We start from the raw sequence: 71,420 nt of genomic DNA, 5'->3' as shown, positions 1-71,420 counted from the left end.
GTTGCTCAGAGAAGCTGTGACTGCCCCATCCCTGGCAGTGTTCAAGGCCAAGCTGGACGCGGCTTTGAGCAACCTGGTCTAGTGTGAGGTGTTCCTGCCCATGGCAAGGGGTTGGAGCTGGAGGAGCTTTAATGTTCTTTCCAACAGAAACCATTCTGTGATTCTGTGATTCTGTGATTATTTTGGGAGCTATAGAGATGTAGATGTTCATCAACTATTTCTCTGTTTTGCAGGTTCATGAAGACCCCAGATGAGATTATGAGTGGTCGAACAGACCGCCTTGAGCACCTTGAATCCCAGGAACTGGATGAACAAATATACCAAGAAGATGAGTGCTGAAGGGAACTGGTGCACCGCCTCTGTGGGTCCGTGGGAGAAACATCTGCCCGGATGGCTGGCACTGTTTGGGAGGCGAAGCAGCAACACAGAAGCAGTACTCGGGGTCGCCGCTTAGCTTGAAGATCATGCAGGACCTGAAGCACCTTAACAAAACAAACTAGCAGGCTGAAGTGGTGCTGGCAGAAAAGGGGAGAAAGCCTGGACTTACGCACTACTTCACTGTTCCTACAACGTCTCTCCTTGAGTTCTTTCTTTCTTCTTGGTTTGTTTCAGTTTTGGGGTTTTTTTTGTTGTTTTTTTCCCTAATAAACATGCAGTTTGACTTTCCTTATCTCACATAGGACACGACGTCAGATTATGCTTTTTGTTTTTTAGAAGGCTTTCCTATGGAAATAGAGTGCTCTTATTTTCTGTGCAAGTCCCATGACATAATACCGCATAAAACAATAGCAACACAAGAAGGGATTTGCTCAAGGGTTCCAGTTTGCTTGGATCAATTTACATGTGCTGCCACTGGGAAATGTGTTGAAGCTACCAAAAGAATTTACCATACATACCTGTCCAATGAAGAGGAGTCACCCTTCATGTGTAGGCTGCGATACCATCCCAGCATAGCTTGGGCTCATGAGCTTTGCGAGTGGCTATTAACTGCTGGAATACGGACCAAAACCAATCACCTAAGTGCTCCGGGGAGGAGAGAAATAAATGTGACAAACCTCTGCAATAGACTGATGTTGACATTTTCCTTCCCTCTAGCAAAGAAGTGACAGAATGGAGCGGGGGGGAGGGAGGGCAGGGACAAATACATATGTATATATATATGTGTATATATAAGAATTTCATATATATATATATATGTATATATATGTAACCCCTGCAATATTGACAATATATCCACAATGCAGAAATTCAGCTCACCGTTTCTATAAAAAAAAGCTGGAGCATCTGTAGTTAAAAAAGGGAGGGGTGTTTCTCATACCTGCTACCAATCTGGGGGTGAAAGGTGAAGGACTGTTCCTTACATGGTAGGGAGAAACCAAAGGGACCCATAACATGGTTCGTGTTACTCAGAAACCTCTTCAGGGTCATTTTGTGCTGCTGGAGAGGTAGGTGATACACCAGTCTGAAAACTGATGGTAGACAACTAGAGACCAAATAGCTGTACTTCTATCTTGTGACTGATCTGGGTTTTGTTTTGGGATTTGTTTTCTTTCATGCATCCCACTACCTTCCCTCACCCCACAGCGCTGCCATCAAGGGAGCTTGTCTCAGCTTGCCCATTTCCGACATGATTTAAAAGCCAAGGTGAAAAGGAACCCTACAGCCATGTTGCTTTCTTGGGTTTTGGTTTTGTTCAGGTTGCAGGGTGCCCCAGTTTTTACACCCCTGATTTAGATTGCTGCACAGGAAGCTCAGCAGTCCTTGATGCCCAATACCAGAGAAACTACTGAGTTTTCTCATTTCACATTGCTTGAATCTCCGTGACAGGAAAGTCTGTTGTCTGGCGATCTGTTGTCAGTGGTTCTTTTAATGGAAGGAAGATGTAGCAGCAGAAGTGATGCTTGCAAAGAGAGAAGATGTGTAGAGAAACTGTAGGAATCACATGGTGTCTGGAAAAAAGCACATCCATACCAGTTCATTAAAACCAGAAGGCTTCTTTTATGGGAACGCACATACTAGACGTGGAAAAAAAAATCAATGGGCTAATCTAATCCATTCTAAACCAAAAAACAATGTACATTCCCATAACAGAGCTTTTATCAGCTATTAAACCAACATGACATTTGATCTCACCACGTATTTAACAAGAGGGTTTATCCAGGAAAAAACGGCACTGAGCAATGAGTAGTGTCCCCAGTGTTTAAATACAGATAACCCAGTCTCATAGGAGACTTACTACTGAGTCACAGGTCATACAAGGAACAGCTTTGTTAAGGATGTAGATAGGCATCATATGAGGAGAGATTTCTCAGAGTGAGTATCTGATGAGGAAGGACAGGGTGCACATCTCTCCATCAGCCTTTCCCAGCCACTTCTTTTCTCTTAGATCGCAGTCAGTATGTTCCCAGTCCCGGTACACCATGTACTTGACTTTTCCTGCCTCAAGAAAAGATGCGGGAATGTGTATCAGAAACATGGGTGGACCTGATACCTGTCTCTGTTGTGACTCTGAAGTCCTTGGAGCTCGTGAGGTGTGAGATTGGGAAGCACTGAGGGACTTCAGCGGTCACAGATCCGAAACTAACGGCCCCTTGAAACCAAGGAGTTACTCTGCCACAGGCTCAAGGGCACCCAAGTTGTGGCCATGTCCTGGGAGCTGGGGTGGAGAAGGTGTGGTGAAGAGGTGAATATGAATGACAGATGAAGTGTGATTGGGAGTGTCAGTGCAAGGAAATACCCTTTACTGCTGTGGTCTTGACAGCTGCGTAACTGCATTAATTTATTGTGGCTGCTGCAGCCACTGCTAAGATGGTGAGAACTAGAAAAGGTGACAAGACCGTCTAGATAAAGTGCTCTCATGAGCCACAGGTTTTTGTAACTGCTAGTGACACTGCAAAATACAATGAGGGGCAATCCACCAGTATAAGCCCATCTGCTCACTGTGTATGCTATCAAAGTTTATCCTCAGCACTGGGTAAGACAGGAAAAAAGCAAGGAATCCTGAAATCACATATGTTGTACCATAGGGAAATTTTCTAGGAGGAATTTTGTAGAAGAAATACTCACCTTTACCAAAAAATGCAGTCACTGTCACCTGCAGAGTATAAGGGGAGAAAAAAGTGGTGGTTGTTGAAACTCTTTGAGTTCACACGTAAAGGACATCTTAACTTCTTCTCCATCGCAACCAGAGAGTTCTCTCAAGGCTGACGCTTGTTGGAATGAAAATAACCTTCGAACTTGGAGCAGGCAGATTCCATAGAGGATCTTCTGGCTGGTGCTGTCACCTGCCTCCTGCCAGGCCTGCACCGAGTGCTCAGAACCGCAGGGGCCTGGGACCTGGGACCTGGGAGTTCAACTGCTCTGGGGCCTTGGAAGCAAGTTTATCAGCTATGACTAAAACAAGGCAATAACACCAGGATAGAGCAGCTGTAGTAGACAGATTCCCATCTACCTCACATCCCAGTGGCAGATACGTGGAGTGCAAACACAGAATTGATGTACTAAGCTACAGGAGCACCTGACTATCTGGGCTAGCAATGGTAACACTGTCTTGCCACCAACCCTGACACCCCTCTTCCCTCCCCAGTGTCTGGTATCTCAGTGTAGAATTTGCCAGCAGCAAAGCAACCAAATTTTCTGCCTTTGCCACCAAAACAGGTGGGGAAAGGAGATTCTCATACTTGGGGACATGCAAAAGCCTTCCAGGAATGGTCCTGGGCAACTGGCCCTGCTTGAGCAGGGGGGTGGACCAGATGACCTCCAGAGGTCCCTGCCAACCTCAGCACCCAGCTAAGGATCTTCACAGTGTGCAGTTAAGTGGGACCTTCATTGCCATCATCTTGCTGCAAGTCTGAACAAGCCACCAGCCAGTCAGGCAGGACATGCTGCAGTTCCCCACACAGCAGGACATGCTCTTGATGGCAGGGGGGTTGGAATTAGTTGATCTTAAGGTCCTTTCCAACCCTAAGTATTCTATGGTTCTACGATTGTATGATTCCATGACTCTATGACTTTAGTTTGAAACCTGTTGCCTCTGCATCCAAAGAACACTACTGGAGCCCTGCCTCTGAACACTAAGTTGCTGCCACCATCCTCAGGCTTCAGACTCCACGCATGCATCCTTCACATCTCCTTGTCAGGCTGCACCCATGTGCAAATCCAGAACGCAGCAGTTTGAGGTCTTCTTTTTTTAATAAAACTCCTAGTCTGTTTTCATTGATGATGGCTTTTTTGGTTTTCTTAAGGTGTGGGGGCTGAGGGACTGAATCAAATGAATGTAACAAAGCAAGAAAAAAAAAAAAAACAAAACAAAAAAGCCTATTCTCAGGGCCAGTGAGTTGCAAATAATTTTTAAAATGCCTGTAATTACATCATCTCAATAAAAAAAATTTAATATAAAAATGAGAATGCCAAATTTTGTTGCTGCATTCATTGCTGTAAGGTTGTTCTTTTAAAAAACTAAGGTACCCAAGCATCTACAGCACAACAGCAGCAGTTTTCTATCAGGAAAAGAAACCTGCAGGCTTCCCATGCCCAAACAGGTATGAGCAGTGCATGGATCTTTCCTGGGATATGTTGTTTAGAAAAGGTAAGGCTGTCCCTTGGAGTATTTATTTTGCTGCCTGCCCTGCGAGATGAGCAGAGCACCCCAGTAGGGCCTAGATGGGTGTACCTGGTTCTCCTTCACAGTATCACAGTATGTTAGAGATTGGAAGGGACCTCAAAAGATCATCTAGTCCAATCCCCCTGCCGGAGCAGGAACACCTAGATAAGGTTACACAGGAACGTATCCAGGTGGGTTTTGAATGTCTCCAGAGAAGGAGATTCCACAACCTCCCTGGGCAGCCTGTTCCAGTGTTCTGTCACCCTCACTGAGAAGTTTCTTCTCAAGTTTAAGTGGAACCTCTTGTGTTCCAGTTTGTACCCATTGCCCCTTGTCCTATCATTGTTTGCACTGAGAAGAGCCTGGCTCCATCCTCGTGACAGTCCCCCTTTATATATTTATATACACTAATAAGGTCACCCCTCAATCTCCTCTTCTCCAAACTATAGAGACCCAGCTCCCTTCCTTCTTTCTCTTGGAGGGGACACAGAGGAAAAAACAAACAAAAATGAAGTGGTGTGATGACTGTTACATCATCTTTATCCTACTAAGGAGGCCAGGTCAAGTTTGATGTATTCATAGCAGCAGTCATCTCTGCGAACTAGTGCAAAAAACCTGCCATTAGTGCTTTGCCTTTCCAGCACAGGGGAGGGCTTTATTTTCCTGTCTTCCCCCGTAACAGGCAAGGCACAGAGACGTGGTGGGTGCCACCAGGTGCTGGGTGCTTAGGGTACAGCAAGGTGAGGCAGCACAAACTGCTTGCTGCTGTCCATCACTCCATACAGCAGCCCTTGTCTGCTGCACATTGGGATTATTTGTGCTTATAGGTAGTATGGTGCTGCTCTAGAGAGATGCCACCAAACGCCATGGCAAACACATCTGGTCAGTGCCACACTAATGCTCTCTGGTAGGAAGAGTTTGTGGTAGGTTAAATTGTTTGGATCCCAGCTATGGCTCAGGGTGACCCCATGATTATCTGTGGGTTATCCACTCAGCTGCTCCTTGCTTGGTATTTGTTCTTGGTTTTCTTTCACTGTTGCTTTTAAACCACAAGGCAAAGGATTAAGCATAAAACAAACCCCTCTCTGAACCAAGATATCAAGCAAGAAGGAAGTAAAGTGTGTTGCTCCATAATTCAGTACCTCCAGGCCATTTCCCTTCATTTTAGAAGAGGAAGTAGATGTATCCCACACCCTCTCCCAGCTTTCTGTGCGCTCTGAACAATAGCAAACGCTGCAGGTTGAAGGCATATGGAGGCAGTTCTTGGTGATTTTGGCTATCACTCAGGTGAGGTCTTGAGTCCAGAGAGACATTAGGGAACATCCTTTGGAGGCTGCAGGCCTGGCAGTGCATGCCCAGTACATCTTCCCCTCCCGTTTCCAAGTTGAACTCAGCTGTAAATCAAAGCTACCAGAGGCCAACATCAGCGTGGGGATCATGGATGATGCAAACATTGGCAGAGTGTGGCTGACTCAGGCATGACGGTGCACGCTCCCCAGTGCTGACCAGGAAAGATTTTGCACTGGTGTCAAAGAGGACCTCAATGCCCATGCACCTGCAGGACGCAGAGAGGTTGCGGATGAGGTGCTGACAGCAGCAGGTTTTAACTATGTAGAAAAACATTTAAAGTAATACTTAGCAGAAAGGTTTTCACTTGTCCCAGGTGAGGCTCCACCTGTGAAGCATGAGCAAACAGGCACGTGCTTTATTCCCCTCAAAGACTTCCACTGATTCAGACAATTCCTGACTTCGGTTTGAAACCCAAGCAGCTTCCAAGCAATGCAGAAAGAGCCACCAATGAAAGGGGTGAAGGCACAAGATGAGAGAGGATGCACTACCACAGCACAAAGCCAAAAACCAAGCCTGCTTCATTAATCACCTGAAAGAAAGGATGGTGTGTCCATGCAATTATTCTAATAGCATAGAATTATGGTGGATCTTCCACAGGTCAGCTCTCTCCATATTGGATTCCCGTGCACCAGGATCTACCAGCCACCCTGGATTCATCATGAGCACCCTCCTGCCCAGCTCTGCTGCAGAGAACAACATCCCTTCTCAGCCCATGCAAAACTGCAAGTCATGCCAAATTATACCCAGGCAAGGCTGCAGAATGAGCTTCCCAGCACCTACTTCCAAAAGAGGCAAGGAAGTGAGGTGCCAAGAAATCAATGCCAGAGCAGCTGCCAGTCCAATGCAAAAACATAAGACAGGACTGTGCCCAATGGTGAACAAAATCACATCAGTTTCTTCATTCAAGGTGTTCTTACCTGTTTTTCCCAACCAACTCAAAAGTTACAGGTCCTTTTGCAGCTAAGGCTGAAAAAGAGGGGCAAAACCCTGTCTTCCCACCTTTATATCTCCAGTCCGCTCACCTTGCTGCCTTAAGAAAAGGGGAGTGGGATGTGGATGCTCAGCAGTGGATATACGTCAGTTTCCCATGCACAGCCGTGTGTGGGGACCTGTTTTATGCCAGCCCCCTGGCTCAACCCAAGCTAGTTCCAGTGGTGGCAATGTCACTAGTGAATGAAACAGCCTTTTTCCTCTGCCCCTGTGGCAGTGATGTTGTATTCCTGCTGCAACAGCCTTCATATGCTTAAAAGGACAGCATTAATGGTGCTTAATGACTGTCTTCCATGGCAAATCATCTCAAGCCAGGCAACCTGTATTGACGAGCTCTTCTACCCATTGTGTGCCCTGGTTAGATTGCCCATGGAACAGTAAGGCTTATGCTGTGTGTAATGGTTCACTCTGCAGGACCCAAATTTCTTCTTGCGATTCTTGACAGGCTGAGGCCAGCTAAACATACAAATGGGAGGAAAAATAACCTGGCAACTGCTGTAGAGAATTGGAGCAGTGCACACATCTGCTTCAGTGCTGTCCATTTGTCAGCAAAAGCAAGTGCGTGCATCTCTGCCAGCCTCAGTAGAGCATCAGTATGTTCCAGCACAGGAACCAGTTTAATGCTCAGCAGCCCCTCTTGCTGTTACTGCACTGGGATAGCTCCCACAAACTACAACCAGCATTTAGAGGGAACAAAGAAAACGCAGTGCCCTCCCATAAGACAATAGTGGTCGTTATGACCGATATGATCAGTTGTAAAACCTGCAGGGACACATCAATCTTTCTGCCTCCTGCGAACACCTGTGCATAAAGTTTCTCAGCATCTCAAAGCGCTGGAGAACAGCCGCAACAGGAAGAATGTAACTGTTCAGGAATTAGAATTGATCTCCTGCCTCCTGATAAACACTGTTAGCCTGGGGTTGTTGACTGGAAGCCAAGCTCTGCTAAATGGACAGAGTTTTCCAGGCAGCCCTTCCTGGTGTTTGACAAGGTAAAGGGAAGGAACTGGAGTGAAGGCAGCTTGAACAAAGCAGGTATTGTTTCCTGTGGGCTTGATAAAGATGTGAGCACATCAGAAGAAAGTGAGGAAAAGAAGCAGGGATGGCATGAGAGCTGAGGGAAATAAAGAGTTGGTTCTGATGATCATGGAGATGAAAGCTGGGAGTGTTCACTACATGCCTTCCCAAGGGCAGGGCCAAGGTCAGTAACTTTCACTTGGCTAATGCATGCTTGCAGTATACGAGCCAGCCTCTATTCAAAGACCTGCAGAATGAGGTCTCCACCCCCTCTGTACAAAGGTCAGTCATCCCTTGCATTAAATCTGTTCCTTCCTTTCCATTTCACTGTAGCATAATCCCACTTCCAGTCACTAGCTCTCCTTATGCTTTTCCACCCTGAATTCTGCACACTCTAGTGTCCCACCCATACACAAGATCCTTACTGACTGCAATCAGTGCAACTCATACTCTGTTCTATTCCAACTAAACAAGCAGGATGCAAAGGAGGAACTGAAGCTCCGTTGTGCAACAGCTTCCTGGAGTGGCTGCTCCTGGCTCGGGAGCTACAGCATGGAGTCACACTTGTTTCTTGGGGTGCTGTCTGGACTGCTCCTGAAGGAAAGGCTCCAGAGAACACATCAATCTTTTGTGAATGTCTGATGTGAAACAGAAAGGGCAAAGGGAGAAACGCACATTCATGTGGCATTTTGGTCCCGTGAGACCCCAAGTAACCCAACAATCATGTTTCTTCCAGCACTCTAGCTAGGGTGAGAGGTTTCCTCCCCACCTGAGAACAACCCTAGGGAAATTGCCTGCAAATAGAGTAACAAATACATCAGGAAGAGAGCTGAATGTTCCTAATGTTGGTGAATGCTCCTGGGAACACACTGTCTCACAGAGGAAGGTTTCTTTCTCTTCACATGCCTCCCTGGCTCACATCCCAGCTGACGCCTAAAAATTCAGTGGAATCAGCAAGCAAGAATAATTAACAGGCAACCAAATTTCACATGGCCAGGACTTCACCCATTCAGTGCACGTGGTCCAGCCCACTGCTGAAATTCCCTTAACGTTACGTAGAACAGCAGCAAAATGGGCCAGACAGATCTGCAGTTCCACCATCACAGTTCCATGCACAAAGCTTTGACAGCTTTGCTCTGCTAAAGCCAATGGAAATCAGGGCTGTACAAATCTGTGCAACACAGAGATCTGAGCAGCGTCCACCAGGAGAAATTAAGGGTTTGCTACAGAAACAAAACTTAACCCCCACAGCAGCCTCCTCAACCAGGCCAATTCCCACCCGGGCATGAAAGCCATAACAATTTGTTTTCATGGCACTTTGCAGAGATGTGGGCTCAGTGCTGGCATCCATGAGCTCCCAACACAGTCAAACTGACAGCACAAAATCAGCTTCAGACCAAGGACTTAAGTGTCCAGGGCTGTCAAGTTGTGTGTTTCCCAGTAAGAAGGGTTTCATTAGAAATGTTTTCACATCAGGAGATAAGTCTGGTGTATAGAAAGAAAACACTTCATAAGATTAAGCCAAGTCCATCTCAAGACAGAAGAACACATGGCCCAGTTTCCAAAAGGACTGATTAACCCACAGTTTTCACTGGAATCAACAGAAAACTGCTTGTTTTGCATTTGGAATTCAGACCGCTCCTTTAGGCTCCTACATCCATTGATTATTTATGCACATTCCGAAGACTACCTTGCATTGCTCTTTCTCAGCGGCTCAGATCTAGCAGCATCGCAGAGTTTTCCTTGCCAAATGTCAAGGCTTCACCACGTCCACATGGTCAGGCAGCCTCTTTGCTGCCCTACATCCCATCTTTGCAGGAGCCTGGCTAAGGGAGCAGTGCTCAGCAGTGGACAAGGGATTGGGATAACAACACCCCTTGGAAAACTTTGGTGCAAGGGCTGGTCTCCATGGCGCAAAGGCAGGAGCAAAACGTAAGTGCCTTTTGAGATACCCAAGACATCTGCACAGGCCTGGTGGGACATAATGGAAACATGCATCTGGTTTCCCAAGCGCTTCTGGTTTGGGAAATGCAGATGACAAAGACACGTTAGCAAGGGAGGATAGAGACCTTTTCAAGTGATGCTTGAGAGAAGAAATAGTGAACTGCCTTGGAATAAACTTAGCTCTCATGCTCCAGTCCATCAGCAAAAGGTTTGGGGGGTCCCCTGAGTGCAGCCTCCGTAGCTGAAGGAGACATACACTGTATGGGAAGGGATGGAGGGAGAGATGCATGATCCCTGCTGAAAAGCAAACAACAGAGCACACCTACGAGTGTGAGAGGCCGATTGCAAAAGGGTAAATATTTATCTGAGAGAATTTCAGAAAGAAGGAAACATTTTTCATCTGGTTGTTAAATCCTTCAGGAAATTATTCATTTTTCCAAGGAAAACATTTTCTTTAAATTCAAAACAACTGTTTTTCTCCCAGCTTTTGTTTACAGAAGAAGGGAGAGTTTTGGCTCTGCCCTTTTTCATCCGTGCTCCACAAAATGTCAACCACGGTTCACGCCTTGGGTCGGGAAGTCACTTTTTGGAAGGAAAACAAAGAAAAGGAGGTGTTGTGAGGCTCTGCTGAGCAGCGGTGCCTGCTGCTGGGGAGAAGTGGGCAGAGTGGTCCTGTCTGCTTCTCCCCACCTGTGGGTTATTTGTGATGAGCTCGTTAGAGCCAAAGGCTGACTGCCAGAAAAGCAAAGTGGAAAACCAATTGATGTACCTCTTCAAGAGCTGGCTCAGCAGTCCTGGGCAGAAAATGAGCATCTGCTGTATCTAGCTCACTCCTACTTCTTCCACCTTGATACTCTTTATGTATGACTGATGCCTCTTGTGGGTCCCAGTCACATGTGGTCTCTGTGCAATCAGAGGGCAGTTTCCAGTCCACAGAGTAATTGTCCTGTCATCTTTTGCTCTTTCTTCTTCCATTTCATAACAGGGTTGCCAGCAGCCCTAGGAAGCCACAAAAAAACCTCACAGGCCTTGTGCTGTGACTGCGGGCTGGTAACCTGGTCTATTGGCAACTGTTAACCAAGGATTTCTTTTCTGTCCCTGCAACAAAGGTGGTAAAACACTGGCACAGGTTGCCCATAGAGGTGGTGGATGTGTCATCCGTGGAGACACTGAAGGCCAGGCTGGATGTGGTTCTGGGCAACCTGATGTAGTTTAGGATGTCCCTGATTATTGCAGGGAGGTTGGCCTAGATGACCTTTGAAGGTCCCTTAAACCCAAACCATTCTATGAGTCTGTGATCTTATCCTCCACCAGCACTGAAACCAAGAGGTGCTACTTCCATCTTCATAGATTATCTTAGCTGCTGCTGTAATAACATGACCCACCAAGCAACCTATTTGGTTGTAATCTAAACCTTATGAATGCTGAAACAAAACAAAGCCGAATAAAAATCACAGGCCATAGACACAGGTGGGACTGTTCCTGAGAGCGTAGGCCACCTTTCTCATCTGTGTAAACTAACAATGTCTTAATGTGCAACCAAATTGAGAACATACCACAGTAAATCCATCTGAATACAGGCATGGATGTGCCTATGTGGGGAAAAAAGAGCTGTCAGACCACCAGCAAGCCTGAGTTGTTACAAAGCAGCAGGAGACAACGCACTGCTTGCAGGAGCAGCTGCAGAAACAAGCAGCACACGCAGCTGTGACTGAGGCAAACAAGGGGAAAGAAAGGACAACAACATGACAGAGAACCAGCTTTCCAGCTCTAACCCAGCCTCTAGAGCCGTCAGCACAACCTTGCTTACCCTAACTGACAGCAAGGAGCCTCCCTCCCACATCATCAGCCACAAATGCTAGTCTGGTAAACCCAGGTCTTCCCACCACCCTCCCGGTGCCAGCACCAGCCATGATGCACACTGACCTAGGCAAAAATAACCTGCAGAGAAAGGAGAGGCTGTTTTTCAGCTGCTTCAGCTCCACAATCTGGCTCACCACCCAACTGCACAAGCAGCGTTGCTGCTGCAAGATGGACAGTGGGAACATGCAACCTGTCCTGGGTTCAGCAGTAGCAGTCATTTTTCTCCTCCTCAGTAGCTGGTGCAGTGCTGTGGTTTTGACTTTCAGCCTGGGAACAGTGCTGATAACACTGATGTTTTTAGTTGCTGCTCAGTAATGTTTACTCTGACCAAGGACTTTCTGAGTCTCCTGCTCTGCCAGGGAGGAGGGGAAGCCGAGAGGAAGCAGAGACAGGACACCTGACCAAAACTGACCAAAGAGGTATTCCATACCACAGCACATCATGATCACTATATAAACTGGGGGCAGTTACTCAGAAGGGCTAGATCACTGCTCGGTCGGGCTGGGTATCAGTTGATGGGTGGTGAGGTGTTGTATTCTCTTCCCTTGTTATTTCCCTTACCATTATTGTCATTGGTGGTAGCAGCAGTGGTTTGTGTTACACCTTAATTACTGGGCTGTTCTTATCTCAACCCATGGGAGTTACACTCTTTTGATTCTTCTCCCCATCGCTCCGGGAGTGGGGAGAGGAAGGGGGGGAATGAGCGAGGGCTGTGTGGCTGAATTGACAGGCTGGGCTTAAACTACGCACAACCCAAAATGGGGAGAGGAGAAGACTTCAGTCTGCTTAAAGCAATTGGAAAACCACAGCTCAGGCATATCCCTACTTGGGCCAGCTCTCTGTATCCATATGCTTCCCATGGAGCTCTATGCTGCCATTTTCTTTCCAGTTTCTGACATATAAACACCCATCACTCCCCAACACAGCTCCACAGCAATTCACTTCTGAGCAAACCAGGCTGGAAAACTGAATTTCTGGGGGAACGGCACCATCGTTGCACGCTGTAGAACAGCAAAACTAGTGGCGGTCCTGCTACCTGGGTAGGCACAAGCAGATGGCTGGTGTGCTTCAGAAGAACCTCATGTGCACTGCTCTCTGAGGGTTTCAGCTGCAGCCATCACCATCTATTTTCTTCCTTTCAGTTACATCCCCCACGAGTTGTTCTTTGCAGCCATGTGGGAGCAGCCAACAAACCCAATGGGTCTGCTTCAAAAGAGCCTACAGCTCCTCTGCCTGGGCATTAATGCCTTTTGTTGCTGGGCAGAGGAATGAGCGTAGAGCAGAGGAACACCAAAACCACAAGCAGCAGCACAAGGCATTCACATGGTTCCTGTGGGAAACCCCATCTCCCGTGGCAGGACCCTGCCAGCTTTCACAGGTGGAGCTGCCCCTTCACTCTTCAGGGGGCATCCCACGTTGCCAAGTAATGCTGATGCCCTACACTGGTGGTCTCCTGTGGCAAGACCACCCTACATTGGTTGTCTCTTTTGGCAAGACCACCCTACGTGTAGGCTTTAGAAAGAAGCCCCATCCCTTTCAAGATAACAATCCGCCAGAAAGAGAGTTCACTTCAGTGCAAGTTACATCTGATTATCCAAAACACATCACAGTCTCCCAGCTGCTTCCTTGGCACTGCGACACGCACTTCCAGCACCCTCCAAAAACCAGCCCTTTTGTCTTGGATAAGGAGTTGGCCACAGAAGTAACCACCTCCACACAAGATTGCTGCAATTCCCAGGCTCTGAAATCCCCAGGATATTCACTTGCCAGCTCCCACCACTATTTTGATCTTCACAGCCTCAGTGAAGATGAGCTGGGGAAGATGATGGGTGTTGCAGTGGGTACTTTCCTAATGTCCCCAGTTGCCCTTGAGCAATTCTGCCTCCTCTTAAACCCTTCTGGTCCCTTGCTGCACGGTGAAGTCGAAGAAAAACACCAAGGGGATTTTGGGGGGTTCAGTTTTGCAGTTTTTCATCATGTGAGGAGCTCCCATTGCCACAGCCTTATCCCTCTGCCTCCAGAAATCCCCTAAGTGTGACCAACCAAATAGTCCTGGCTCCTGATTCCTCCACTCTGTTTCTTCCTTCTATGTATCACATTCATTATTTTAATTTAACCCTGCAGGCTTTGTAGGGTTTATCTTTCACCTTTGCACACATATTACACAAGGTGTGCAGACCTTTGCTTGCATTTAGAGTTGACAGCTTCAGTCTCCTCTTCTGAGCCCTACAGAAAAGCACAAGCGCTTGCCAAAGACAAATTGTTTTCTCTCCCTTCCCTCCCTCTGTGAGGAGGTGTGAAGGATATTGCAATGGGTGCTGTACTCCCCACCCACATCTTTTTTCTCACTGCCAAACACCAAACACATCAGCAACCATTAGAAGTTTGTTCTTTGTGTGTTGTGTATAGGCTATATATACAGTCTATATATAAAAAGCAGAAACGTTTTTCCTCTTAAAAACCAAACAAACCAAACCCCACCTGCTGTGTAATCTTTGGACTAACAGTCAGGGGACCAGTTCAGCTGACAAGGTGGGGAGCCCTGTTAGTGGGATAGCTATAGCCTTAGATGGAGAGCTGATCTCCCAGCCTCAGGAAAGGAGAAAATATGCTCAGGGGCTGCTTACTCCATCAAGGAGACAAAGATACCAGGAGAAAGAGGGGTTTGAAAGAGCTGCACACACTCACTGCAGAAGGGGATTGAGAAAACACAGCCTAGGTCTGCAACTTCTGCTTCTGCCAGAGCTGGCCTGTTGTTCCCCAAAGCACCTTCCCTGTAACTCAGTGCGATAAACTGGCTCAGCGAGCACGGAACCAGATTGACATTAATCAGACACCTGACCCAAGGGTGAACAGCAGCATCCATTACCAGCATTGCATGCAGAAGCACAAACTCAGCAGACAGCAGCAGGAGATCCCAGCTAAGATCAGTGTGTGGCACTTATCAGTCAGGCTGAAAGCTGTAAGTGACAGTTCATACCCAGACATTCAGGCAGGTGCAGGCAGTGCAATTCCAAAGCAACATCGTTAACTGGAAGAGGTGCTTCATCTGCAATCTGAGCTGTGTCTTGGGATGTATGGTCCAGACAAAGAAGAGTGCGTGCACAATCCTCCATAAGGAGTTGCAGCAAATATTTCAGAGTAGCTTAATTTTGTTTCATGCAGTCACTGTTTAATGCTGGTTAGTACTCAGGCCTGTCCTGCACGCATATACAGAGCATAGGCTAGCTCTCACTGCCATCTTGTCCACATACAGCAGGGCTTCAGTAGAAGTTTCAGCTACTGGTAGCTGAACTGCAGAGCTGGAAGTTCATACTGTTGGGGTATAACTGGAGTCAGTAACTCCAGTGGCATGGGACTATGGGCTGGGTGTGGACTGCCAGGGACCGCAAAGGCAAGGTCCAGATGGTGTGGTCAGAGAAGCAGTGTTTAGCCCCAGCTCAGCATCCAGGACCCCCAGGAGATTTGCATTTGGTGTCCTGACCAAAGCCAAGTTTTGTTCAGGATCAAACATGTGTGTGATATTTGTTCTAGAGCCATGGCTGTGATGAGGTGGAGCTGAGCAGAGAAGCAGCTTTCATGGCTGCTCCTGTGCCTCCAGCTTCAGCTTCCAGCCGAAGGCTGAGCCCAGCAGCCTTCACCCCTGAGCTGCTGTGCCTGTGCCAGACCATCCCCTCCTTGCCAAGGGGCCTCCAGGGTCCCGCGCTTCTCCATCACCAGTGCACACCCACCCAGCAGCGGCGATGGCTCCAGCAAGCAGCAGACACCCGTCTATCACAGTGGGTTATCACTTTCTCTCCTCTGACACAATATAAAATGCTGCCCACCTTGCTGCCAGCAGCCCTAACCACATCACAAAGGAGGAGGAATCTACAGAAGTATTCAAAACATCTGGATGTTGTGCCACTGCGGCAATTAAATCCATGCTCACTTTCTCACACACCGCCTGGAGGGAAACCGACTGCACGGCAGGGCAGAGGAGGACATGCCATGGTAATCTCGGCTTCCTCATAGCCCAGCTCCGTGTTGCAACCTCTGAAACCATCCTTAGGGCCAAGCCTTGCTCTGGCAGCCATCCTCTCTGGGATGGGCTCCTTCTTTAGATGACAAGTCATTCCAGAAACTCCTCTGTGCCCGTGGGGGACTGCAATGCTGGGGCTGCTTCTCCTCACACCCACCTTTAGCTGCTTTTTTGGAGCCAAGGCGGACCAGGGCTGGGGAAAGGGACCATCCTTCTGGGCATGGCAAATAGGTTTTTGCTTTGAGAGGGCTGTGCCATGACAGGCTCCTCTGTGCTGCCTGGCTGAGCCCCCTACTCCAGCACTATGGCTGCTGTCTCAAGCTGGCACAGGCAGGCAGCGCACGCTGGGCGAGCAAGGACAGCAGAGCCACTGAGGTGCTTCAAGCAGCCTGCCAGAACAGGTCTGTCAGCTCCTTCCCTCCTTGTGCGCACAGCAGAGCGATGCTCTCCCAGCCATCCTGCCTGGGGCCAGGGGGTACCTGTGTGCCAATGGCACCCCTGATGGGAGGTTTCTCATGGATCCGCTTTCCATCAGAAAAAGGGAGTTGGCCACAGCATGACCACACTGCAGCAATGCCTCAGCTTTGGTGGCATCTTCAAGGATGTGGGTTGGGTTCCCAGCAGCCCTCTGGGCAGCCCAGGTGTGCTGCCTTGGTCCCTGCTGCTTGCCCTGGCCCAGGGCCCAGACGGGCTGTCCAACCTCCAGACTTTCCAACCCACATGCTGCAGGGTCCTGCCTTGAACTGGCCAAAAACCTCCACTTGGAAACTCCCCATTACCAGCACCAATACCCGCTTGCATTGTCTGCTTCAGAAACACAACAGGAAAGAAACTGCAGATGGGATGTTTCATTAATTGTATTTCAGTGTCCAGTCTTTTCTATCACAGGCACCAAATTTCCAGTGAGGGAGTCAGGGAGAACAGCAACAGTGCTCTGAAGCCAGGAAGATACTCCTGCTGAAGGAGCTCCCCAGCACTCTTGCTGCCTGTTATCTGTGAACAAAATGCTAAGCCAGCATTCGAACATAGCTTGCATTACCTCCCAGCCTCTCACCCTTAGGCTCCCATTGCTTTCAATGCCTTTGGTCAAGGCACATAACTCTCCTGATTATCTTTTCAGCTGAAGCTTCTAGTTTATTCACAGCCCACCTTTTTGTTCCAGCTGATTTCATTACTTGCTAGAAATGCTCTCTTTGCAGCACGGGTAAGCTTGGCTTCAGATGGATGTGTGGTGCCTAATAAAACAGGGCCCTGCTTACTCACTGGAGTTCCTAGAAGTTCATTCAATAGAAATAAAGAACAATTTGGCAACTTGGCTACCAGGCTACAGGCTGCCAGCCAGTTTACAAACGAGTAACCTACTAGATGAGACTGAAATCCTCTGCCTGGGTTCAGCTGGATGAACTATTTTTGTGACTACTGTATTCTCTGGGAAAACGGCATTTCAGATGCACTGACAAGAACTGCAAGTTCAGGCTGAGTGAAGCAAACAGTTCCAGCTGAAAAAAAAAAAGGGCAGGAAAAAGAATTATAGCATTGAAAAAGTTGAGTCTGGCATACTCCGAAATTATTTCTTCCAGAAACGTCAAATGGAAACTTTTGGACTTCTTCAGGATGGAAATTTTCATTTAAAGGTTGACCTAAACCTCTGAAAGGAAGGTATTAAATAGCAGAGTAAGAAGGAGACTGTGCCACTCTGCATCGTGTGTAGAGTTTCAAGATAATAAGAAATATTTGGGTTACTTTCTTCTAAGAGGGCAAACAATCTTCTTCTTCTTTGCCTTGAACCAGCACTTCTCCCAGACACATTTACCTCAGCCACTGAGCAAAACCATGATCACCTCTCCACTGGGTTTTGCAAACACCAAGAACATCTTCAGGATACATACTTTTGGTGTGGACAACCAGGACCACAGAGAATTGACCCGATATGTTCCAGGACATAGAATGGGCAAGGAGTCAGAACTAAATTCTAGGTCTTTTGATACACATTTTCCTGTCAATTATACGTAAGTGTGGTATCACTGACTGGGATGCTTTTTATTCCTGCTAAATGATCACTCTCTTCCCGGCATCATTCATGGAATGTTTTAGGGTTGCAGCATTATCAACATGGGAAAACTAAATGTGGAGAGATTTTGAGCTGTGTTTACATAATAAGCAGCCTGTAAATTTGGGGCGCCTGTGTTTTTGGCTGCCTGACTGCAGATACCCGCAGCCTGATTTGCATCAGTATTATGCACCCAGAACTCCTACTGAGATCAAAACCCCAACTCGGTGCCTCTGCACAAACAGGTTGCTGGCATCCAAAAACAGGCACACAAACTCAGAGCATTTTCCCTAAATCTGGGTCTGCACCCTTCACTGGGACAGCCAGTGAGGCAAATGAAGAGTTCAGCTCTGGCAGCTCCTGGGAGAATCCAACCCAACTTCTCCCTCCGCAAGAATCCAGCAAAACCCTTCTTACACTTCTGGAGGCCATCTGCTTGGTTTTAATCATCCTGATTGAAGGTGCTTCTTCTAGATCCTAGAAGCACCAAATTTGCTCCACACTCACCATGGGCCACTTACATGTGCACACACATCCAGAAGCACAAAAGCAGTTGGTTGAGAGGAGACCTGTGAGGTTCTGCATAAGTTGAACACACTGAAGTTGAACAAGGAGCCTATTTATACATGGGTTTTCACTGTGCTGCAAGGTGGGTGCTGACTGTGCTCAGAAGCCTTGCGGTTATCATGGTCTATGTGCTCACCACCCCTCTGTCAGAAAGCCATAGCAAATGGAGGTAAATGTAGACAATGTGCCATCAGAGTGTGGCCAAAAGAAGAAAGGAAGAAGACTTAACAACACTTTCTGCTTTTCTGGGAGCAAGTGGACTCCAGAACATTCTGCATCAACAGCTACCTGTGGGGTTTGCTTGTTGGGTGTATTAATTCAGGTGAATGGAGGCGTCTGCATTTGGCTTGGAGAAGCAGAGTTTGGAAAGGGCCATGTCATGCCCAGGTAGTTAACCTAACAACGACTGGGCTCCATCCAGCTGTGGCAGGACTGCTGGGTGGTTGCTTTCATGTGCTTTTCATTTCATGTTCATCTGAGCAGTTTGCATCTTGATTTAGCAGAGGTTTAACCACAAGAGCTCTCTCTTTGTGAGGAGGGGGAAGGGGGAGAGACTGAGTGCTTTACAGAGGGTGGGGAACAGAAATGAGCCAAGCAGATTTCATCTACCCTTCTTTTTGACTCTGATCTTCATCAAACGCTGCTTGATAGGCAGGCAAATGTGCCACAGCCCATGGAAAGGCAGGGGTAGGGGTCACCGCACCAGAACAGGGGTGCCCAGGGGAGATGCTCCAGGCTGGGCTCCAGCCACAGGCACTGACAGTGCCACACAGGGATCATTTCTAATGACACTCAGCAGCTCTTCACCCTTTGCCTTTGTTGCAGTCAGCGTTGAAAGCCACGCTTCCCTGTGGAAGAGGTATGACAGACAGAGAGCCAGGAGAGGGTGTTGAGAAAAGAATCAAATCCTTTGTAAAAAGCAGCTTAACCCAGGTGGCCAAAGGTACTCTGACAATCTGTTCTGGGCAAGAATTGTATTTCCTGCAAGTTCTTTCACTTATGTCAGTCTGTGTTTCAAATCAGCTTTGACACAACCTCGGTGACAAAGGCTTTGAAGTCTGAACTAAATGTGCTACAGAGATCATTATTCATAACCACTCAGACGGAGAGGGAATATTTTCCTTTTGAAAGGTCCTGCCAAACCTGTCCTGTGCTTTGTTTGCTTTCAGAGGCACCGTGGTCATTCTTTGGGAGGAAAGAGGATGGAGGAAAGAAAGGGCGATAACAGTCTGGCAGGGAACAGCCTTCAAAAATCACTGATCAAAAATTCCCTAATTAAGAAAGCACAGGGACCATCCCAGCTGGAAATACTGCTTCACATGGACTCCATCTAAAGGACGTTTGAGCAGCACCTTCCCCAGGAAGCAGTCTTGGGCCCAACTCTGTGACACCTTCATCTGAATCTGTTTTACTGAGAGTTAAGGAGCTGTACTTTGTAGGTCAGTGGTTTGCTTGGCAGTGGCCAGGTGTAACTCAAACAGCGAGTGTGTGCATACTTGGAGAGCACAGATCCAAGTCATTCTCCAGAGAGAGCAGTAATCATCTAGGGTTCTGCAGCACAGGGATTAGCGGGTTTGGGGCGGCATACATACATCTCCAGAACGGCTTTGAAGATACACAGATTTTACATAGGAGTTATGTGAATGAGTTTTGGCTAAAGTTCTGTGTAACAGTCATTTCAAATGCCCCGAGGCCCAACCTGCTCTTGCTGAAGTCCCTGGAAAGACTCCAAGGCAGCAAGTCAAGACCCTTGCTCTCTGTGCCTTCTCTTCTTTTAGTGCCTTTCCTCTGTTCATTTGTCCTCCAGTTATTGCTGAGTTGTTTTGTTTTGTAAGGGTTTTTTCCCCTTTCTGAACATTTTTGCTGATGGGTTCAACTAAACTTTCCACTGGCACAGTGTCATAACTTCAAATGTTGTCAGCATGTACTCCCTGGACCCATCCTCTTCTCTTCTCTGGATTTGCCTCTCTTTACAGTCTTCTCCTCAAGCATTTTAGTATTACCGCTGGCTCTTTGCACCCAGACTCCCATTTGGCATCACTTCAAACACATCTTTCCTTCATGGTGGCTTTCACCTGCCTGCCCACTTACAAACACTTCTCTGATAAACATTGCATTGCCTCCTGCTGTTCTCTTTTCCTTGAGCGTCTCTTCTGTATTTATCTTTCCTCCACTTCCATCTCTCAAGTTCATTTCTTAAGAGAAGTGCACCCTTCCCACTACCTCATCTCATCTTCTGTTTATCCTTTCCTATCACCTCACCTCAGTCTCCTCATCTCCCATCAGTTTCTCTTCTCCTTGCTCCCTTCATAGCAGCGCCTGCCTTTCTTTCCCTGCTACACACACTGATACTTCCTCTCTCAAAGGAGGAGCCAGGACACACAGAAAAAGGGGAAAGAGCCTCAGGGGAATACTTTTATTACTTAAGTTATATGAATAAGCTCCCTATGCAGTCAGTAGAGAAACGAAGGACAACTATAGGATGTTTATTAGATGTCGTCTTTCTTTATTGACTCTGTAGGCAGCCTAACTAGCTTCCTCTAATTTAGTAGCCTGAAATTAATGAAGCTGAGTCAATATCCCCTGCACAGCCTCACTTTTGTTTAGGCCCATGTGAAGGAGAGAGGGAAGGACAAGATATCAGTAACACAAGGAATTTATTTGCCCATGACCAGTCAGCCTCAGCTCCTAGTGTACCTGGTAGGCACCAGTAGGGTGAGGGGAATGGTGGCTTTTCAGATATCCAAAGGGAAGGAAAATGCTTTTGCAGATATCTGGGGCAAAATTTCTCCCAGCCAGAATGGGGCTTTGAGTTGCGAGAGCCATGTCACCTTTCAAAAAGGGCCATGGGGATTGATCTATTAGACAAGAAGGGCAGGGTCAGCTGATTCTTGAGGAATCTGAAAAGCAAAAGTGGGGAGGAGTCATCCAGCAGAAGGAAGCAAAGTGATGAGCAATGCGGTGGTCGAAGCCGTGAGTGAAAGAAGAGGTTTTAGCACTATGTTGTTTAAGAGGCTTGAGAGAATCAGTGTCACAGGCACCCAGGCTAATGCAATAGCAGAGAAGGAAGGGTGGTGATACCAAGGGCCCATGTCTAGGCTTTCATTGTATTGGCTGACAGACAAGGAGATGCTGAATTTGAGAGATGATGCAGGCAGAAGCCCAGGAATGGAAAACAACCTGGATGCTGGAGTCCAGTGAGACAGTTGAATCAAAGATGAACAGCTTGCTACTTCAGTTCCCCACTCTGGGGACCTCCCCAGACCATCTGTGCACCTTGGTATACTTCTAATACTTCCTCTGCTTCATTTCCTATGTCCCCAGCAGGTCCTGGGCTACAGCTGCTCTTGTAACACTTACTATGTGTTCACCAAAGGCAGAGCTGAAGGGAGTAAGCCACTGCATCTGCTTCAGGGTCATAAGATACTGCTCCAAACAGGATACTGGTTTGGAACCTATTCTCTAGCTTCCCATATTTTTCACATTGCTTGCCTTGACAAGCCCACTGAAACCCCCCAAGCATTTGGGCAAGTGAAAAGGAATATTCATCTGTGACAACACAAAGGCTAGAGGACAGAGGGGTAGGAAGCTCAAAGGCTGTGCACCCTTTCGCAGCTGATGTCTTTATTCTTACTGCAATTCCTTTAGATGGCTTCCAAGGCTATTAGATAATATTCTCATGCCAAACCCAAATAATCTGTTTTGTACTGAGTAAACCCACTCCAATTTTTTACTGAGAACCACTTGCAGCTCTTTTCATTTCACCTGTGTAGAAGTGTAAGCATTAGTTTTTCCTTTTTCTTTTAAAGAAGGAGAACACCCCAAGTCCAGCTTTTCCCCAAGGTCTGACAATGCACACAGCAAGAAGGGTGGTGGGAGGGCTCTCAATACTCCACTAGTGAATAAACATGGGAATTTTCCAAACCAATTAAGAGCCAAGAAGTGCAAGAAGACAAATACCATGGAAACTGCGGACATTTCAAAAGACGATCAGTCTTTGCTCTGAGGAAAAATAAAACAAACCACAAACCCCCCAAAACACAAACCAAGATTCTTTCAGGTTTCCTAGGGTAAGCTTTTTTCCTCCTGCCCTGCTATTTTCCCTCCCCCTCAGCAATGGTACACAAGCACCTTACTTTGTCGAAATTACCAAGGTTTAGGAGAGGACAATGCATCCAAGGTGACTCTACAATAAAACAAAAAAAAATCCTCTCATCACAAGGGCTTGTGGAGGTGGGGGTAGAACAAAAAGCACGAACACCCTGTGAGAGACTGGAGGAGAAGCTGCTTTGAATGTGCTGAGAGAAGGAGCCCTCACCCTTTCTGAGGCTTTCTCAATGTGGCCGCAAAGCTGCTCTCTGACTTCCAGCCCTGTGAATTTCCACTCCAGCCTTGCTGTTTATAACCAGTACACACAGCCCTTATCTTCCAAGCACAGATTTAGATTATAGAGAGGGCATGCTGTCAAGAGAGGCTGTCAAGGCTAATGAGCACGGGGTTAAACCAGCGCTGCAGCAATGGGACACTGCTAGAGGCTGGCTTTTTAGCATATCCAGACACACATTTATATATATATGGTTTTCCCCTTTCCCTGGTTAGCTCCTGTTGCTCTGAAGCTACAGCATGACCACCTGATCTCTGAATATCTAGACAATAAAGGTCTTTGGAGCCCACAGAAACGCAGTGTTTGCTCTACCACCCCAGCCATGAGTGCCAAGCAGGATGGGAAAGCACTTGCACTGGTTTTTGATGTGTGTATATCTTTGTGTTTGCCTTTTGTATGGATACCAGGACTATTAAGCATACCAGTTAAACAACCAGGGCAATTCACACTCTGGCAGCCAATTCTGATGGCAAATGTAAGAGGCTCATGTAACCGAAGTGGGAGTTTATAAAACCATGTGCCCCCACAGAGGACACCAAGCTTCATCCCAATGCAGTAAAGAAGGAACACCTCACTGAGCTGTCACCCACAAATCCAGTATGACAATCGTCTGCCCTATGTTTTGGCATTATCCAGTCAGAAAGTGAGAATGCCCATCAAAACTATCGCTTGTTATGTGAAAAAGCCTCCCCTTCCTCTGTGCTCTAAGGTTACTGCTTCACAGCACAAATTAGGAAAGGTGAGGTTGGTAGACTGGAAAAAAGAGCAACCTGGGAATAAATTAGTTTATCATCACTATAAATGGAAGGCAGCTTAAGACTGTTGAATGTGGAAATTGCAAACATCCTGGTGCATATTTTTCTGTTCATATCATACACTCAGATAAATTGAAAGTGATCTTTTGTATCGTACTTCCCCCGCCTATCCAATGCAGTCATTTCCTCTAATAAACTTCCTAGTGCTTTGTGTGGTCAAGTGTTATGTGTCCCCAAGGGATGAAGTTTCCAACACTTCCTTGCAAGGAATTGCACATCTCTCCATTGAGGAGATTCTTGATATTCACTTAAATGTTCCTTTTCTTTGAGCACTCCCATTACTCCTGATTACTCCCCTGCATACAGCCTTAAGTAAATCTGTTTAGCATTTACTGTTTTCTGATGCTGGCGACAGTTACTGCATTCCCTCCTTCTCTTTCGACTACTTTATGGAGAAAAATTATGAGATAGCATATTCACAGTCAACTTCTCCCCCCTTTTCTTATTGGTTGCTGTTCTTGAATCCCCTCTAGCATGCCTCTATCTGCCTAGAAGCGCAGTACTCAGGACTCAGGGCAATATTCCACATGCTCTACCTTCCCACATGTAAGAGGGTGCCTTCCCACGCATTGCCCACTTCTGCAGCTTGAAAAATATCACCTCCAATCAGCTATCTGCTATCATTCCTAGATCTCCTCAACACGATTTATTCCTGCTGCATATATGAGTTTCACATTGTTTTTCTCCAGTTTGCATTTTTCCAAGTCGGAACTTGTTTTGTTGTTTTCCAACCATTCTTTAGCCTCTCTTGAATTGCTTCATATCACTTGCCTGTCTATAAGGGTGTTCACAGCCTTTCCCAGTGCAGCACTGAAGACTTTTCACTTCTTGTAAAAAAGATCAAAGTATATATATACACAAACCATTAGAACACCTAGATACCTGCAATGGAAGACCACATTTATGCAACACACAATGTCTGGCTTTATTTCTTGTCTACTGCTCTGTTTGTTTTCTAAAACTCAAACACCACTGAAGGGCTCACAAACTAGTTAAGAGAATGCATCCCAACTGCAAGTCACAGTAGTCATGACCCACAGATTTCTCCAAAGTGCTGCTTACTCTGTTTGGCACAGGGAACCCACCACCATCCCCACTAAGGCAGCTGTTATAACAGCATAAGGACACTTCAGTTGATAGAGCTCATTTCCATAAATTTACGATACAAAGTTCAGGAATAAAACCTGGGTGTTCCCCATAGAGCATGTTATGTCAGCCTCAACTTATCACCGAACCCTGTGTTATGTGATTACACACCCACTCCACACCAGCCTGCTGCCAGACCACTACGTTACCTGAGCTCAGTCCTGGTGTTGCAGGCTGGCCTTGTCCTCACAGCCAAGATTACTAACTTGGGCTAATTTCAAGGGGGTAGTGTGAATTTCACTCTTGAAGACAGGAGCTGAGACTCCCCAAAGGAGGTGTGACTCATGTGGCTGCACAGAGCCTGCACATGAACTCCAACAACTGCATGTGTGCATGTGGAGCTTGCTGCAGCGCCAGTCATGCAGAGCACTTGAGGTGAAATCAGACAGGCTTACCTTCCACCACTCTCCTTAAAAAGTTATCATCTCTTAAAACAAATAGGCAACCTCGATGATGTTACATTCCTTTTGAGATTAGTGTTTTGAGGTCCTCTGAGCATCTCTGCCAACAAATGACACCAATTACTAAACCATTCAGTGAGCAGATTGCACATCTGTTTCTGCCTTTCTGGAACACCAGATTACCAATAAGAGGACTTTTTGTCATGTGGAAGCAGAGGACTTAGCCAGGCTGGCATGAGTTTGTGCTCAGAACCTTAACTGTAGAGACTATGACCTGAATAATTACAATGCTAGATCTCTGGCATAGTAATTCATCTATTACTTCACGCAAACAAGTGGTACCTTTAAGGTGAGATTATGCACAGGCACAGAGCAAAGCATGTAAGATTATGGTGCAGTTTGTCAGCTGTATGCATACTCAAACTAGTTCTTGCTAGCCATGTCAAAGTGGAAATGCAGTGCCAAGGTGCTAGTGAAATACCTGAGTGGCAGGGAGATCCATGTGGCCGCACACCAGCAGATCTGCAGCGCTGTTTCTTCAGAGTCACCCTCAAAATTGCTCCAAGCTGAAGCCCCAGCAGTGCAAGGCAGACAGTACCCTACCTTGGTGGTACCATCCAGCTGATGCTGGGGAAGATCCATGGGCAGCTTCAGAGTACTCCAGGAGAGGCAGCTCGATTTCAGTATTCATAGCAACACACTTCCATTGGAAAATATCTGGATACTCACTCATTTAAGTTGAAACCACTGCATGCAATAGATCTGTACTTGTGTCATAGATTACACAGAAACCCCAGGTAGAAGAACAAAGAGTTCTGAGTACAGTTTCAGAGTAGCTGTTTCCCCAGCTGGCAGGCACAGAAGGATTTCTGCTACTTTGCCTTGCAGTGGCCTATTCGATGAGCACTGTTACCCATAGCCTGTCATCAGCCTTGCCTTCATCACCTGCCAGGGTCCTGCGAACATCACCTTGGCAATTATTCTACAGACGGAAACACAGAGTAGTGGGGCTTATTTATTTTTATTCTTTTTTTTTTCTTTAGATGTTTTATTTTGGTAGGAAGAGAGGTCCACGTGCAAAAGAAAGCATCTGAATAAAACACATGCACTCCCTTCTCTTCACCATTAGTAGCGCAAGCCCCAGAGCCCAGAGAAGGCTGGCCTTGCATGAGGCTCTCACAGTATGCTTCCTTATGGACAGCCAAAGAGGTTTTTGCAGTGAGATGGCCGCTGCCAGCAGCAAGCTCAGAAATGACAACTCTTTCAGTTCGATTTCTCAGGCACACTGAGAAAAAGGATCCTAAGGACGTGAGATTTACAGGCAAGCAAAATTGGAGCCAGTTTTCTTCTTCCCTCCTTCCATTTCACCAGGGGCCAACAGGTCTCTCCTTAGGCTGCTGTCCTGGTGTTCCTGCTTTCACAACACATTTCCCCTAAGTGATCTCTGCAACACCCCTGCTGGCTGAGGCATTGGCAGAGCAGCTTCAGTGCCTTTCTCCCCAGGAGATGAGTGTGCCAACCCACAGGGCCTGGGAAAACAATCCTTGCTGACTGTGAAGCAGTCACTAGTTTCTAGGGGGCTGGTGGTGGGGTTGTTTGTTCATTTACTTCTTTCCTATCTTTTAGTCATCTTTTTCTGTTTCTTATTTATCTTTCTTTCCAGAACCCTTAAGTCTGTGCAGCTCTGTACCAGTGGAAGCCTCCAGCACTGGACTAGGGCATACCAGCAAAAGACCAATGTTACCAGACAGTTTGGAGCCAGGGTTGAGAAATTTGTTGTCCAGCGGGAAGAAGTCTATACAGAAGCAAATCGGATACAGACGCCCAGCCTGGGACTCTGCTGGGACTTTGGACTCACAGCCCTATGATCTTCTCTTTTCATCCCCCCTCACACACCCCTTCAACCACCCCACCCCCCAATAAAATTGCCAGGAAATGTTTTGTTACCACGTGTGGACAAAGCAACAACAGCTTGCACCCAGGCAGGTAAACGTTCTACAGCTCAGCATCTCCTCAGCACCGCATGTGGCAGCACTGGCGGAGTGCACAGTACCACCTACTGCATAATGGGATCACTGCCTGAAATGGCTTCGGCAGCCTGTCCTTGGAGGCCTCCTGTCCACACTCTGATCCAGCCCAACATGGCTTAACTTCTGACAGGATCACAGCACAGGGACACACATGCCCGCAGGCAAATAATCACACCAGAGACTGCAAGATGACAGTGTCGAGGATTAACCTAACCACCAAGCCTACTTTGGGTGCAGCTCTCTGTCATCCCAGAATTAATGAAGCTAGTAGTGCAACACGATGGGCACGTAAGCGGGATCATTCATACCCACCTCACATCCGCAATGAGACAGATCAAAGCAACACGCTGTGCGGAGGTGCTTGTGCCCATCTGCCAGCCTACCTGCAACAGGCAGCGATGAGACCAGCAGCACAACAATGTAAAGAGACCAAGTGTTGAACCAGGAGATTGAGGCTATAGCAAAATGGAAGACAGCACATTAACAATGCTGCACTGAGCTTTCCTAGCAGCCTTTGGCGCTGATTTATAGAGTCAGCACGATTCATTTACCCAGGCTACCTTCATTTTATTGTTATTAATTGTTATGAGATTTTTTGGCAGGGATGGAGAAGCTTGTCTGATTAAAAATAGCTTTGGGGACAGCAGCTGGCAGAGTCACAATGAGAGAAGGATCCAGCTCCAGATCTTTTTTCAAAGAACGTGTTCTTAGCAAGTAATTGGGTGCAATCAAATGCAGAGATAAATAGTAGCACTTCCCAAGGTAGCTCAAGGCTCTGATCTTGCCCGTCGCTGTTTGCTAGCAAGCATTCAGAAAGGCCAAATAGCTGCTCAAGCCTCTGCAGGCTTTCTGGAAGGACCAGTGTCCAAATGCTTTGAAAAGTTGGAGAGAATTTTCTACACAGACCAGGATGCCTTAGCAGGGTGGGCCTTCAGATACATAAAAAACATCACAATAGTATCAAAACCATGCAGCGTTAAGGGCTAAGAGTCTGGCTCCATGAAAGCATGTGCACCTTCACTCTTCACGGCTGATGCACGTGTGTGTCTGCAGGGCCCTCATCCACAGGCTCCAGGTAGCTTCCACAGCTTTCTCACTTTACATTCTGCATTCAAGCAGTTTTCCAGAACATGAGCAGCAGGCTGAAGAACTGACACTCTAACTGAATATGAGTCTGCTGAGAGCTAGAATGTCCACTGACCATTCTACTGCAGATCCTTACTTCCTACTTCCAGTTCATGCCAGTACACATCGGAAGTATATCTGAACACAAATCTGAGCTTGTGTCTAGGTCACAGACATTTTGATTTCTTCTGCCTGATCAGTGGGATGTTGCAAGGATGGCTATTGATGAGTTTTTGAGTGAGCTGATGCTTAAACTACAGGAGGGCTGTACAAGTAGGTTTTGGCTAGTGGGATCCAAGATCCTTGCTTGGGGACTAAGCTAGCCAGCTTTCCAGCATCCAGCTTCACTTCCAGCCAAGGCAGAGAGCCACAGGAGTTCTGGAGAGCTGCCCTCATCAGTAGCCTTTGAACTTCTTACGGAGGTCTCTGCTGCTGCCACCACCCACTTGCTCTCTAAAGCTTTTGCTTCTTGTGGCTCTTGGGCACATGAAAATCATGCTACACAGCCCTGCAGATCAGAAAGGCTGTCTTACCTTTAATATGTTGCTTTCTAATGCATTTCTGTGCTCACTTCCAGGAAAGTTTTGGCAATGTGTGAAGCTCTTTCTCTGAAAAACATCTCACACTGTGTCATTAGGTGAAAATGGCCTCCAGAACAGCTAAAAAACCCAAAGCATTTGCTCACATGTCCTATTTGCAGGAGGAAAGTGCCTCACTGCATCTTTTGGGGGCTTGTTTTGTTCTGTTTTGTTTTCAGCCCGGTATATATAATGAAAACATCCGAAGCTGTTAGAATTCATATAGGCAGATTTGGCAGCCTTTTGAGATTTAGTTGGACTGTGACATACAATTTAGCTTTGGAGCTTGCTTGTTCGCTTCCTGAATACACTCTCTGCAATCAGACGAAGTTTTAGCATCTCAGATAGAAAGCACAACCTCTGCGGTTAGCCTGTGCTGACAGCAGGCAGGTGCTCCTTGCTGTAAACCAATGCAGCTACACTGAAATCAATAAACCACAATAATTTATATTTGCTGAAGTTCCGGCCCCCTTATTTTGATGATTTTTTTTTTTTTTCTGTTTTCTTTTCTTCCTTTGCTACTTTAGCACGTTTGCTCACGATTGCCTCAACCAAACACAGCACATCATGCCAAGGGCAGGCAGAGCCTGGAGTCAGAGTAGAGAGTGCCACCTACTGAAACCTGAATTTTCCATGACCAGTTCCTCCCCCCGGTCCGCATCACCCCCCAGCTTCCGCCAGGGCCTGGGATACACTTCCAAAAGACACAAAAGAGCAGGAAAGAGGGTTTAAGTTGTTTATAAGGCCATCACCCCTATTTTAACAGGCAAAACCTCGGGGAGGGGGGAAGAAGGGGATTTGTTTTCCAGGTCTTTGGTCTGCCTTAAGCAGAAAGGTACACAAAGAGAGAAAAAAGTCCCAGCTCAAAAAACACTTCCTTTTAAATGGCATGATATGCCTTTAAGGGGAAGGTAGCAGGCAATGATCCATCTTCCCCACATACAGACTTGCCTTGTTCTTCCATTTCTGGCTGAGTGATAAAACGTTAAATGTCATTTCCTGTATCAGTGGTTAACCACTAGATGCTGGATCAGAGATTTACCAGAAGTGCAATATTCAAAAGTGGACCTGCTGCTTTCAATAACCCTTTCTTGCACCCTGTGGGAACCATTTAACCTTTGAGAGAGAAGAGGGAAAATAAAGAAAATAAACAATTCAACAAACAAAACCACCCTGGATTGGGATAGGGAGATAAGTCTTGAGCTTTGTGCCAGTGGCTCAATGGGCAGTCACAGGGAGAAATCCTTTCCTGGCCCCAGCCTGGCACAACACTGAGGCTTGTGAGAAAGTGAAGCAATTACGTGAGTTGTTTGTGAGCCCTCTGTTCTATTGTCAGCAACTGGAGATCAAGCATGGGGGACACAGCTATTTCTCTTGCACTGATTTTCTTCTACTAAAAGTCAGCATATCTAACAAACAGACTGACACTGGAATCCAAATCATGTACTCCCTACCACCCCTTACTTTCCACTTACTTTACATTGCAAAGGCAAGCAGTTAACCTGCCCAGGCTGTATTCATTTTATTACAATCATCACAGTTAGTTAGGGGGTCGAGGGCACTAGAGATCACTTTGGGAAGAGCAGCTGGGAGAGTTAAGAGCAGTGATGATTTCAGTTGAGGCTACATTTCCAAAGGGTGAATTTTGAACATGTGGTTGTGCAATTGCCTGTGCAAATAGAGAGTTATTTTCGTAATTACATAATATTTGTAAAGCACTCAGAACATAAAACGGCTAAACACACATCAAGAAATACTAGTTAGAGAAAATTGTGGCCAAACAGCAGTGACGAGCATCTAGAAATAACAGAAGCAGGTCCTTTGGACATGCACCTGCTTTCTGAACTGCCTATGCATGGCTTTCAGTTGCAGCAACACCTCTTGCTTCGCCCTCCAGCCCCAGTGTCATTACAGCATTCCCATTCTCAAAGAGCTCAAACAACTCAGCTCAGTTGGAGAACGCCCTTTTTCAGGGTGGGGAAAGGCTCTGCCTTTGCTGCCTGCAAGTGCCTCTCGCAACAGAGCCCTTGTCCCTGAAGGCAGTCTGCAGGCGGTATTGCAAGTCAAATAACAAATAGCAGTAACCTCAGAGTTGAGGTACCTCACTCCTTTCTTCCTCAGCCAACAGGAAACCCCCACATCTCTTCTGTCATTACTCTTTACTCATTTGCACTGAAGCATCACCCAGCTGACTCAGTGGTGAATCTGAACCCAGCCATGCTAGGTGCTGGGCAAAACAATCTGTGGCCACATGGTCCCTCCCTCACAGAGTTGATGCTCTCAGACATGAAAGAGAATCATTTCCAGCATCCCCAGCAGGGACACCTGGAACGCTGGTACCTGTGCCCTACAGTTAGGTTCCTGAGGCACACACACAAGGAGGCAATAGGAAATAAGCGGTTTGAATGCTGGGCTTTCCAGACAAACAAGGGCAGACAACAGTATTTGCACTGTACAGCTTATATTGCTCCTCAGCAGTATCCACTGGCTGCTGAGCAGTGATAATCAATGCAGCGCTGAGTGCAGAGGAGAGGCTTTTTGTGCCACTCAGGAAAAACTGGGATGGTGGAAGATCCAAGAAGATTCCTCCAAAAGGCAATAGTTTTCTTTTCCTTCACTCCAAAAGTCACAGGAAATCTCCAGATTACTCATCCTTTCCCAGGAACCCTGGCTGGAAAAAAATCAAGGGGCCTCACTATTTTCCTACAAACACACACAACACACGGACACACACAAAGGAGCCCTGCAAAGACCTTAACACCAGCTGTGCTTGCCCTTGCCAGAACTTCCTGAATCCACCCCCGTTTACCCTAGCTTGCCAAGCAATGCAAATATTTGAGAGGCCACCTCGTTTCCGCAGCATCTGATGTAAAAAACCGCATCGAATCCAAGTGGTAAAGGCTGTGACTCACAGCTACTCAGCAGCCAGAAGTCCTGTCAGGCAGGCCAAGCTTTTATATAGCAGGAGGTCACTGGAACACACTCTGGCTCACCTCTCTCATCGATCAAAAGAGTGCAACCACTTAGAAACATCTCCTGCTTGCCTTCTCTTTTCAAAGTCAAATGCTGAGAGGCTGCTTCCTAGTAGGCAGAGAACAGGATGACACAGATACAGTATCTTGGGGAAAGAAATTGAAGTTTTGTCTCACCAACTGCTGAAACTTACAGCACAAACGAGCTTTGCCATGTAACCCAGAGGCTGTAGCCAAGAGAAACTTGAGTCAGAAGGACTGATTTCAGTTCCTGCCTCGGCTACTGCCCTGCTGTTTGATCTTGGGTTAGTCACTTAACCACCCCTGCAAATAAAGTTTTCCTCTGATGACTACTGCTTGGGAACAGCCTGGACATTGGCAAGAACGTGGAAGAGCCAGGTGACATCTCCCAGAATGAGGAGAAAATAACAGCATGTTGCTGCAAGGTCAACATGGAAAATAGGTGGTTAGGAAGGAGTAAGGTACAAACTAGTGCTTTGATAGCTATCAGGGTGTTAAAAGAATTAACAAAATGGGGACACGTCTCCCCACACACAAATATACATTGGGAACATAGAGCTTCTGGGCTTCCAAAATGCTGCACAAGCAAGGCACGCCTCATGACAGAGTCCCCCAGGAGATGACTTGCCTTTCATGCTTTAAGGGTCAAATCTTTAACCACATCAGCAATCCCACACATTCAGGAACCATGAATCAGGGCTTCAGAAGTTGCAAGTCTGACTTCAGCTTCCCAAAGTTTCCAAAGCACTCCCTTGCATACTTTTTCTTTTTTCATATAAACACCCAGATTATTTTCCATATTTAATTGACTTCAAAAGCTGGAACTAATGATCTGTTTGTCAGGGCATATAATACTCAGGACAGTATGGCCCCCCTTCAGTCTTCGTATTTGAAAAGCTTTTTCTGCTGCTCTGTATTTCTGCAATGGAGCACACCTACTGCACAGAGGAAATAATTCGTGACTAACTAAAGACAAAGAAAAGACTACTGAGATTTCTTTTTTTCCTTCTTTTAGGTTTTGTTTATTCTTCAGGTCTGTACTGGTTTTACATCAGTTCATGGCAGACTGAGGACACAAAAATTCATTAAACCATGTCAAATTTGCCACCTGAATTTTAAGAACACCTTAAAATGCATTTACCCTTGACCAGGAGTGGCAAATTTAGCCCTGAACACCTACAGTTTCCCACGTAACCGTTCAAGGTGGTTTCTCCCCCCTTCAAAACACACCTTTCTTACTGGCACACAGCTCCAAGCTTAAGCTTCAAGCTTGACTTCCCTCTCCATACATCTAAATTAACTATATATATTCACTGTGTGAGTGTGCTGAAACTGATTCAAAGTGATGTTTCAGCAGCCTGGCTGAATTCTGCACCAGTCACCCTTCTCCATGCCTTCACATCTGTCTTTCCACATCTTCCCTCACATCTACAGGAAGAGGCTGTGTTGCCATTAGAAGGTGTACAGAGGCTGAGGCCAAGGAACCTAAAAGAAACACAAGGAGAGGCTGCCACACCCCTGTGGCTATCACAAGTAAATATCCCTTTGAGTTGGCTTTAAGTACTGAATAAAGGAAAGCAAATCCTCCTCTCCAGAGGCTGCTTCCACAGGAAGGCATAACTACCTCCTGAGGAAGAGCAGGGAAGATCTGACAACATCGTGGTTACTCATGAAAACTTCCCTTTGTGCTGATGTTCTCCTGCAAGGCCCCAAGCTGAGCTACGGTGCTTTTCAGCAAAGAGGAGTAGTAGTAAGCATCCTGGTGCATGCCTCCTCCCTTATACACTGCTATAGTTTGATATGATGCTACAGTGTGTAAACTTTAAATCTATACTGTTTGGATGATAAAGGCTTCAACATCTGACAAAAAACTTGAAGGGAAAACATGGACTTAAAAGACCCATGTTCATGGGTTGGCAGGAAAGTGTAGCTATGGTCATCCCTGGAACTGAAATCAGTTTCTTGATCAACGATTTCAGATGTAAATAGCTTTTAGCATTAATGGACAACAGGTTTGGCTGTCTTGAAGTTATTAAAGTACAGGACTGAAATGAGTGGTATCTCTCTGAATGAGCTAGAGTTGAGTTATGCTTGACAAGCACATTAAGAAACTTCTGTACTCGGTGAAGGAAGGTAAAGACAGCATTATGGGGGGAAACTCAAAGCTAGATATTTCATAAGAAAAATGTCTAGCAGAAGAGACACAAAATGAAGAGCTAATACTTTGAGATTCTGAGCATTTTCATTTCCCATGACACTCTCTATAAAGAGCAACATCAGTAGCACTTTTTCTTTTAAATCCAGATTTTTCTTCATTGCTGCAGACCATGCTTTGCAGCAGATCTGTTCTTACCAGTATGGGTATGTATCTATTCAACTAGTAGTTTGTAGAGCATTGTAGGCTGTGATCTAATCAGACAAAAATGTGCTGAAATGTAAACTAACATATTTGGTAGGGATGTAACACAAAAGAGTTACAGAGGTTATTATAGTTTTGCAGACATGAACACACAGAGAAGCAGCTCCTTCCATGGTATTGCAAACCCTTAGGGCTTATGCATTATGAACTGGCTCCAAAAGCTAGGAGACAAAAATAATTCCATAATATTTCTTTTTTTATTTGCCTTCTACAGTTTACATTTTGAAGGTTTTGTTTTTCAGCACAAGGGTTATGGGTTTACATTAAAAATACAGTGGAAGTGTAGGTTTTTTTTTTTTTTTTTCCCAGTATGTAGCTCGTACAAGATAACCACCGATGCTTTAAAAGTAATGTTGCTTGCAAGTAAATCCTGGGATAACCTAGAGGGACAAGCCATTAGTGCATTGCAGGAGGTGGGCAGGTTGTTGAGCAGAGACAAAAAAGGAGGTATATTGGGCAAAACTGGCAGGGTTTGGGAAAAGGAGGCATACTGGGCAAAACTGGCAGGGTTTCAGTGGCAGGGGCTATGGGGGATGACGTGTGTGGAAGAAGGCCATGAACTGCCTTGGGCCAGTCATAGCTGCCTCCTGTGGCTTTGAAACAGACGGGACCAGCCCACAGTGAGCCAAAACTCCAACCAAAGGAACACGTGGCACATTCACTCAAACATATTTAAGCATGATTAGAAGCCACTGGGAAAGGATTGAAGAGATGTGTTTGGAGACAAGTGAAAAGGCACAGGAGAAACATGTAGAAGACATATGAAGAGGAGCATTAAGAGAACTTGGAGGGAGACAATGCTGCGGGCATGGCTCTTCAAGAAGGCAAGCCACACTGGGACGGAGTCACTCTAGAGGAATTGCAGCCTGTGAAGGTCCCACATCAGGGCAGCAACACTGGGAAGCCTGAGAAACACCCACTAGAAAGCAAAGAACAGCAGATAAAAAAACATGAAACACACAACCCCAATGTCCTGTGCCACACATCACCTCACTGAAAGGACTGGGAGGGGACTGTGTGCAATCTGTGGTGAAAACAAAGGGAGCTGAGCTTTTTTGGCAGAAGATGAGCCAGGGAAAGGGGGAGGACAGGTGAATGCTGCCATCCTGTTGGTGAATGGCAACAGGGGGAACTTCTTTTTTCCATTCCTTAAAAAACAAACAAATAGCACATGGTTTATCCATCTCATAGCTTATTACAAGAGCCACAGAACTGTTTCATTCTGCTTTCTGCCTAAAACTGATGCAAAACACAATCATCTAGTATGCCTTTCTAAGCCTAGTCCTCTAAATTTGGTGAGGCCAAGCAGCAATTCCCTTATAAGGTTCATTTTGCAACTACCCACTTCTTGTGATGCCTCCCTGCCTTCCAGCTGTTTTATTTTCCCCAAACTTTCCTTACTTCGTTCCAGCAAATAGGGTAAAGTCTCCCAAGTAGCTTTGTTTCTTTAAATTTGTCACTCATTCTCTCACAGACCTGAAATTATAAACAGCTGTCTACAAAAACATAATTGCTTCTAGAGTAGCCGACGTTAAGGATGCCCAGAGAGGGTTATAACTTCAGCTTGCGCACGGGGAGACAGGGGTGCCGGAAACAAAGATCCTGTTTCAGTGCAGATTATCCCAGCACGAACAATAGAGGGACATACGGGATGTACAGCCAATTCCTTATAAAGACAACGCCTCTTCGTTTATTCAGGAAGCCCCAGAAATTCAACAGAAAGAAAGCAAACCAGCAAAGCAGGTCCCCTGCTGCGCCCCAGGTACCTGGCCATGTGACAGAAAGAAAAGCACTGCAGAGCCACCTATGCAGATGCCCGTGGAGCTTGCCAAGGAGCAGATGCCTTGGGCTGTGAATTAGCTTCCATGGCTTGGCCTTTGGGGCCGTATCACTGCCATCCAAAACCACTGAGATGAGGGGAGAGTGTCACTGACATCCAGTACTAGTCCGAGTAGCACCTGGACACTATCAGCTGTTTCAGTAAGAAACATTATTGCATTAAGCCATCTGGTGCTCAGGAGTCAAGATTTTCCAGACTTAATGCATAAAGCAAAAAAAAAACCATAAAAGTTATTTTTGTTACCAAAAATTAGCCCTAAAAAAAGCCAAAGATATTTCCCTGCAAAATTTCAGGAGTGTCCTGTGAAGAAATACAACTGCTAAATGAGAAACATGATTGACTGTTGGTATGAATGCTTTCAAGGTTTAAAGTCTGTGTAACTGTTTAAATGAGCATATTAATTTGGTCTTGGATTTTTCCTACCAGTGCACTGACGACTCTGGTCAAGCAATACTCGAAAGTTTTCCATCTGCCGATATTCATGTATCCTTAGCATTCCTATTCACAAAACCAGTGCCCACTCTGGTACTCCTATCTCCCCAAGGAGAGCTCTTTCCTATGTCAGGCAGTCCCAGCTGCTACATTATAAACTTGAAAAAAGAGGATCCCAACTTACAAATGACTATAACAAAATCTCAGCAATAAACATTACACCTGGATTAAAAAGCAAAGTCTATTGTCTGCTTTCATTCTTTAAAAACTCTTTATATTTCCCCTCATGAGATGATAAAGCACTTAATCTGCTGCAAAAGCTATTCCCTAAATGTGAATCACTGGCTGGTAGATAGATCTCTGAAACAAATGGGCATGCAATTGTTTTACATGCAGGAAAGACAGGCAAGGCAGATGAACACATATGTCTCCCACCCACTTTTTCATTCATTCATTTAATAACTTTATAGAATCTTGGAAATTTCACATTTACAATGGAAACAGAAGCCAACTAAATCCTGAACTGTGATTTTGCAGGACATTGGATGAAGATTTCATCAAAGTACCTACCACAAGCAACTGCCTCATGATAAAGATAACTCCAGCCTTGGATGAAACTTTTCACTGCCTGCAGAAGTGCTGTATTCCTTATGTTTAGACAGACTACACAGTGTGCTGTAAAGAAACATCTGTTTTCATCATACAATCTAGTAGCAAAGGAAGAACAAAAGCAACATCTTCACAAGAATCAACAGGTTACCTTTACCCTCTCTCTAAGATCCATCTGTATATTGCTGCAGGAAGGGGAGAGGGGAAAGGGAAGTGGAAAAGACTTCTCCATTTAATGGTGCACCACTAGAAAAACAATCCAGGAATAGAATGGTCATATTTTAAAAACTGACACGTTTGGGGGTTTTGGTTTGGGGTGTTTTTTCTTTCTTCCTTTCTTTCTTTATGTAAAAAGAGTTGTAAGTACGCATTTTAAGGAAAAAAAACTTTGTGAACGTGTGTTGCTACTGCCACTACCAGCTCCTCCAGGTGTAGCTCACTGGGTAACTCCAGAAATGTCTAGGTGTGGAAGATTATGTCTCAACTTTCATGTCAAGAGCCCTCAGGGTATCTTTTGACACACAAGTTTCCAGCAGCAGTTTTCCCTCCTTGCCCATGACGTTTGTTCCTGTGCCTGGACCAAGTCCTCTGTTTTGCTTATTCGAGTGTTCGAAGCAAGGATTTGATCTCACTGAAAACTAACATTTCCCCCCTCCATTTTATTTTCCTGGCTTTCATCTGGATCCGATCACTGATACGCAATTGCACGAAGCGTAGTGCCAGCAAATGGGGTGTGGGAGCCAAGGAACCGGCTGCATCTCATGTTGGCAGTGACACCAGTTAAGTGACAATGAAACTAGAGCACAGGTAGACATGAACCACCACTCAAAGTAAGATCAAAACCAGTGCTCACCTCATGCTGCTGGACATCCCACTCCAGACAAGCACCCACTGGGTCCTGTATGGCAAAGGAAACTGCATCACAAAAACACTTCAGAGCAAGATCAGACTGTTTTGAAATGGACTGACGTAGGACACTTCACATGCCTGTGGCAGCACTCCACGAGCCTCCAGCTGAGATGAGGGAAGACTATCCACAGTGATGGGCAGTGATGGAATTGTGCAATCCCTCCCCAGGCTTGCTCTTCCACATGTCTTCTCCACTCCACCATCCTATGAGGAAAGTCCTTTATATTTCAGTGACTGATTAGCTGCTCTTCCAGCTTGGTAGAAACCAGCTGGGCCATGTGTGTGAGGAAGGCAGAATTTGATCCTTGGAAATCTGTATTTCAACTACAATTGGAAATAACCCAACGAAACACAAGGCCTGAGTGGGCATCGGGTTATGGCAGCCACAACCATGGAGTGTGAGAGCAGCAGGAGGGCTGGGAAAGCAGACTGTAGGTAGACATGTAAAACAAGGTGATATTTTCTTTCCAATGAAGGGAAATAAAAATAAATAAATAAATAAATAAGCACCTGTTCTCCCCTTTCTCTCCTGTCTCCCAATAGCAAATGGCATCAAAAGCAAAGTCTGTCTTCCTAAAACAGACCAGCCATACAGATAATTTATCCCAAACACTCTGCTGGTTTGCATCCAGTTTGAGAGGGAAAGGCTGTGGGTTTCAGTGGTCTCTGGGGAGGGTGCTGGGGGGCGTGTTGGGGTGTAGGACCTGTGTGAGGAGGCGTGAGCAGAAGTACGCTCTGTCTGTACAGAAAAGCACCAGCCAACACTCACAAGTGACCAGCACCCCCAGATCCTGCCTGCTGCTCAAAGAGACCCTGCGGCCTCAAGTGCCCTTTATGGGCACCTCAGCTTCTCCGAGCCAGCACCGGGCTGCGGAGCCGTAGCACATACAGGGGAACCCGTGAGCGGCCCCTCCGTGCCAGGTGGAAGACTCCTGCCCGTACCGCGGCCTGCAGCGGGTCTCGGCCGGACCTCGGGCGACGGCTCCCTCAGTGACCCGGCAGCTGCCCCACGTCGGCCGCGGTGGACCACGCCGCCATGGCGCCACCTGGCGCCGCGGGCCGCCATTGCCTGGGGAGTACAGGTCTGGCGGGGCGCTCTGCAGAGGGAATTGAAGTAAAAATTACAAAATAAAGGAAAAATAAAAATTAAAAAACATAAATATAAATAAAAAGTATGCGAATCATTGGATCCTAGGCCCTGCTTTTACTGAGTCCCCCCGACATTCAGTAAGCCATCAGGATACGATTCTGGAGCACACCACTTATAAGGGAGCTGAGGTTGTTTAGGCTAGAGAGCAGAAGGCTCTGGGGGACCTTACCGCTCTCTACAACAGCCGGAAAGGAGGCTGTAGTGGGGTGGGAGTTGGTCTCTTTTCCCAAGTAACCAGTGATAGGGCAAGAGGTAACAGCTTCACATTGTGCCAGGGAAGGTTTAGACTGCATATTAGGAACAATTTCTTCACCGAGAGGGTGCTCAGGCATTGGAACAGGCTGCCCAGGGCAGTGGTGGAGTCACCGTCCCTGGCAGTGTTCACAAACTGTGTAGATGAGGCCCTCAGTGACATGGGTTAGTGGTGGCCTTGGCAGTGCTGGGGTGATGGCTGGAGTTGATGAAATTAAAGGTCTTTTGAAACCTAGTCAGTTCTATGATTCTGTGATTCTGAAAGCGGCTGTGTCACCTTAGTAAACAGCAAATTAAAGCACTTAGAAGTGATGTCCATCCCTCTCAGAATTTGACCAATCACATGCCACATTAAGAAACATATTGCTGTGTGATGAGGCCTCCTGGCTAGATAAAAGCCCAAATTCACAGGGGAAAACCCCAAAGAAAGTGTCCTCCCTTACACCAAAACTGAGAAGCCTCCCCACCATGCTTCTCAGCCACCATGCTTCTCATCACAACATCATGGATGCTGTGATGGAGCCTGGCACAGAGAGCTGAGGTGGCCAGCCAGGACATGGCCCCTGCAAAGCAGTGCAGCACTACTGCCCTGTTGTGCTTGTGTGAGGAAAAGGGACATACAGGTGTCACTCTGCTGATGAAAGTGAAGATCTGTATGATTTAAATCTTAAAATGCACTTTTTTGGATGTGACTAAATTCCAGCACAGTTATTTCCACCTTTCTGCTTTTCCTGCTTTTCTACAGCAGTAATAGTCCTACCTCCCATCTTAAAGCATTAAGCCTTGCAGTAATAGCTCTACTGTTATCTTCTGTTTCAGGTCACCTCTTCCTCAGGAATCTCCACCTAGCTTTTCTGTATAAGCTGTGTTTGAAACAGTGACACATTATCCACATAATAATTCAGTTAAGAATTTCATTTCTCTAAAGTGCGATTGTAAAACTGTGGTGCCTAAAGCTTGATATGTCTTTGGACACACCTGTACCCAGCTATGGAATTTCCTAAGCTGAACCCTAGGCTGTAAATGAGACTTCAGCAGAAAAAACACCACATTTAAGTGCCATGGTGGCACTGAAATGAACACTTCAGGCCTGAGAATGACAAGGACACTTGCAACTCCCATCTAAATAAGACAGAGTTGCTGCAGGTCTGAGAGAGGAACAGCAAAGGCTTTGGTTGCAATTTGGATTCCAAAGGTGGTCATTTTATAGAAGGCATCAATCTATTGCCCTGCTGTCAGCACAAGGCTGGAGTCTAGCACACCGTGCTGCAAGCCACTGTGAAAAACAAGGGAAATGGAGCTTATAAAGTAAGACTTTATGAAGAGAGAGAGACATTTGGTTGCTGACCTTGGGTCTGTCTGTGAATGGAATCAGTTTTGAAGGTACTCATAGTAAGGCATAGGTAGGGAGATTGCAGGACAAAAGCATCTTCTCATTTTTTGAGGAGTGCTTTCTTTCTTCGTTTTTCTCTGTGCCTCTCTCTTCTGCCTTTCTGGGACACATAAGAAGGGAAGGAGAAGCGACTGAATTTCCTCAGGCATCAGTGCTTTGTGACATCAAAATGAGAATTCACTCAGAGAAGATTGATTCTGCTTTAGAAATTTGCAAATTCCCTCCCCTTCCAAACATCTGTCAGCAGCAGCCAAATGGTTAATTTGCATTGAAGCAATTGGTGGGCATCCAAATTCACTCTCATCAAAGAGTAAGGACTATTCACAATGCTCCATGCTCAACTGTTGCAACAGCTACTGAGTAAGATTTTGTGGTTTTTTCATTACAAGATTAGCTATAGCATGAAGCTGCAAGGTTTAAAACAAGCAGAAATTGTCCTGCAATAAATACAATTTAAAATACAAAATATTCTGTAAAATAGCCATTCATTCAGTAAAATTATTTAAAGTTACACATAGAAGTCCAACATCATTTGAGCACCACCCTTGATTTAGCCAGGGGAAATACCTGAAGCAAAGAAATCCCCAGAAGCATGTGCTTTCCTGGTAAATTCATTCAGTCAAAGGCTATTACTGTCAAAGGTTCAACCAGGCAAAAGTTTGTTTCTTCTGCTGAAGGGAAGATCTGAGTATATAATATAATTAGTTGATTCTGGCCTAAAAGCAGAGGTCCATGAAATATCTAGGACCAACAGGGGAAGAAACTACTCCCTGAGCAAGGACAAAGCAGGAGCTGAAGGCCACCACAGAACAATCAGTGCTATCACCACCCACCACTCCGGCACAGTCCCACAGGACCTGAGCACTGTCCATTAATAGCCCCTGACCAGGTGATATGATGAACCAGCTTCAGGGTCCATACAGAAAGCCTGGTGAGGAGATAGGACCAGAGACTAGGCTGTAACATAGGTCCAAGGTCTGTCCAGGAGTCAGGATGGAAGATAGCTACAGCTTAGCACAGGCAGACATTCACTATTCAGTTCAATGACTACTGAAAAGAGTGGCTCTGCCTTTCAAGGGCTTTTTGGATACCTGTTAGGTGACAGCCTAGCCTCTTCCTTGCTGCAGTAAACATGCTCATCTCTCTCAGTCTTTCTTCACAGGACATGAGCTTTATTCTCCTTATCATCTGGTAGCCTTCTGCTGGACCCTCTTGGTTTCTCCACATTCTTCTTTAGACTTAGTGTTCCAGGTGTGGGCTCAGCTGCACTGAGCAGAGGAGATAGGACCCTAACGTGGTCTGCCCACCATGTTTCTCCTAATGTAATCTACTCCAGTTTGCCTTGCTTGCAGTGAGAGCTCCCTGACAGCTTGCCCTGGGTTCAGCAGTAGCAGTCATTTTTCTCCTTCTTGGTAGCTGGTGCAGTGCTGTGGTTTTGACTTTCGCGCTGGGAACAAAGTTGATAAAAATGATGTTTTGGTTTGGCCAAGGACTTTGTGAGCCTCATGCTCTGCCAGGGAGGAGGGGAAGCCGGGAGGAAGCAGAGACAGGACACCTGACCCAAACTGACCAAAGAGGTATTCCATACCACAGCACGTCATGCCCAGGAGGTAACTGGGAGTTACCCAGAAGGGCTATGTGGACTGCAGGGTTGGAGGAGGTATCAGTCAGTGCTTGGTCGGGCTGGAGAGGGGGGGGCAAGTTATCGGTCACCTGGTGATGGGGTGTTGTATTCTCTTCCCTTGTTATTTCCTTTATCATTATTATTATTGGTGGTAGCAGTAGTGATTTGTGTTATACCTTAGTTACTAAACTGTTCTTACCTCAACCCGTGGGAGTTGCATTCTTTTTGATTCTCCTCTCCGTCCCTCCGGGAGTAGGGGGAAGGTAAAAAGGGGGAGAGTGAGTGAACAAGCTGTCTGGCTGGGTTTAAACCACAACACAGGTCATATTCAATCAGGCATCCACCATAACCCCCAGGTCCTTTTCAGCACAATAGCTGCTCAGCCTATTGCTACCCTGGTGTGGAACTTTACATGAGTCCCTACTGAAGTCCCACAACAGGCCTTTGTCAGTCCCTTTCTTGAGGTTATTGAGGTCTCTCTGGATTGAGGCTCTGCTATTTGTCTCTTCCACTTTCCTTACTATGGAGTTCCCTGCAGAGGTGCTGAGGGTGTACTCTGTGTTCTCCTCCTGATCACTACTAAAGGTACTGAACAGTATCAGCTCCTGTATTGACTCTTGGGCTGCCCATTTCCAGCCACAATGGAATGAGGTGATGAACCACTGATCATGGTACTCGGAATCTGGCAATTAAGCCAGTTCCCAGCAGTCCATTGTTTATCCTGTATTCCTTACCTTCCGAATGAGAATGCTGTAGGAGGCACCATAGGGACACCTCCAAAAGTCAAGGTATTTCCACTACCCCCTCCTCACCCCCATAACCAGCCATTTCCTTAATGCCCTTTGCTAACTTTCTCTCAAGCTGAGTTTTGGCTTTTTGTGTTTAGGGTCCAAGTAACTAAGCAAAGCTTTTAAGAGTTCTCTTATGTCAGAGCATAAAATGCAGTTTGTAAAATTCCCATCTTCCTCCACAATGGGATGATGTGTCCTTGAATTCTCTACAACTTCTCTTTATAAATCAGCCAGATTTCTTGAGTGTCTTTCTGCTTCATGGCTGATTCCCAGAGATTCTACCTTGCAATTTGCTGAGGCAAAACCTACTCTCCAGGTAGAGCATCCCAACTACTGCTCACCTCCCCAGCCTCCTTCCAGACTCCTACTTAAGTCACCACAGCACATTTCCTGAAAGTCCTCAGGTAACAGCACTGGCTTTAGAACAAAATAAAGACAAAGAAAATAAATCATTGTGTTACACGCCATTTAGAATTTGACTGCCTTGTTCTGATGAGCGTTGGTACAGAGAACTTTTAAATTGCAGACGGGTAGTTGCTAGAGCTGATTTGTCAGTGGGGGAAGAAGGGGAAATTCCCAGTGAATTAGCCAGTGAGAAAGGAATGAGAAATGTAATGGTCCATTGATGTCCAGGTTGCTCATGTGGTATTTGTAAGAGGAAAATCAATTTTTACTTGTCAAATTATTGCCCACTGCACCAAATAAAGTGGTAGAAGATGCTATTTGTCATGTTGCCCTTGGGCTGTGATTAGGACTAGCAGTCCAGCAGCATTCCTCATTCACACAGTAATCAAGCCTGCTCTGCTGTTGAGAGCTGCAGCAGGGATAACAGGAAATATTCTAGACTTGGAGACAGTACCATTTCTGCCTCCAATACACTCTGTGACCTCTGTGAATGCATCCCACACCTCTTTTTTGTCTTGTCTGCTGAGGCTTTGTGTTAAGGATTGTTGGTCTCTACAGAAGATGGTACAGGTGGACTTCAGTGCTGGTAAGCACTCATTGACACTGCATCGTTGCAATAGTGGCAAGATAGCTGCATGATCAAAATCATCATGCTAAGCTTAAATAAAACAGGGCTGTATGGTGCGTGCTTTTTGTCCAGCTATTAAACAGGCAGCAGTCTGGGTTCTTGCTTTCTTCTTCCTGCCTAGTTCCCCTATTCGATCCTCCCTTCTGCCACAAATGGGCTGAATCCATCTTAGTATTATTCCAAAAGGTTTACAGGCAGAACATTTAAGGCACTAGGGGAAATGCTGTCATTAGAAAACCATTGCTATCAGTCCTACTGGCACAGGATCATCTATTGACAGAACAGGAAAGCAGCAGCTGGGGCTGCACTTGGATGTGGAACTAGGTGTTCCTCCTCCTCCTGAGACGAAAAAATGCGATCGAAGATCTTAGTCAGGCTGCAGGGACTGCAGTCCAAATAAGAGGTATTAGCAAGATGCTCTTTTCTGTCTGCTGTGATACAAGTACAAAAATAAGTCTGTTGTTGGCTCCAGTGTGAAGAGATTGATCTTTAAAAGCAAAAGTCTCAGTGACTGTTGGGAAGGGGCCCTGTGCCTTTAAAGCCAGGTATGGAGGAAGCTACAGCTCATTGCTTTATTTTTATAGCCATTATTATTTTCTGTGTTGTTTAACAGCATGCAGATGTTTGAAGGGCCTATTCAGGCTTCAGCAAATAAAATGCTTTCTTTTCATCAGTGACTCCAAGACCTTCAGGAAAAGACAAGCGTCCTCTCATGCATGTGGACAGCATCCAGAACACGATATATGTTACTTGAATGTTAATGATTGGTATGAAAACTGGTAGCAGCCTGATGTGGTTAATAGGATTGTTCTTACTGACAAATTCTAGATGCTCTTGATCTGAAGAAGTGAATTTTAAATATTTAACAGTGAATCTTTGAACTTTATTTCTTTAATACCCAAAGCTGGATTGAGCCATGCTTCTATAAGACATGAGAATAAATTGCTCTAACCATAGAAGCAATGCTTATTTAAAACCTAGATTTATTTTTGTTATCTAAAGAATCCATTATAAAGCTAATCTCAGGCAGCTTTCAGAAAATCTCTTTAACAGCATCTCTTTTCAGAGAGCAGAACTTGTTGCATATCTCTTTTTTTTTTTTACCGCCTCTTAAGAAAACAAAACAAAACCCCACCAAAATCACACAGCGCACTGAGAAACACTGACAACTGGAAATTCTAGGAGCCTCAGTTCTGAAAAATTTAAAATATAATGTTGTCCTTACATATAGATACACAAATTCCTGTTTAAAATAACTTGAAAGTCACTTTGAAATTCAAATTGATCATATCTGTGAAGAGGCTTGAGACTTCAGCACAGAATTTACTTAGAGCTGATATCCTGCTAATGAAGTCACTTAGAAAGTCTTCCAATAACTAATAAGGACCCTAATTTCTGTTTCAGTTTGTAGGCTATTGCAGACTATAAGTACTTCTGAAAGTAAGACTTTGTATCTTGAACACTTACAAATGTAAACACCCAGCATAATTTCTCAAAACAAGCCTCTTAATCTCCAGAATACATACCCCTCTACACCCTGACAAGGAAATACAATTAATGTTGTACCAAGAACAGAAGCAGTAACAAGGCACAGCACCTTTGGACATAGAATGCGAATTGGGACAAATGAAAAACAGAGCTTCTGTGTTGTGGGGTTGCCCAAAGAAGTGGTAAGTGCTTCATCCCTGGCAGTGTTCAAGGCCAGGTTAGACAGAGCCTTGGGCAACATGGTCTAGTATGAAGTGTCTTTACCCATGGCAGGGGGGTTGGAACTAGATGATCTTAAGGTCCTTTCCTTTCTGTGATTCTATGACTGTTTTCTCCCAACTTGGGATGGAGAGCTGAAGACAATTTTTTATTGAATAAAATATTTTGGAAACCATAAGTGTTTTACTGAGCCAAATTTCTGCATTGCTATGCGTGGCCCCATATAACCTCCATATAACCCAGCCAGCCCAGCCAGAGGGGAGAAGCTGTTCTCTGAGGAACTAAAACCAGAGCACAAAATGGGATCTAAACTACAACTTCCGTGAAGCAAAGAAACAGCAGGCAAGGCAGTTATACATCAATGTAATTGAAAACATGTCTGCACATAGGTTAATCCAAAGATATAAAATACAACAATTTGGTTTGGGGGGAAAAAGACATTGCGTTTCAGTTCCATATTCCTCTTCAGGGACCTTTTCAGGTATTAAGCAAAGCTGTAATAGTTTATTGGAAAATCCGTTACCAACTTTTATGGGGAATGAGGTTCTGTGTCTGTATTTGTGTAAATAGTGTCATTAAATAACCATCACAAAGAGCCTTAGATGTGGCTTTTAAAGGACAGTAAAGCAAGCTACAATGCTCAGCAAGGGCTTCGTTTTCTCCTTTTAGACAGCTAGAGGCTTCAAATGTTGTCACAGATGTAGATGGTTCTTCCTTACCATCATCTACATCTTAGAGTTTCCAGCTGTATAAATGTGTAGAGGACAACACTATTATCAGGAGGGACTGCGTCTCAGGCTTCAGACCTGCTTACATTTTCAGGAAGCCCTGCTGTTTTCCAGTGATTGACCTAGTTAAATTCATTTACAGAATGAAGGCCCTCATGATAGCAGGGAGTTTTGGAGATTTAGCACTCCAGGAGTGCTAAGTCTCATGATTAATGGACTAAGAAATGCCAGAGAAGTAGGAAGATTGGAAACCCAGTGTCTCTGTCTTGGAGTAAAAGACCCTTATGCATAAAGATGGTTGGTTTTAACTTAAATGGAAAGAGCAGCTTTTATTGTTAATGTCAAAAAAAGGTAGGAAGCCCCAAAGGACTGCACAAAATGGATATCCCAAAATTCAGAAACCATGCTTCTTCCTCAGGAAGTCAAGGATCTTATTCCACATATTCCTTTGGGAATGCTTATCTTAATTTGACACAAAATTATAAATTCTTTATCTTTTAATTATTTAAGCTTACAGATCTGCCATCTGTATTATCCACTAGGGCTTTTTCCACCCGCTAGTAGCTGTGCAAAACACGGCAGCTCAGCTTACTTTAGGGTGCTTTTTATTGTGACACAGTGTATTTCTCTGTCTGGAAGTCTTGCTAAAATAATGTTCTTTTGAAGAAATCCTGAGAAGTCCTGGAGAAATCAAGGAATGTATTCCATTTGACCTGCGAGTATAACTATCTAAGACAGACTGTAACTGTAAATGCATCAGCCTCTGAGCCCCTTGATTCATATGGTTTTCATTCAGCTTGTGGTTTCCCGTCCCATGCTTCCCACTCAAAAACATTTTTGCCTTCACAACTATTAGATACAGTGACTGAAGTGTACAAGAACACTGCCCGTAATTCCTACCTGAAGCTCATGAAAATTTTCCATTCTCCAAAGTTAAAAACACCCTGTATGTACTTACACTAGGATGGGTTCATACAGCTTCAAATGTCAGTAGTAAATAGGAAGAATTAAGGCTTTCCCTCGGGCTGAGGTACATGACAGCAAGTGAGTTCACCCCTGCCAGCTGGGCTGTGGTAACTGTGCATCCATCTCAGCTGCACATCTAAGCAAATCTTTTTTATCTACATGTGTGAAGAACATACATAGGAAGTTGCTGAAACTCCTTCAATGTGTATGAAGTCATTAGCCATTACGTGGAATCATGGAATGAATCATAGTATAGTCTGAGTTGAAAGAGACCTTTAAAGATCATCTAGTCCAATCCCCTGCCATGGCTAGGGGTACTTTCCGCTAGACCAGGTTGCTCAAAGCCCCATCCAACCTGTCCTTGAACACCTCCAGGGATGGGGCAGCCACAGCTGCTCTGGGCATTGTCATTGTATCAGCACCCTCACAGTAAAGAACTTCTTCTTCTCTGATCTAAATATATGTTCCTTCAGTTTAAAACCATTGCCCCTTGTGCTTTCACTACAGGTCTTGGTAAAAAGTCTCTCTCAAGCCCGCTCTATATCCTGAAAGACTGCAATAATGTCTCCCGGGAACCTTCTCTTCTCCATGTGGAACAACCCCCACTTACCCAGCCTGTCTTCACAGCAGTGATGCTGCAACCCTCTGACCATTTTTGTGGCCCTCCTCTGGACCTGCTCCAACAAGTCTGTCTTTCCTGTGCTGTGGGCCCACAGCTGGACACACGACTGCAGATGGGGTCTCATGAGAATGGTGTAGAGGGGGAGAATCACCTCCCTTGACCTGCTGACCACAGCACTGCAATGAAGTATGCAGAAGTATGCTCAAATGAAATACACAGTTGCAGATAACACAAGCACCTGAAACATCTCAGTGACAGCAGGAAAATACTGTGGGTGGGCAATTTGTGGCAGCACTAGTACTGCACAATATGCACATCCCCAGATGTGTACAGTGATGGTCTGTTTTGCCAGAACCACAGAACGGCTGAGGAAATGAATTCACCACCCATCTGGTGAAGGATCTGCATGCCACTTGTTTTCCAGGCAGGCCTACAGGCTTTGCACTGGCCCTTTCCATGCTGAGTATCACCTCAGCCTGAGGCTTTGCTCATAATTGGAATGAGCCCTGAGGGTGTAGCTGCTCCACCACAGGCTCCTACAGTTGTCAGGGAATGGTCAGTTTTATCAAGGTGTTGTGCTGAAGGAGGTACACCAGTGGCTGGTTTGTACTAACTCAATGCTTTAATATGGTCTTCGGTTTTATTAGCTATTGGGCTTCATTCTGCACGTTTAGTGCCAGTGGCTACCAGTCCAATGATAATTCAAATATGAAAACACTTTCCAGAGACAGCTGTTTATGATTTTTAGTCTACACTTATCTCATATTTCACTATTAATCCAGAAACTTAAACATGCTGTGGTTTGAGGTTTTTGCCTTACAAAAAAATAAAGGGATTAAATAAAACTTACTTGAGGGATTTGGGGATCAATGGCTCTTAGGCAAACTGTATTTACTGTTATTACTGAAAAGGCTGGGGGAAAAGAGGATGATATTCAAACCTTTCCATGTTATGCTGACTCCCAGGTTCTGGAAAACATACATGTCACTCAGGGCAGATCACAGCCTACAGTATCCTAACCCAAACTGGTTTAAACAAGGTAGTGGCACACTGGAAAGGGTGTCTTTACCTTATACCACCTGAGCTATGCTGAGCTGCCAGTCAGGAACTGGACTAGAAATGACTGTAAATAACAACAAAAATGAAAGGATGTGGATTTTTCCCACTAAATGTACCAAAAGAAATACAGCCTAGAATTATTTTTCTACTGACAGATTCATGGCACAATTTGAAGATCTAGAGAGTGCCTGGGAGCTGTCAGAGCAGGAGAAACAGGGGAAGGAACTGGAAGCTGAGGATGACAGCAAGCAGCTCAGAGCAGCATCCTCATGGGCATGGGACAGCCCCGCAATACCTGTGCAAGATGAGCAGAGAGGGGTCGGTGATCCTGAGTACAGCGAGGAGTCCTGTGATTCCCAGAGATGTCTGCAGTGAGGAGGCAGCTGTGAGCCAAAGACCTCAGGATCTGGAGCGACAGCCACATGGCCAGGCACATGCAGAGCTGTAGGACCAAGAATGAGAGTCTGGGCTCAGATGAAACCCCTGGGCAAAGTGGGAGGCTCCCAGCAAGGCACTCACAATGGCTCTTTCCTTGGTGTCTGGTTCAGTGTCACTCACTCAGACCACGTCAGAGCTGGCCTGGAGCATCAGTGCTGAGGGGGGAAGCCAGAGGGTTAAAAGAAGAACACAACAAAAGCTTTGATCACAAGTCTCACCCTGACACCCACCATTCGCTCCATTGCAATACACAGTAACAAGAAGAGACAAAACTCTTTTGCAAAAGGCTGCATCATTTGATAACTTCAAATAAAAACCATTTCCCATCTAAGCCAAATGAGCAAGGGTAGCAGCACCGCTCAGAAACAAACCTTAACACTAATGTAGTTTTATGCCATCTCCTTTTCCACATTTCATATCTGTTTTTTCACAGTTGTGTGTGCCTGGAATGAAACAGAGCTGTCTTTCAGTTCCTTAATCTTCACAAAAGCTTAGACTCTGTTTTATGCAGACAGGCGTCGGTGCGGTAACTGGGGCAGAGAGCCACAGACCTTTACGCCTTGCCGGCAGCATTATTTTCCATCTGTGCCATCATCAGACTCACGTCTCACCGCGGGCTGGCCGGGATGCGGGAGGCTGGATTTCGCAGTTAATTCGTTTAAAGGCACTTGTCCCAAACCCTGGAAGCCGCCGCCGGGTGTCGCTGCCGGACTCTTTTTCCCTGCCCTCTCTGGGTCGAGGGACTCCTACCGCAATCACCCCATCCCTCTGACGGACCTGAGCAGCCGGGAAGCCCGTACTCTGCGTGGCAGCCGCCTTTCACATCAGAATAGACACTGGTGTGCTTTGACAGATGATGTATGGGGACACCGCTGACCCACCTGGAGCTGGTCCCTGCCACGCTCAGGTTGTGCAGGCACCTGAGGGACCCCAGCATTGCCCAAAGCTCCGTTTTGGGTAGCCACACTCTTTTCCGACGTTTGGCTGATGGCTGCCTGGTTTGATAGGTGTGTGATTTTTATCTGTCCTACCATTCTTTGGAGGAAAGAGCCAGAAAGAGCCAGATTTCAGCCAGGAAAAACTCCTTTATGTAGAACAACCTGGTCACGCTGTCCTCTGCTGTTTCGAACTTGCAAGGCAAGAGCTAAATGCTGAAATTGCTTTACACCTTTTTAACTAAGAACAGAAAAATGCTTAAGTCTGGTAGGAGAAAACCAAACCTCAAGCCTTTCCATCCCTCAAACCAGGTTTTTTCTTCTTTGATTTATTTTTCCCTCCTGGAAACAGCTAGTTTCTCTCAGCAGATATTACAAGCTGTTCCCAGTTTTGGAGAGGAATCTTCTTATACTTTTGGCTCAGTACATATCGTAAAAACCAATCCTCACAGGCATTCTGAAAGTCAGTGGAAACAATGGTTTTATTTTTAAGTGTCCTTTTACAGACTGTGCAAATCAAAGGTTGGGATATCAAGGATTTTAGGCTGGAAAGTGAATAGAAGTAAAACCGAAACTAGCTTATGACTGGCCTAAATTTGCCCAAGGTGGGAAATGAAAAGAAATAACCCTTAAAGCAGCTTATCCCCTTTCCAGAACTGCATGAGTCAACGTCAAGTGTTTGACTGAGTTAGCTAAAGGTAAATGAGAGTTAAAAAGAGCTGGAGGATTTAGATAAGATAGATGGCAACAGAAAAAGAAGAGAATACAAAGGTTTTCCAGGAAATTAAAATCCGTAATACAAAATCCATAATACAAGCAAGATAGAAAACCTAGTTTGGGTCTTAATGTAAAGGGTCTGAGAATCGAAAGAGAAACCAAATGTGAACCTCCTGTAAAGCAGGGAATTATACTGCCATTATTCAGAATATTTGCTCTTCTATCTACTTTCAGGAAAGGCCATTAAAATAAATCTTCCTTGGCAGACAAAGTGGCAGGAGGAAAATGGAAAAGTACAATGAAGCAAAAATAATTAAAGCACATAAAGTATATTGTATTGTATCATATCTATAAGAGTTTCCTTTTACTTCCCTCTTGTCTTCTCTGGGACCGTTCCCAGTTCTGTTTGTTTGAAAGAGCTAACGCCAAAATGAAAAAGAGTCCTGGCCAGAGTGAGCCTTCTCTTACATCTGCCCAGGCTAGATGTAACATGCTTGGAAATGTCCCTGTTCCTAATACTGCTTCATAAGGGACAAAATCAGGTCCCTCCATCCAGAGACTTTAAGAACCTGGAGCTCCAGCCAAAGCAGGAAACTGGCTATGGCTTTTCCTGTGTGCAGCCAGGGCTCACAATTTGCAAATACAGACTGCCACACTCTTTCTGAAATACCACCAGGGATTTGAAAAAATCTATGTATTTTGGTTTCTCAGCAGTTTACATTGATGAGCAGAATGGCTACTCTCCAGTGCAGAGGGATATTCTGAGGTGGGAAATGGCAAAAACTGATGGAATTAATGGAGCGGGTAAGTAGCTGTATGTCAGAGGAGGTCATTGCTCCATAGGTAGTGATGCTGTTTGTACATCCAGCTCTGATTATAAGGCCAGCACAAGTGCTGAGTGGAAAATGGCCAATATTTGCCTGTTTTGTCATGATATAACAGAGAAAGACAATGCAATAATTTGGAACAGAATAGAAAAAATGGAGCACAGTTGACATTAGCTTGTTTTTTCTCAGTCCTCTCACTTTCTGACAGGTGCTATAAAATATAATATCACAGTTTTAAAAGGGTGGTTGTTTAGGTCTTTTTCCATGCTTCCAGCAGGCTACCCTACCCTTTTCTGGGCCTCCAATGCCACTTCCTTCCCCCCTGCCCCCTGTCTATATTGGAGAAAGCATATTCTGCATTGGGGTACAGCATACATTTGAAAAGAAAATGAAGTTTTTGCAGTCCAGGGAGTGACAGATCGTTAATAATCCACAATACACAGGCTTTCCATCTGCTATTATTGCTCTCAGGTCAGTTTGCCCTAGGAAAGCAGGAAGGAAATAGAAAGCTTCAGTGAACACAAACAAAAAAGCCTCTATAAGCCTGCAACGTATACATGAACTCCAAGCTGCTATCCCCTGGAAATGCTAAAGTTGGCTCTGCTTATATTTCTGGTTTTACTAGTAAATTCCTCACTTCACAGGAAAGGCACCAGACAGACCTTTTCCATACAACAGCCTCAGACGAAGGCACAGACCCAAGTGTTGGGGGGGGGGGGGGGATCTCCTCCCAGTCAGAAACCCCTCTGTACCTCCAAAAACTATTTCTCTGATGCAGATACATGCAAGCATTCTGCCTCTTCAGCTGTTTCATGTGCATCAGTCCACTCCTAGCTTGCAATTTTGTGTGCAAGCTTATTTTGAACATGGAAGATCTCTGGCACTGTGAAAATCCCTCTTAAAATGAATGCGTGCTTAGGGTTAGTTATACAGGTAACGAAATCATAAGGTTGGGCTATGAGTTACAAAAGCAATTCCAAGACACTGCTGCAAGTATTCTACCAATCTCATCTAATTAATGCTTAACATGATTGGGAAAAAAAGATGTAATGATGTATGATAAAAATGCAGACTAGTTTATGGTTGCTGATTGAAGAAGAGGTGTAACTGTTTTCAAAACACTTAAAAAACCCCCCTCATGTATCAAAACAATGATTTGATTCAACCTGTACCATGGAATAAAAAGAAAAAGAGACAGACGAATTTGACATTTGGCAAGAAGCCCTAAAGAGCTATAGACTTTTATCCCCTTGCTAGTGTGCTGCTGAGAAGTCACGTGCAGGAGGGGCCGGCCCTCCCCTTTCTGCTTTTTATAAGACATGTTTGAACGTTGTTCTCATAAGGAAGTACACGGGGCACTTTTTTATTGGAAGTGCAGTGCCCTTCTTAGTGTAAGCTTAGGAACACATGTTTTGATGAAAGACCGAAAATATTAAATAAAAGAAGGGAACGTGAGTTTTCTGAAGGGAAGTGCTGTGCTTGCAAGGCTGGCTCTAGCAAGACAAAGTCTAGCCTCTGGAAGAGGAGGAGAAAGAATTGAGATCATCAGGCACAAAGGGTTGCTGGTGCAATAGACCTGTAAGGTAATAAACCCCCTTTCTTCTTTGAACTTGGTTTCTCTTGTATAATGTTTGGTTGTCTATAACGCAGTACAAGACTCAGAATCTTCATTTTATATGGATTAAATGGCTATATCTATCACTTTTAGAGCTGCCATACAAGCTCTGCTGCTGTTTGCTGGATGGTTTTGAAAGAAGAGTTTGACATATCTAGCCAAGGAGAGCAAAGGCTTTTTCTGCTAACCAGACTGCAGTTAGTTGTGGAAGGTTGAATTTAAAATGTGGTACCACCCCAATGTATTCATGTAGACTTAAATCCTCACCTCCTTGTTCTTACATTGTGTTGGCCCAGTTCTAGCTAGGTCACCTCTTGCTGGTAAGATGCCTTCATTTGCAACTGAAGGAAACTCTAATCCAAGCAAGTAAATGGTGGAGATGATTCAGCAGGTAATATACACCCCTGAACTCATCAGCAAGCAGATGTGTTGTTCCCTTTTTGCTCCCAGATCTTTGCTGCACTGTGACTGCCAATGTAGTCTACTGGAGGTCATAACTACATGCCTCACCATTCCTGCTGGTGCTGAAAGCCAAGTAGCTCGTCACTTGTCTTCTAGAGGCTGAGTCTTTGGCAGCCTTTCAGCTTTGAATACAGGAAATACTTCTGGACAGACGCAGCCTAGCAACTTCTGAAATACATGTATAAGTGTAGACCTTCTCGTATAGCATGTGTTGTATCTGTTGCACAACAGGGCTCACGAAAAATCTGTTGCCACCAGGAATGTTTTCCTTGGCCTCATAGTGCAGCTCTGCCTTCACTAATTATGTTGTCTCCTGCTTTGTTAAGATTAAATAAGGAGCACATAATCTTTCAGTTTGCAAGTTGCTGTTGTCCATCCTAGAAGCAACTGTGGCACCATGTGGAAAGGTCCTTTCTGGTGAGCTTGTGTGTAAAACCAGCTTTCCACAGCATCTGTACAGTTTTAAACTGTTCAGCCTGTCTCGCACAGACAATACCACTTTGAGATGGTTTTTGTGACAACAATTGACTCACTATGTACGGGATATTTCTTCAGCACAGTGTGTTGCCTACATACTAACAAACTCTGGAGACTTGTGGTTGTTCTGCTTTTCTCCCCAAGGACTACCAGTAAGTTAGGGTCATGAAACCCAGAGGGAAGTATCTAGCTTGAAGAGCTGTGAGAGGAATTGGCCTTTGCTTCACTTTGCATAGGAATCTCCACTTACATATACCCCAATCTACTCCTCTGTATGTGAGAGCAGAGCTGAAGGGAAAGACCCACACCTGGGATGAGTCAGTAAGGTAAACAGTGGTGCTTTTATTAGTGCCTTTCTCCAGAGTGCCTCAAAAATAGAGAGTTTTCTTTAGAACTTGTGTCCTAGGTAAGAAACCACATTTCTGTCTCTGCTGGTTGAGAGGGAAGTACCAGACCTGACCTGAATAGCTTGGACTAACAAATCAAGGACTATTAGTTAGGATGAGAAGAAATGGCCTCAAGTTTCGCCAAGGGACGTTTAGATTGGATATTAGCAAACATTTCTTCACCTAAAGGGTTATCAAGCACTGGAACAGGCTGCCTAGAGAAGTGGCTGAGCCACCATCCCTGCCAGTAATTAAAAGACATATAGATGTGGTGCTTAGGGACATGGCTTTGTGGGAGACTTGGCAGCACTGGGTTAATGATTGAACTCAATGATCTTGAAGATCTATTCCAACTTAAATCATTCTATGATTTTATGATGATTCTATGATCATTTCCCAGGCACCTCTTTCACTTCTCTTTTCTGCCTCTTCTATTCAGCCTGACATTCCCTCTGCTTGGACAAGGTCCCTGAGCCTTTTGAAAGTAAATAGCCATGAGGCAGGACATGTGGAAGAAATAGTAGTAGAGCTTGTCTGTGCTCTGTGGTCACTTGAGGAGGAAGGACGGAAGGCATGCCAGCAGGGTTAGAAGGAGAGGATGGGCTGAGTGCAGCACCCAAGCTTGGGCTCAGACAGAGTCTGTGGTGAGCATGATCCAAGAGGACTTGTAGGGCTAGCCACAATGGTGGCTTGCATCTATACATTAATAAATAACACCAATACAACAACTGTCAAGAAATGGCACAGCCAGGTTACCACTTGGTCCGGTTTTGCCAAACACAGGCCTATAGCTGGACACCATCCAAATCAACAGTTATTTCACCTGTACTTGAACCTCCAGGCTATGCCTCACAGTAACAAAGATTAAACAGTCATGCTCCTAGTTTAGCTCTTTTTTATGGTTTTCTTTCTGTATCCTGCCCACTCAGCCTCATATAAATACACTCCTAAAGTTTTAGTTGGCTATCATTACAATTGGCCCAGGGTGCTGTTACAGTGGAGGGGTGTTTTTGTGGACTTAATTTAGTCAGTATTGGCTCTCAGAGTCTCCACAAGAAGGCAGGTTTTGTTGGTCATGCTGCTCACAGAAGTCCATCTATGTTTTTTGCCAGATTTCTCTGCTCTGGCAGATAATTCTTGAAGTGAATGGAGGGCTGCAGCTAAATGTACCACCATGAACAGTGGCAGTTCAGTTTCCATTTTCTGGGAAATGGTATATGAATGTGACATTTGACAATGGGAGGAAAAGGTCTGGAGGAGAGTAAAGAGGAAGGGTGTAACATTGGTCCCTCAGAGCCTGCAAGCTCCAGAAGATAAATAATTTAGACCAGTGTTTCTAAGTAGACAGAAAGAGATCGTGCTGTTATTCTCTATAATCTGATCCTCCAAGTTTCTTTTAATCATCCTAGAAATAGTATGCAGATTTGGGTTTTAGCAGGACTTCCAAGTACTGTCAAACTGAATCAATGCTTGCATTGAAAATCCTTCATTATAGAGACTCATTCCCGAGAGTTTGTGCAGAGCAAGAGCTGCTTCTGCAAAAGTCCCAACTCATCTCTGGCCCATACCAGACAGGATAATGGAAAAATCATATGGTTATAGTATGAAGAAGTAAGTCTAAAGAGAGTCATAAGTCACCAACTAAGATTTCAAACTTTAAAATGAGCTGAAAAACAAGTTAGCTACTGGAAGTTTCCTTTATAAATGCTCACCAGCATGTGGTGATACCTCCTTTTCTTGCTGTCTGTAAGTAATGGTATAAATGAGCTATAAACTGTGACCCTTTGTTCTCTTTTTATGCTCCTCCAGCCTTGTTGTATACACAGGGGTGAGATTCCTTACCGAGACTTCAGTGCTCGAGAAAGTCTGGGTAAGGAAGCTCCTGTTCCACATTTTTACCAACATAATTTGTTTCATTTCTCAGAGGTTCCCCACCAGAGCGAGGTGCAGGCTTTGCTGTACAGCTGCATCTGAAGTGCAAGTGCTTATTTGATGTTACATACTAGCAAGCTCTAATAATACCCTACCTCCTGCTATCGGTCTGCACTTAGCCTCGTTTAGGAGACCAACCTTTGAACCCTTATTTGATTTCTATCTGTACAGCCACCTTGGGTAGGACTGTTTGCAACACGTAAGTAATAGCCCAGTGTACAGGTTGTGAGTTTTTAACGCTACTACTGTAAGACCGCTCACTGGAATAAATGTTTATATTATTTCATATAATTGCTTTATATTTTTTATATATAGTTATGGTAGATATAGCTTATCTATCATATATTGCTATATGTTCTTAAATTAGTGAAAAATTAGTATACAAGAACATTACCCAAATTATTTCAGATCCATAAAGGGGACCCATGGTGGGGAAGACTATGCTGTTTTAAGTAGCATTGGTGTCTGATGCGAAGGGCAAGCTTAGATCTTTTCAATGAGGAACTTGAGTTTGAATAAAGTATTAAATAATGAAAAAGAATGGCACAGCCTTTAAAATTTTCCCTGTATTTCTGGACAAACTTCAAACTGAAATAAATGCCTGGTCTGGTTTCCAGGGCTAAGGGAAGTGCCTGTTCCAGGGCTCATTGACTAGCTGAAGGGATTTGCTGTAGCCTTGCTTTCTGTGGAGACACTGAGAAATGCAGTTCATCTTTAAATGCCCTTTAAGCTGCTCTGGTTTACACTGGAAGATGGCCTCAAACAATCATGAGGCAAGGAAAAGGTCTTATCTTTGCTCTCCTGCATCCTGAGGGTAACATGCACATCAGCACTCCCTTCCTAGGCACAGCAAGGAAGAAGAAGCACCCCGGTGCCTGTCTTGCATCATTTTGGTTCTCCTTTGTTTTTTTTGGGTTTTTTTTTTTTTGCATTTTAAGCTCCCACTTCTTTTTCTTGGTTTGTTTCTTGTAACAGACTCTTGCTCACTTTTTCCTGCTGGGCTTTCAGTTTCCCTTGCAGGTTCATTAGAGCTGCCTGCATGAACGCTGTGAGAAGACACAAAGCTCCCGCTGACCCTTTGAATATCTCAAGGCAGCAACTAGCAAGAGAAGGGAAACTTGTACCTGCACCTTCAGCCTTCAAATTGCTCTGCCATGTCCAGCAAACAGGGATGCACCTTTTGAGCAAGAGGTCTCAGTGCAGTACTGGGCCCTTCACAGGACATGGCTTCTGCTGAAGCCCAAGAAGCTGTTTGAAGACAACATAGCTGCTTGGATGTCACTGGGACAAATTCTCATCCAAGTATAGTGACCTATTTTGCCACAAGACATTAAGTATAGGTATCTAAGCAGTAAATTGCAGCACACTCCCAGCAGAAAACTGAGCAAGGTGATACCCAGGCTTGAACTGGGAAGAAAATTTCAGAGAGGCTGTCGCCATGTGTTTGAGACAGGCTATTGGAGGCTTGGGATGGTGGTGTGTCAATAGCTTAACTTGAGCACTGTGGCTTGATGGGCTGCAATGTGTAGGGAAATGGAAAGATGACAAAATGCATGTACGTGCTGTGGGATTGTGTGTTTGTTTGGATAAGAACAAGTCACCTTAGATAAGTGCCACCGCACCCTCCACTGCACACAATCACACATGCAAAACTGTTGGCTCAGGTGCCCTAAAAGAAAAGGACAGTTGAGAACATTATAATAGGCAAATAGCATAATTTCCCCTAGTATTTGGGCTAGTTGTTGTTTGCTTTCCTACATGGAGCACTCAGGGCTCAAATTTGTCAAAGCTTCCTCTGAAAGCACAATTCTCATGTATTTAGATGCTTGCTCATATGAGTCATGCTATAGGCCTTTCCTTTGCAGTGCTTTGATGAATCTTTTTCCATCACAATAATCAGTTAGCATTGTTACAGGTTTTCCTCTTTTCATGTACTGCACCCCAACCACTAAATACTCCTAGAATTTCCTCATCTTCCCTGTTTAAGCAACCAAATACAGTCAGATACGTAATGTAGCAGATCTCTTGCTCCCGTTCTTTGATGGCCTTGATTACTACCTGAGGTATTTCTCAGTAATCAAATTCTTTTTCTAGAGAAGACTGCTTCTCTGCCTCCTGGGTACTGCAATATTCTTCACACCACTGAGGTTTATAAGGTGGAAGGTTCTGTAGAAATGTCAAGTACTGGCTGGATTCATGAAAAACAGGCTGTTCCCTAAGCCATTTAAAATTAAGAATATGTTCCTGCAGGAACCAAGATGTCTTCAGCAAATGTTGTCAGTACGGAAGAAATACTGCTGGAAGATGATGAGCGAGACAGCATAGAATACAAGATCCTACTGGCCTATGCCCAACGGCGGCTGTCTGTCAGTAAATATGGGAAACTTCTGGAAAATGAGAATAACGTGCAGAAGACATCATCCTTAATCAGGAGACAAGGAAAGACTGACCATCTAAGAGATATAGACGGATCAAGCCTGATAGCTTTTTCTCAGGGTCCTGTAATACAACTACAAGGTAAAACTCAACAGAAAACCAAGTATTTGCCAGGACATCATCTACGTTTTCCCTGCAGCAGTGCAGAGCCCCCAGCGGTGTCACTGCAGGGAGGCCACACGGCACGTTTCTCCCATTTTGAGATTCAATCCAAGATCCTTCCACAAGGGGATTCCCAGCATCAGACAAGTATGTCTTAGCTTTTCCTTGTGCTGTTTGTCTTTAAATCTCTCTCTCAATAGTTTAAAAGGCTGATGGCCTGTGGAAATACACATTTTTGTCACCTCTTATGCTAACTCTATCGATTTCCAGCTAGGAAGGCAGATTGCCAGATCTTCAGTTGTGCTTGCAAACACAAGATTCATGCTCGTGAATGGCTTTTCTGTTTTCCATTGTATAGTGGTAACTATCATATAAATTGCACAGGCTGGGACTCCTCCCCACCCCGCCCCAAGCATCAGCTTTTTCTTTCCATACCTGCTAAGAAAGAAAAAACACTGCTCAGAGTGAAGGCCTCCACGCTAAAATCAAGGAAGAAAAGTTGTTTGAAAGGCTGTTTAAGGAGCTTTATCATGTAGTAAATGTTCCGTACTGGAGACAGAAGTTCTAGATTCTGCTTGAAACTCTGGTGCCAAGCAGTTGGCAATGACTAGCCTCAAGCACAGAGCAGCCCATGTCTCCGGGCCTCCTCTTATAACCTCACCATGTATCTTAAATGGAAAAAGTCTTCCAAAGTTGTCTAAGTCTCCTTTAGACTTTGCTGTTACATTCTCTGACCCTGTCCTGCCGTGTGTTGGAAGACATGGTAGGAGACTGTAATCCATCCGGTATCCAGGGATCCCATCCATGTAAACATCTTGTGCCCCAGCCCGCAAACCAGCCCCACATCAGGTACTGCACTACAGGCAATCGGATTTTACCTTTTCTGCTCTGGATAATAATTTATACCTTAACTTGTCATACAAGGCTGAGAGAGGAGGATGAGGTATCCCCATGAAGTTGCCATATACAGTATGTGATAGGTTGCCATATTGTTTTTATATACATAAGATTTAATTTGTCTCATCTTAGTACTATTGGTGTCACAGTGATTGCTCTCTCCTTTCAGTGCATTTAAATCTAGTTCTAAAAATCATCACTGACTTCTCTAGCCTCATGCCCCATCCCTGACCAGTTTAACTGTCCTGGGCCAGCTTCTGCCTACCAAACCTGTAACTCTCCCTGATACCAAATCCAGCCCTGTGTCTCAAGAAAAGGTCCCTTCCTCAGACCAGTGCCTTTTTCTAGGGTGAAATAACTATAGCCTTACGTTGTTTGGTTTGGACATATGTCTACATCCAGATATCTGGTTCTATGTCCCTTTTATTTCACATTGCCAAGGAAAGCACTTTTGAGTTTGGGTGCAATCACTTGATGGCTCTGCAGCACCTCACCGTGTTCCCTGAGCATGAGTGGTAGCACGGCCTTGAGGTAAAACCTCCCCATGCTGGGTGTTAACCTCCCTGGGGATCCTGCTTGGCTTCAAATCTGGACTTTACCAGCCCTTCAGCAGGGTTTTTTTTTAATTATTTAATAATTATTTAATAATTATTAATTTAATACTTATTTAATAATTATTTAATCAGCAGAATTATTATTTATCGCTTATATTGCTAGCAATTGCACTTGAAGCTTGGCCAGGCCACACTGGAGCAAATGGGGGTGTTTTGGGGACTAGCTGTCTAAACTGAAGGCCTGTTCAATTTAAAAGCAATTGCCTGATCTTAGGTTTCCAAAGTCATGAGCAGCCTGATCCCCTTCCTAGAAGTCCAGCAGTTCCCAGACAAGCTCTGCAGGCAGACACGGGGGTGGAAAAGTCTTGGGTTGATTCACCAGCCTTGAAATGTAGTTTTTATTGGCTGCATTAACCTGTGCTGTCCCCTCAATAAACCCTGCTCATTAATCCTACGTGTGTTATGGGTCAGGCCACCGCTGAACTTTGCCTCTATGGCTTTTCTGGTTGTGCAGGAGCTGCCATTTGGCAGTGGTGGTGGAGAGATTGAGCTCTGCATCCCTGTGAGGTGAATTGTGAGGAGGAGCACCTTTTAGGTGAAACAAACTTTGCAACAGCTCCTCCTGCTCTCTTTGCTGTAGCAGGATCCCTGCGGGAGTGCTCTCACAGGGTGATGCTTTCAGCTGGTGAGGGTCCTGAACAGGATCACTACACAGGGTGGATAAAGCCAGTCTGGTTGCTGACTTCTCCCAGTATTCATGTCTACTTAATACAACAAGGGCACAAAAAGCTTTTGTGCTAGAGGTGCCTCTGAAGTGAAGTCAGTTTCTCTTTTTCTCAGGGTTAGCCTGTGAGAACAAGGGAAGAGCTTTGAAATATGGGTCTTTTCTGAAACTGGACCTATAGATGAGCTAATCATGGCCAATACAACTGAAGCTTAAGATTCACAGTCCTGTGGAGCAGGACTCTCACATTTCTTAATACATAGTGTGCTTCTGGCTTGCAAGGAGGTATGCTAGTGAGCAACACACACTTGCTTCTGTATGGCCTCTGTATAGCTAGCTGCTGCTCAGATACTAGAGAGGGGTTGTACTGCACCTCTTGAAATTATTGCCAGCTTATCTCAAGCAAAAGCAAAGCCCCAGGAAATTTGTCTCTTGGTATCCTCTGGGTCCTTCCAACTCAGAAGGCACATAAACAAGTAAATCATTGAATTAGTTCTTGGAAACATGAATTGCATTCTCTGTTTTCCAACCTCTTTCCCAATCAGGTGAAACAGCAGATGTAAACCACATTGCAGACAAACTTGCTAAGCTTGTTACTTCCAGATCCCAGGAACCTCCTTCAGATGTGTCATCCAAGATAAGTGATCTTACTGATGGAAGTGAGAGCGAGGAACGTGGTAAGAGTGAAGAGTTTTGAGCTCACACATAGTACCTCAGGTTGGGACTGCACACTGGGGCATTTTTCTAGCCATGGTGAAGCGCTGGGGACTTCTGTGGCAAGATGCTGTGAAGAAGGAAGTTTGCTCTGTGGCCCACATTTCTGCTCTTGCCATTAAAGGGAGCATTCTTAAAAATGAGAAAAAGAGGAGGAAGGCAGTGATCTAAGATGACAGAGAAGTGATAGGATCGGCAGGGCTGGGGACAGAGTAATACCCCAGGGCTCTAAGGCCAAAGACCAGTCATTGGAGCAATAACATCTTGGTCAATCCCTCTTTGGTGACAGGACAGCCCTGATCTAAAATCTCTGTTAAAAGTCTGCACTGCTTGTCTTCCATGATGGCTGCAGAGATTTAATTTTAATGCAAGCTTCCTAGGGATTTCTGGTTACAAGAAGGATCCTGCCATACTTGCATTTTCTTTAACCTGGCAAACCCAGAGTTTGTCCTAATGAGTTGCAGAAGGTGTAATTGGAATAGCAAAGGGGTTTTTTTTCCCTTAATTTTAAGTCAATTTTCATGGGTTTCTGCTAGCTACTCTTTTGTTCTGCCTTATTATCAGACATACCTCAAAGCCCAAAGGGCTGCCAGTGGGGTATTAAAGCCCCTGCTCTTTCCCAGATTCTTAACTGGAACAAAACATCAGGCAGATGGAGAAATAACATTGCTTACTCCACACAGACTACAATAATGAGCTTTAGCTTAAAGCCTGGATACACAACTCTCTGGATTTGCCACAGAGTAGGAGCTGTTTTCATGATTAAGTGACACAAAGGCTTTTGCCATAGTTTGCTATCTGGATCCTGCTAGAAAGCTATGATATTTATGTTACTCTTTTCTTTAACAGATGAAGAACAGATAATACAAACAATAGTTTCACTGTTAAAACAATCAGGGGACCAACTAGAAGAAAAGGTAACTCCTCCTGTTTTCAGGAGCTACACAGGCTGGAGTGTGAGATTACTTCTCTTGGGAGTGAATGTTTTGTAACCTAGTGCTTTCTGTCTGTATGTTGAACTTCTCTTTCCACATTTGGGGCTTTCTGAAACCTTCACCATTCATCCTGAAATGTTTCTGAAGACTAGAGGATTAGTACTGATTTCTGCTGGGGTGTGGGGGGAAGGCAACAGAAATGTCATGCATTTCAAAAAGGAGTCACTTGCCTTATTCCTGTTGAGTTTCACGGGATGCTGAGCACTTCACTTGACTGACTCCAAGAAACTCTTCTGCTTGCATTATATTTGGCATACAAGTTGTTCCCTGTGGAGGGAGAGAAACTCTACAGCTTTGAAAGTTGCTGTATGGAAATAAATTTTAGGAGTGCATTTTGAAAGCCCTCCCAAGAGCTATAGAAGAGACCCCGCATGAGTCCATTAGTGGGAGTGGATGTTTTCTTTATTAAAAATGCGGGCACTTCCTTTTACTCCCTTCTTTAGCTGCCCCTTCTGCTCTGTAAAGGTATATGCCAACATAGAAGATGTGCTCAGCTCCTGCAGAAGAGGGACTCCCAGATACAGTAAGAAGCATCACAAAGACTATGATGGAGCAAAAGGAGCTCAGTATGGCAGCTGTTGCCAGCACTTCTCATAGCTTGCCTTTATTGTCACCTTTCCACTGCTCCTGTATTCCCATGTCTTGTCACCTACAGGTCTCAGCATTAGTGTCACAATTGTTTAGCTTTCTCTCTCTCTACTTCTCTCATTCGAATGCAAATAAACCCTGAAGATTTTTTTCAAGGAATAAATATAGAGCCACTTCCAGAGACTCAAGAAACAGCTTTGCAATGAGGTGCGCATTCACCACCACGATTAGACTCTACTGCATGTGGTACCTAGAGATGCTCTTCTTTCCCAGTGAGATAGAGAAAGCAATTCAAACAAAAGTGGTTCAATTTAACTCATGCTTATTCTAATTTTCAGGTCAAAAAGGACAGTGGCTTATATCAGCATTTTAAAAACATGTTGTCCTACACTTTCTTCGAGAGGATCACCAATTTGTTCCTGGAGGATATCTCAGCAGATTCAACAAGAGAGCCAGAAGGCCAAGTACAGTGCAAAAAAGTTGCCTATACAATGGAAGTTGCCGCAAGACTTACTGCTGTAGACAACCATCCTATGAACCTGGTCTTGGGCTTTGGTGCAAAGTACCTCAGAGAACACTTCAGGCCATGGATTCAGGACAAGGGTGGTTGGGTATGTGCTTTTCCTCCTTTGACACGTGCATAGCCTAGGGCACTTCGAAGCAGCACACTTTCACAAAACATGGGCCAGATGTAAACCAAACCAAACTGCATGTTTTTTAACACAGTGTGTATTCCAGCTGTGGAATTACTTGCTACAAGACATCTTATATGCTGCAAGTTTTCTATTTACATAGGTCCAAAAATCAATAGGAGACATTCATGATGGGTTGTTAAGTATAAAACACCATTCCTGGCACACAGTCCTTCAACCACAAATGACTGAAGGCTGGGAGAAACACCAGGAAACTTAATGCTCGCCCTTAATACTATACTGTCCCTACAAGTGTGCTGCTGGCAGGTTCCTGGGACAGCACAGCAGTTCAGCAGTTCATACAGCCTGCCCTCATGGTGTGGCAGACTTCCACTTCCCCTGTACACAAAAGCATCTGTTTATCTTCATATCCCTCTTTCAAAGTCAGTTGTGCAAGGCACTCTCTCTTCTGCCAGCAGTTGTGCTGAGCTGCTGTCCTCCATGGATTTTCACCTGGATTTGCTGGGGAGGCACTTGTATCAAGATCCTAGTCCTTCTGAGCTGCATGAAACTGATGGAAACATTCTCAGCAGCTCCATAGCCTGTGTCCACTGTAACAGGTGGCATGTGAAGTCAGGAAATCCTACCGGCAAACCTACTGGCTGACCTGAGCAGAATTGAAATAAGGATGAAGGTCCTAATTTCTTTTATAACTGCAAGTTTTCTTTGTATATTACAGGAGAAAGCTTTGACTTCACTGGATCAGGAAGAAGTAGAGTAATCATGACTGCATTCATTCTTCAGGGAGCAGGAGCCTTCAATTAAGGAACACGTAGGATCCTACCACAATCCAATGCCAGAATGATTAGTGGTTATGTATTTTTACATTTTTCATGCAAGGCTGGAATGTTGCATGGCTGATGGGTACAAGAGTTGCTATTGATGTGGAAGTGTTCTTCCTATGGATATGAATTCACCTTCAACTCCCCTGGAGTACTGAGACTCATAAGTAGTGATTTTAGATACCTTTCCAAGTAGAGATTCTTGCTACTCTCCTATGGGTGGATGTTAAAGTGTAAACTGGAGAAAAATATCAAAGTATGCAATCAAGAACCTCTGGACTGTGATCAAACATCAACCAAGTGGGACAAGTGCTGCCAGGTTTGAGTGGTTCATAGTGGTACCATATGTTATCAGTTCTACGGTGTTGATGCCATTTTATACTTCTGAAAGCAACTGAGTAAGGTTAATGAGGGCTTTTTATTCTAGTGCCCTCTGCAATCTCCCAAGAGACTTGATTACCTGCTACAGGTGCTTTTAATTTGAACTGTTCTGCTTTAAACCCCTTCAAAGTATAGCACAATAGATACTGGCTTTTACAGCATTATTTTGCACATTAATGTGCAAGACACAAACATTGGGAGAGCTTTGTAGTCCAAGAAATTTAAAGCTTATCCTACTGTGTCAGTTTTCCTCCTTGTTCAAAAGGAGCTTGGTGCTATGTGTAATCTCAGGGATTTCTCCATAAACTGACCTGGTCCTTCAGCCACTGAAAACAAGTGATCTGGTTGGAGTTCACGAATCTGTATGTGTGGCAGTGGAAGGGATAACAGCGCATCACTGAGAGGAGAGGCAGATGCCAGAGAAACTGTTCATGATTTTGAGCCTTGGTTTGTGGCCTACTGAGTTGACGACTTGGATTTCTGTCCCTGGCAAATTCCCAGTAGAAACAGAGGGAACTCTGGACATCTGCTGAAGTTGTAAAGCCTTGGTGTCGCTTCTGTGATTTTTCAGTATCAAGAGGTAATATTTCCTCAACTGTCTCTCAGTAAGATACCCTTCCATTATGGGTGCTCATTCTGCATGTACAAGTACATTAACTGTAAAGACTGCATGAAGAAGTTATTAACAAATCATGAATTTCAATGAAAGTGGTAAAAAGCATTTCAACCAGATGTGTAAAATATGCACTGCTATCAAAGATCAGGTATTTTTCTAATAAACCTTAAACTTTCAACTCCTGCATAGCAAACTCTGCCTCTGTTTGGACACGTATGTGTGAAACAAAAGACGGAGAAGGTGGAAGTGAGTTACCTTTGCTTCCCTTCTTCAAAGGAGTTGGGAAACACTTGATATATCTCTAGACTGTAGATCTAAGATTTTAAGAACATCCACTCTTTCTGATCATATTAGATGTCCCCAGAGGGGGATGATTTGTGGGGGAGAGGCAAGAACTTACTCAAAAGTTCAAAATGTTGTTGTCCTTCCGTCTTTTGCCTATGAAAAAGAGATTGTGAGGTGGTGAACCCTCCCACATGCTGGGGGCTGCTGCTTTATTACAAATTTGGGTTCAAAAGCAGGCCTGTTAGCTAAATCTTAGCTCTGAAGAACTGTATCTGGTTCCATTCCAATTACACTAAGACTGCATTCAGTCTGTTCACATACACCAGTGGCCACGAGTTGGGCACTAGCTTATGGAAGTCACTTCAGCAACTTTTACTGCTTGAATAGCAGACTGCTATTTAGAGAGGTGTAAGCTCTGTGCTGCGAGTGTGGTTTTCCAGCTGAAGGCTTAGCAGCCCCAAACCCCACACTCATCCCTAGTCTCCATTTTGGTACCTCAAGGGACAGTTTCATGCCAAGAGCAGAGCCAACAGTGAAACAGATCGTCTCAAATGGGAATGCAAAAATTGGCCATCTAAGTAAAGATATTCAGCTGGTTTTTATTTTTCCCTGGGTTGTTTAAGAAGCATTTTTTTTCAGTAGCAGTGAGGGCCAGCATAGGAAAGCAGCCAAGTGAGCTGTTTCTTATTTAGCCACTCTTACATTTGTCATCTGCATCAGTTAGATTTTAAGAGCAATCTACTCCTTTTATGGCAGGGATCTGGGGTAACCTCCTAGCTGGAACGATGGTTTTGGTTTATTCTAAGAGCAGTCAGCAAGGCTGAGCACCGAGCTGTTGCCACTGCTGCTGCCTGGCATGAATTAACAAAGCTCTACTGCTGGCTCAACCAGTCTTCATCTTGCTGTCTTTTTTAATCTGTGATGACTAAACCAGCAGCAGGCAAATGCATGAGTTCTGGGTGTGTATGGAGGAGGAAGGGATGTTGTGAGGGAGGGGGCCTGGCCACGCTTTCATTTCATGTTAATCGCTTGCAAGACATCTTTTCGTTTAACTCTAGGACCCTCTGGTGCCGATTTGGGGGTGATACTGTGAAAGACAGAGAGGTTTACTGTTAAAACAAGAAGTGTCACTTGGGATTTTTCTTATCGTGTATCTACACAGGTCAGCATCACACTATTTGTTATATCAGCAAGTTTAATTTAAAATGAGCTGCCTTCACTGCGTGCTAAGTTTTCAGCACCAGAGTTTACCCTGTGCAGGAGATTCTGGGGTTTATTTTTAAAGGATGCCAGAAGTGTCCTGCAGCTGCCTTCTGCACTATGTTAAAGGGAGCCAGCCCACTGGAGCTGCCTGTGTGAGCACCTGGGAGCTGCCATCCCAGCCTAACACCCCCCTCTGAGAGCCAGAGCTCCAAGCAGTGAGTGGGCCTTGCCCTGGCTGCTGTTTCCTGGAGCACCCAAGGCATCAGATCAGAAAATCCCACTATCCCATGCATACCAGCTGTACAAAGGACCTCTGCCCCAGCTCATTGCAGCAGTGCCCCTTGCTCCAGTGGAGGAGGGGAATCAGGAGGCAGAAACAGTAGAAAAAGTCTGGAGCCTTCACCCAAACCCAAACATTTTACTTGTCTGTTACTTACTTTTGCTTCAGCTTTCAGGAAATGCTGCCAAATCCAGTATTTCTCTAAAACAGAAAGCATATGGAGGTACCCTTGGGTCTTCTCACAGCATCACATGGTCTCCCTCTTTTTAAGCTGCTTCTCCTTTCTCTCCTCACAGGTGAGTAACTACTACTGCTGATAGACACATTTGAGTAGGCAGAAAAGCAGCAGATGGACACAAAGAGAACCACAGGGCAGCACCAAGGGGAACAGCTCAATAGACACCATTGTCTGAAAAGTGGATTTAATGCCTATGACTTGTGCGCTGTAAAGGCTCACAGTCTGGAACAAGCTCAAGGTTAAAAGTTCACAGCTGGGGTGTTGTAGTGTGAGTGGAGGGTGAGAACCAAGCAGAAGACATTAAAGCTGGTTCCCTTGCCTGTTATCTGCAGCTGTGATGCTCCTGCTAGGGATGGTGTAAACCCCAGCAGTGAGATAGGAACCATGGCTCTGTTGCATGATACCTACACCACAGCAGGTTGTGGGGTGGGGTTAGGTGATGTTCTGGGATCCAAGCTGCTGCGATCCACCCTGCTTAACCCATAGAGAGTCTTCCTCTCATGTCCCATGACTGGCTCCTCCACTTATCTGCTGCAGCCAAAGCAGAAAGACGCAGAGATGATGCATTTTCCTGCCTGGGGTGATAGAAATGATGGGTTACAAGAAGATTTCTCACTGGAGTCAGCATCTTTGGTGACTGATATGATCTCTGTGCTGACTTTCACAGTCATCTACCCCTCATCTTTCTACTCCAGGGTCACTTTTGTCAGATGCCAAACAGAGCTCTTACATCTTTACTAAGGGGATGCTCAGCTGTTTCCCAGCCAATGCTGTCATACTAAAAGGGAAACCTGCTGAGCTCCTTTCTGGATGCTGGAGGGAGATGGGACTTAAGTTTTTAGAGGTTAAGCACTCAAAGTGTAACTTTCTGTCTGCCACTGCAGTGGTTCTGCTTTAAATATTCATTACACGCAGTACTGCAATGGAAAATTTGGGTTATGCTTATGTTATCTTCCCTAGAGATCTGAATCTGGATTTTCTTGTGTGCTGTTCTAACCTCTGCCAACACAGATAACACTAGCACTTGGATAATGTCACCCGTATTATCCTCTCTGCTCCCCTTCCTCCCAGCCTGAAATGATATAGCCAGGGAAGAAGCATCTGCCAGATGGGTCCTGTTTGCTGACAGCTGCACCAAGAAACACATCACTGCTCAGACTGAGAAAAGCAGGCAAGTATGGAACTACTTCTGTTAAGCAGGGCCTGAAAGAAGTCTTTGGTGAAGCCAGCAAGGCCTAAATATTCAGTGTAGGTGCCTGTAGTGACATTAAAATCTTTTAGAGGGTGAAGGCTCTAGGACCAGCCAGGGGCAGGTGTATGAACCGAACCAGCATGCAGAAAAGCCACACACACACTGTATTTAAAGTAGCTGTGTGTGCCTGGCTTCAGCTGGCTTTGGGTTTTTTATTCATACATCAAACCTTTTGTCTTTGTGTCTTGGGAAAGGTGCCTTCCTCTGAGCACCTGGGTTACAAAGGTTTCCTGTAGGGTGGGGGATACAGGAATTGCTTCAGGCATTATCATCATGATAAGCATCAGAGGAAAGGTGAGGGTGACCTTGGGACTGACCTTCTCTGGCAAAGCTGTGGAGGGCTGCTAATAGCAGCCGAGTCCTGGGGTTTGCCTTGCCAACCTCAACATCACAAACCCTGAGTGAGCACCTCAGCCTCTCCGGAAAGACCCTGAAGGAGGAACACACACACATCACACACAGAGGTGGTGTGCTGGGGGTTTCAGACTGTTGTGAAGGCTGGGCAGCATATTTGCCTTCTGTATTTTATGGTTTCAGGTGAATGCAGAGCACTTGGCTACTTTCCCTGCAGCAGCAGAAGAGAGAAGGCTTTTAACAGAAAGCTGAGCTCTTGGATCCCACCCTCTCCAGGAGCTGGAGACAAAGCAAAACGCTGCTCTGTAGAAGTAGTGACAAAAGCACAAATGTGCTGTACAGACAGACAGTTGCCATGTGGTTTTCCCCAAGCCAGCGCTCACACAAGAAGGCCCAGTGCTTTCCCCAGGAGTGGGGAGCATTCACACACCCACCCCTACATAGCCTGTCCCACTCTTTTACCTATTGTGCAGAGTGCCCCTTCAGTCACTCACTGCCTCCTGGTTTGCATCCACCCTTACAAAGGCATCCACTTTGGGGTACTCAGGTGGGTGGGACATAATTTGTTCCACTTAATTCAGACTTAAACAGGGGAAGTTCATGTTAGACATAAGGAGGAAGTTCTTTCTGTGAAGGTGGTGAGGCACTGGAATGGGTTTGCCCAAGGGAGTTGTGAATACTCCATCCCTGGCAGTGCTCAAGGCCAGGTTGGACAGAGCCTTGGGCAATCTGGTCTAGTGTGAGGTGTCCCTGCCCACGGCAGGAGGGTTGGAACTGGGTGAGCTTTAAGGTCCTTTCCAACCCAAAACATTCTGTGACGCCATTTCACTGTGGCCAGTCTGGGGTAGCTACTGCTGTACCCTCCCAGCTCACAGAGAAGCCTTTGTAAGCTGCTGACCAAGCCTTGTGCAGGTTCAAGTGATGGGGATGTAAGCACCCACAGTGGAGTCCTAGCTTTAGCTGTGAGAGCACATAAGTTAAAAAACCTGAAACCTTTGGAGCACGTGGCTCCAAGCCTGAAATCCAGACTGAGTGTCTAATAGACCTATAACAGCTATTAGGCCCCGGGTCCATTTCCAGAAATCCTCCTGGATATGGATTTCTGTCCATGTGGAGGGCAGAGCTCAC

At 45.2% G+C, this 71,420-nt stretch overlaps 2 protein-coding genes across 6 annotated transcripts in view; both read left to right on the top strand.

Annotated features, from left to right (window-relative positions):
• ETV6 (ETS variant transcription factor 6) overlaps positions 1–675 on the top strand; it is a 134,570-nt gene extending 133,895 nt beyond the window's left edge. For all 4 annotated transcript variants that reach the window (XM_061358746.1, XM_061358736.1, XM_061358727.1 and 1 more), the window contains one exon: positions 234–675. In XM_061358746.1, the coding sequence (XP_061214730.1) occupies positions 234–339 (106 nt within the window). In that variant the 3' untranslated portion in view covers positions 340–675. The remainder of the gene's footprint in view (positions 1–233) is intronic.
• Positions 676–53,651: 52,976 nt separating this feature from the next.
• BCL2L14 (BCL2 like 14) lies at positions 53,652–66,864 on the top strand. Of its 2 annotated transcripts, XM_061358375.1 has the most exons (7): positions 55,715–55,751; positions 57,077–57,137; positions 59,450–59,884; positions 62,458–62,589; positions 63,476–63,543; positions 64,548–64,820; positions 65,581–66,864. In XM_061358375.1, exons 3-7 carry the CDS (start codon positions 59,458–59,460, stop codon positions 65,620–65,622), a joined length of 942 nt encoding a protein of 313 aa, XP_061214359.1. In that variant the 5' UTR covers positions 55,715–55,751; positions 57,077–57,137; positions 59,450–59,457; the 3' UTR covers positions 65,623–66,864. The 2 variants fall into 2 exon arrangements, with proteins under 2 accessions (XP_061214352.1, XP_061214359.1); XM_061358368.1 differs by lacking the exons at positions 55,715–55,751; positions 57,077–57,137 and adding an exon at positions 53,652–53,910.
• The last annotated feature ends 4,556 nt before the right edge of the window (positions 66,865–71,420 follow it).

Source organism: Neopsephotus bourkii, unplaced genomic scaffold (assembly GCF_033783945.1).
Source record: "Neopsephotus bourkii isolate Nb327-2 ecotype Australia unplaced genomic scaffold, CSIRO-AGI_Nbou_v1 NB_107, whole genome shotgun sequence".
Taxonomy (NCBI): domain Eukaryota; kingdom Metazoa; phylum Chordata; class Aves; order Psittaciformes; family Psittacidae; genus Neopsephotus; species Neopsephotus bourkii.
The sequence above is the reverse complement of the archived record's forward strand: the minus strand, read 5'-3'. Positions and strand labels throughout refer to the sequence as shown.

Excerpts from the sequence above, each read along its gene's own strand:
- BCL2L14 (XM_061358368.1), top strand. The coding sequence starts at position 59,458 with ATGTCTTCAGCAAATGTTGTCAGTACGGAAGAAATACTGCTGGAAGAT. Across the intron at positions 62,590-63,475 it reads AAGTGAGAGCGAGGAACGTG|ATGAAGAACAGATAATACAA; the intron begins GTAAGAGTGAAG and ends TTTCTTTAACAG. Across the intron at positions 64,821-65,580 it reads TTCAGGACAAGGGTGGTTGG|GAGAAAGCTTTGACTTCACT; the intron begins GTATGTGCTTTT and ends TGTATATTACAG.